Source organism: Elaeis guineensis, chromosome 2 (genome assembly GCF_000442705.2).
Source record: "Elaeis guineensis isolate ETL-2024a chromosome 2, EG11, whole genome shotgun sequence".
Lineage (NCBI taxonomy): Eukaryota > Viridiplantae > Streptophyta > Magnoliopsida > Arecales > Arecaceae > Elaeis > Elaeis guineensis.
The window spans coordinates 12343676-12415764 of NC_025994.2; the positions used below are offsets into that span (position 1 = coordinate 12343676).

Below are 72089 nucleotides of genomic sequence, written 5' to 3' on the forward strand. Positions count from 1 at the left end.
ACTCGGGCGTACCCTTCGGCCCGAGCCAACAGATCAGCAAAATCCCTGAGGTACTTCTTCTCCAGGGAGAACAAAAGGTCGTTCTTCTGAAGGCCGCCCTTCAGAGCGGCCATTGCTACCGACTGGTCCAAGTTCCAGACCTCCAGCGCGGCGACATTGAAACGGTTGATGTAGGCTCGAATGGACTCCCCCTCCCTCTGCTTGATATTGATGAGGGACTCCAAATTCTTCCGGGGGCGTCGGCTGCTGACAAAATGGGCCACAAATTGGTGGCTCATTTGATCGAAGAAAAAGATGATACCCGGCTTCAGTGCCGAGTACCAGTTTCTCGCCGCTCCCTTCAAGGTGGATGGGAAGGCTCGGCATAGAATGGCGTCGGGTGTGCCATGAAGCAGCATCATCATCCGGAAGGCCTCCAGATGATCAACCGGGTCCGAAGTCCCGTCGTAGTTTTCAAACTGGAAAAGTTTGAAGTTGGGCGGGATCGGTTCCTGCATGATCATTTGAGAAAAGGGAGGGTCAGTGCAAATATCCTCACCATAAGCGGGGGGAGCGTGGCAGAGTTCTTCGATCCGCTGGTTCATCTCCTGGAGTCTCCGGTCTAGGAAATCCTCTCGACTTCGGGTCTCGAGGGTCCTCTGGCAGAATGGAGGCAGGGATCTTCCAGGGGTGGAGTCATGGTTAGATTGGGGGCTTTCCACCCTTGGATTCATCTTTCCAGAAAAGATCGGGCGGCTGGCCCAAGTGGCCCGTCCCGCCGTCGGATTTTGGAGTTCTGGCGATGCTCTTTCCGACCGCACCGATGCCTGCGACTGCTGCTGCTGTTGCATGGCCTGCACAGCTTCAGTGAGGCCTCTGACCTGCTGCACCAGTAGGTCGAATTGCTTCGTGCCAATCGTCGCTGTCGGAGGAGGAGGTAGAGGCTGGGAGACTGGAGGTGAGGCCGGAGCCTGAGACCTGGCCGCGGAGGCCGTGGATCGTCATGTGGATGCCTTGCGGGGAGGCATCAGGTGAAGATCAAGTGGGGGAAGGAGGAATGGACGTCGGGGAAGATGACCAGAGGTGGTCCCATTGAGCGCTCCTTTAAGAACAAGGGTACTGCGAAGACACCGGCCCTTCCTCTAGCGCCAATCCTGTTGGTGCAAAAATTTGCTTGCACCGGAGAAGCTGGAGTCGAGGGAGTCGCGGTCGCCGTCGGGACCTGCAAAAGAAGTCTAAACCGGAGGTGGGGTTGCTCCGGCAAGACCCTCCGACGCTCAAGTCAGTTCTCTGCCTCAACAAGAATGGAGTGCTCGAACGAAAATTTTAGCAGAGTTTCTAGGTAAAAAATGAGAGCTTAGAGAATAACGTATCTGGGGCCCCCTTTTATAGGCGAAAAGGGGGCAGCAGACTGATAGCGATATCTGTAACCGTCTGGCAGTGGGCTGCCCAGAGTCAGGAAGAGTTTGTTGCGAGAGTAGTGGAATGGGATCGTGGCCACTGCCAGGATGTGCCACGTGGAGTCCGTTGCGGGTAGTGGAACGGCGCCCGTTGTCGTGACTTGCCAGGAGGTGGGAGGAATCGCGCGGTATCCATCGCACGGAGTGGAGCAGAATCATGGTCATTATGGTGATCTGCCAGGGAGTGATGGAGCCGCGCGAAATCCATCGCAGGAGGTGGAGCAGTGTCGTAGCCATCACTGCGGCCTGCCAGGGGGCCTAGGCCTGTCGGTCGAAGTTCGGCTGGAGTGTCTGGCGAGGAGAGGTGGCTAGCCATCCATCTGAGAGGAGCTCGGAGTCCGACTCCCGTAGGAGTTCGGATGGGGTCTACTTGCAGCTGGAGTTGGGGACGAGACCCGGTTCCCGTAGGGGTCCGGATAGAGTCTTCCTGCAATTTAAGTCAGGTGCGAAGTCCGGCTCCCATAGGAGTCCAGACGGAGTCTACCTGTAAGTGAGGTCGTGGGCGGAGCTCGGCTCCCGTAGGAGTTCGGGCGAAGCCCTCCCACAGTTGAGGTCGAGGATGGAGCCCGGCTCCCATGGGAATCCGGGCGAAACCTTCCAGTAGTCGAGGTTGGGGACGGAGCCCGGTTCCCATGGGAGTCCAGGCGAAACCTTCCAGCAGTCGAGGTTGGGGATGAAGTCCGGCTCCCGTAGGAGTCCGGTCGAAGTCCACCTGTATCAAGGCCAGGGATGAAGTCTGATTCTCGTAGGAGTCCGGACGGAGTTTATCTGTAAGTGAAGTCGTGGGCGAAGCTCGGCTCCCGTGGGAGTCCGGGCGAAGCCTTCCCGTAGTTGAGGTTGGGGACGAAGTCTGGCTCCCGTAGGAGTCCGGACTAAGTCTGCCTGTAGCTGGAGTCGGAGACGAGACCTGGCTCCCGTAGGAGTCCAATCGAAGTCCACCTGCAATCAAGGCCAGGGATGTAGTCCGGCTCCCGTAGGAGTCCGGATGAAATTTACCTATAAGTGAAGTCGTGGGCGAAGCCCGAGCGAGGCCTTCCCGTAGTTGAGGTTGGGGACGAAGTCTGGCTCCCGTAGGAGTCCGGACTAAGCCTGCCTGTAGCTGGAGTCGGAGACGGGACCTGGCTCCCGTAGGAGTCCGATCGAAGTCCACCTGTAATCAAGGCCAGGGACGAAGTCCGGCTCCCGTAGGAGTCCGGAAGGAGTTTACCTGTAAGTGAAGTCGTGGGCGAAGCTCGGCTCCCGTGGGAGTCCGGGTGAAGTCTTCCCGTAGTTGAGGTTAGGGACGAAGTCTGGCTCCCGTAGGAGTCCGGACTAAGTCTGCCTGTAGCTGGAGTCGGAGACGAGACCTGGCTCCCGTAGGAGTCCGGTCGAAGTCCACCTGCAATCAAGGTCAGGGACGAAGTCCGGCTCCCGTAGGAGTCCGGAAGGAGTTTACCTGTAAGTGAAGTCGTGGGCGAAGCTCGGCTCCCATGGGAGTCCGAGCAAAGCCTTCCCATAGTTGAGGTTGGGGACGAAGTCTGGCTCCCGTAGGAGTCCGGACTAAGTCTGCCTGTAGCTGGAGTCGGAGATGAGACCTGGCTCCCGTAGGAGTTCGGTCGAGGCTCGTCAGCTGGATCCCTGGAGGGTCACCCCCATCACGAACTTCGACTGGGGGATATTTTATACCCAACAATAATAAAATATTATTATTTTATTAATAATAATATATAAAAAGTATAATGTGTAAGCAGAAGATCCATGGAGTTTTCTATCTCTCCCGACCCAGAGGGGAGGGCTGTGGCAGAGGCACCATGGGCAAGCAAGGGGCGGATGGTGGAACCAAGCCCACCCCTTTTCTCGAAGGCTATTAAATGCAGAGATCTGGCTTTCAAATCGACAGATTACCATGCTTTGTTTGTGGATAATTTATCGGGTTTGATACGATTTGATGGATCAATTCAAATCTCGAAACATATTATTTTAAAATAATAATAAAAATATTATTTTAAAAAATAAATTAATATTTTATTATTTTTAAAACTAAAAAATAATATGTTAGCTCACATAGTTATGGTACATACTTAGATATACTTGATTTGTCATTTGAGGGGTTGTGATGCACTTATGGGTAGTATAGCCGTAAGGTTGAAAATGAGTTAAACATGGATAGGAGTATTAGAGTGTTGCCAACTCAGCTTCTCAAATAGATTGAAAGAACACCTCTTCAGCAACTATTTAATATGATACAATTAATATATATTATTTTCTTACTTCCAACCCCGCACAACACACGGGTCTTCGACTAGTTTTATTATAAACTAATTATGATGCAAGTGCAGATGCCAATAGTTGCCGACAATTTTAGATTTGGCATGATCGAATTAAAAATTTAAATTTTAGATTTTAAAAATAATTTATATGTAATTAATTCATATAGTTTGGTGCATCGTCGGACAATCTTAGAAGGTAAGGGATTGCCTTCAAGATAGATTGCTACCATTAAATTATCAATAATATTGATTACTATGTTTAATGCACGATGGTAATGTTGTAATACAATTACTAGAATCTTAATTGACATATTTGGTATAACAATCAGTTTATCAATAATGTGAAATCAAAATTTTAAAATATTTCTAAATCAAATCTATTAAAAATCCATATATTATGACTTACACTTAACATCATCCTAGTATTGTGGCTGCCGAATGGTAATGTGCCTGACCATCGGCCATCAGTCGCCACCCCTGCTGCGGCCACAAAGTTGCTGTAGACCACCATCCCCCATTACCACTACCATCGATGGGTGACCATAATTTTTTATCATTTTTTTAATTAAAATATATTTATAAAAAATATCAATTAGTTTAACTTCATATATTATAAAACATGTTTTCGAAAGGATAATAGGATGCTTGATTTGATCACTTCTATTTTTCTTGATGAAAGAATGAAAACACCTCAACTTTATTATTTTATTATTATTATTTTTATATATTTTATTATTTTTTTAAAAAATAATATTTTATTATTATATTTTTTTTCTTTCTTCTTTCTCCCTATCCATGGCTTCTCCATGCCCACTACACCCCTTAGGCGATGCCACCCAAGGCTTCTCCATGTGCCCACCAGGCCCCTCCATCTCCCTTCACACCCCCCCTCTCTGCCATCCACGACTCCTCTGCACCGCCTCCTGCCCCTACCGCCCATGGCTCTCGCTCCCCTCAGGACCTGCACCTCCTCCACTCTCTGTCGCCCCCACTCGCACCGCCTGTGGGTCTCACTCCCCCACACCCCCAACTTGATGCCATGGCTCCTTTACATGCCCCCATCCCCTTACGCACCATCCCCCCAGGCGCCACGACTCCTCTATGCACTGCCCTACCAAGCATCATGGCTTCGCTCGCACCCCCAGCACCCCTAGTAGCCTGTAGCTTCCCTATGGTTCCCCACCTCCCCTCCGACAACCGGCGGCTTCTTCATGGTTCCCCACACCATGGCCCATCCCCCCTCCTCCAATAGCCCGTGGCTTCTCGATGATTCTCTACTTTTCCCCCGATAGCCTGCAGCTTCTCTATGGTTCCCCAAACCATCATGTATCCCCCCCTCCGATGGTAGCCCGCGGCTTCTTCACAGTCCCCCCACCTCCCCCCCAAACACCCCGCACCTCCTCTGCCTTCAGAGCACCGTAGCAAAACCCAACTTTTGTCTGATTTTTTTTTTTTATAAGGATAATTTCATCTAAAAAAATTATTGTAAGATTACCAAAGATGTGGTAATCTGATTACCCATCCTTCTCAAAGGCAATCTAGATTGATTCATGAGAAGCAATCTAGATTGCCATCTAAAAAATATATCAAATGCGGTAATCCAATGGGCCTACTTTAAATTACCGACAATCTGCATAGATTGCGAGCTACCAAATGCAACTTAAGGATTGTAGCACATAAATGGGTTAAAATTAAAGAAAAAGAAAAAGAAAAGTATCTTACCCAAAAAGAAAAAGAAAAAGAAAAGTACGAGGCTTTCTCAGAAATGTTAAATTGGCGATAATATAATGAATACTATTTGCCAGGTCAAATGCTTAATTCATTTTCATGTTACACATCTATTAAGTATGAGCAAGTTGTGGATAAATAAATATCATTTTTGAAATGTGAAGCATGCTTATGCATGATCCATTGGTGCCATTAAGTGCCACATTACAATGATTACCATTTAAAATATATAAAATATTGCCCATAGGTAGCAATCCAAGAGAGGGGGTGAATTAGGTTGATTAAAAATTTTAATCAAATTTAAAATCTAAATAAAGATGTGCTTCAATTTTAACTTATCTAAGTGATTATGAGATGATCAATATATGCAACAATTCAAGCAAAATGAACAATAGAACTATGCAATAAGTAATTCTAATGAAAAGCAAAAGTTGAAAGCATGTGAAGCAAGAAGGAGAGCAATGCACAAACATATAAGATTTATAGTGGTTCGGAGCAATCCACTCCTACGTCCACTCTTCAAGATTTTCTTGGGATTTCCACTATAATCCACCCCTTGATTATAGTATGTTTGTTTTTCTGGGCTCACAAACAAACTCAATTAGTTTTAATCCAAATCAACCAATCAAAACCTTTATACTGTTAGTTTTTCGAGTTCACTAACAACCTAGTTGATTTTTCAGACTTACCAACCAAATCTTACACTTGTTTAATTTCGGGCTTGAACAAGCCTAACCCCAAGTTTTTTTCTCAAAGAAACTTGTAAAGAAAATAAAATACAAAAAACAAAAATTTCAACATAAAAAAAATAAAAAATAGAACTCTTTTGATATCCGAAGAGGTTGTTGATGTGTTGCTTAAATGAAGCTTCAACTTCTCTTCTTGATATTTGAGAGGATGGAGAAGATGTTAGAGAAGATCACATTTTGAAAGCTCTCAAAGCAGTGCACTACTTCCTCTCTTTTCTTCTCTTTTCTAAGGTATTCAATGTTTCACACAAATTTGATTGTTTTCTCTTTTCCATCCACTTAATCTCACTTCCCAAATATTTCTCTAGCTTTTTATAATCTTAGAAGTGGTTTAAGAGTGTATTTTGGCCATTTGAGAGCTTGAAATAGTCGTTAGACACAAAAATTAGCCATTGGAAAAGTATAGAAAACTAGCCATTATTACTGTCTCAGTGCAGTCGAGCTGGCTCGAGTTGCAGTCGAGCTAGGCATTCTAAAAATATAATTTTCTATTTTTCTGAGAGAGCCAGCTCGGATCCATTTCAAACCAACTCGACTATGGGCCAAGCCAAAGTTTCAATCCTATTTTGTGCCAAAGTCGATTCGATTTCTTCCAAAGTTGGCTCCAAACTTTTCAACTTTATTTTTTTTTATTATTTGACTTTTCAAACTTAAATTTTTTTGGTCCTAATACTTCCAAGTAATATTTTCATCCTCCAATGTCATTTTCTTCATAAAGAGCTATCCTTGTTTTATTTTCTCCAAACTCCACTAAGGGGGTGTTTGGTTGGGGGGAGTGGGGGTCAGGAATTGAAATCAAAATGGGTGACTCCCATTTCAACTATTTGGTTGGAAGGAGTCCCATTCTGATTTCAATTTCGGAGTAGAATAAGAATGGCTTCATCTATATAGAACTCAATCCCTACTCTCCTCTATGGATTCAATTTTTCATTCCAATTTCAATTCCGATCACGAACCAAATACTTCGAAGGATTTGACCATTCTGATTTCAATTTCAAGCCATTTCGATTCCCATTCTCATTCTAATTTCGGTTGTGAACTAAACACCCCCTAAGTCTAAACTTAAAAATCCATCTTTAAAGATCTTGACTTAGTGATTTTGTGAAGATCTTTGCTAATGAAATTTTTTTCATTTTTAATACTTGAAAAGACCTACAACCATTCTTGAAACACATGATTAGATACATAATATACTCAAAATTTGACGATCATCAAAATCAATCATGAGGTCAACATAAAAAGATAATGGAGAATATTTTTTTGGTAAAAATAATGGAGAAATTTTTTATTTTGCTAATCCTCACATTTTTTAATTTGTTAGAAAATTATATAGTTCTTTTTAACAAATTGCACAAACTTTTGTTTACTCGAATTGACTAGAATTAAGGCCGTAAATGGGTTGTATTGACCCATGACACGACCTGATCCAACCCATGTAGACCCAATCCAAACTGTTTTAAAGAACTCATGGATCCAGATCAGGTTCTAAAATTGAATCTATTTTATTTTTTGGGTTAGGTCAGAATTTACTGAATTTTGATCCGACCCGATTCGACCTGTGGAGGCTTCTGGGTTGATTTGGATTTTGAGATAAATGATCCAATCCAACTCGATCCAAACCCAATATAAGACCCGAACACTTACATGAATAGCTGAACCCGAACCCATCCCTTATCTCTCTCTGTTCCTATGTTACATAAATGTTAATTTTGATCGAGGCTGCTTTAATCTCTATTATACTTGAAAGTGCATTCTATTAACTTTTAGTCCAATATTTTAAATTTAGATTAACTATGTTAGGGGCAGTGGTGAGGAAAATATGATTAGATTTTTTAGGTTCTTGGATGAAGAGTGTGGGATATGGGGGCCCTAATAGTCTCATGAATTAGTTTCAAAATTTGTAATACAAATAAAATTGTTTATAGATCTTCTACTTATTGATCTTGTTATTTATAATTCAAATCTGAACTGATCCAGATCTAAGCTCGAACCAAACCCATATTTTATAGATCATGATCGAGTTATATATGGATCCAATCTGACTCGAATGATCCATTGGATTAAGAAATTTGATCATAGATCCAATTCAATCCCATATGATCTTCTATTAGGCTGGATTTGGGTCTAATATTTAGATCCGATCAAGGAACTAGATTGAATCGAGATCACTCATGATTTGATCCAATCCGATCCATTTGCACCCTTAACTAGAATGAAATATTAAAAATATATAGAGAGAGAGAGAGAGGTAAGGACCTGTAGTCATAGCGTTGGTAAACAAATAGGATAGGCTCAAAAACAAAGAGACAACATACACACACATATATCAATATAAATTTGGAATTAGTCAACTCAATTTATATTTTTCTTCTTCTTGTTTTTGGTAAATACATTTTTCTTCTTCTAGAAAACTTAGTTCACATGTTATAAAAGTATGGTTATGTAGTCAAAATGTAACATAGAATTTAAAAAAAAATCAAGTTTTTATTCTTGGAAACAATACACTAATATTTTTTTTTTTTTTTGCTCTCCACAAAGTTGAAGAATGGGCACTACAAGAAAATGGATTTTTTGTGACGGCATTTTGTCGTCGCAAATAATAACTTGCCGTCTTAAAAAAGTATTTGTGATGGCCTTGTGATGGCATTTTAATGATTGTCGTTTCAGCCGCAGTAAAAACTCCATGGTAGAAGAATGCCGCCGCAAAAAATTTTTGCGACAAACTTTTACGATGGTAATTGCTTGCATCATAAAAGGACATCATATAGGATGTATTTGTGACAGTTATTTAAGACGAAGGATGCCGTTGCAAATAATTTTTTTTCACAGTATTTTACCATCGTAAATAAGTATTTTATTTTTATGACAACTATAGCCATCACAAATAGTAATAGTAAAATTTTTTTATTACAGTACTCTACCATCGTAAATAGTGGTAGCAAAAAAAAAAAATTTCTTACAGCGCTTTGCCGTCACAAATAATAGTAGCAAAAAAAATTTTTTCTTTACAGTACTTTACCGTCGTAAATAATGGTAGCAAAAAAAAATTTTATTATTTTTAATATATTATTTACAATGATAAATATCGTTGCAAAAAATATAAATTATATTTTTATTAATTATATTATTTTTTTATTTTTTATATAAATATGCCTGTGAATTTGTAACCATTATTGATACGCCTGCTTATCAATTAGAGAAGAAATAAAGCATAATACTCAAATATTGAAAATAAATCCATTCAACTAAAAATTACTTGAAATGTATTGTCCAATATTAAAAATTTATCCAAATTTTGTTTAAACATAATATAAGTATTCAAGTACATATCTATTGTTCAAAATACAATAAAAAGCAAAACAGAACATGAAATTTGCTTGCTTCATCTTCATGGACTTGTACCTAAATCTGAAAATAAATAAAAAAATATATTAGTTTAATAAATTATTATAAAAAATATATAAAATGAGGTCACTAACAAAAATGAATTTTCTAAGACAAAGGTTACAATGGAATCTTTTTGTATCATCAGAAAATCGAATGACTCTCTAATTTCACTATGGAGAAGTTTTGGGAACATTTCATTATAAGCAAATTGATGCAGCATAGTTCAAATGGTGACCTTAGAAATCTCGAACACTACTTAAATGATCTCTCTACCTTAAAAATTCTTAATGGAGGAGAATTTAAATAAAATAAAAGTTGTCACAATTTTTGGCATGACACATTCCAAATGCATGAAATTGCAAATCATTAGAGGATCAAGGTTTAGGTACAAACTTCACTTAAAAATCAAACCAGAACCCTTAAATTAGATAAAAGTTTTAGTGGTTCATCAAAGACTTTGACAGATATTCAGTGCAGATCTGTCCCATAAGGTCCACAAAATGCATGAGAGCAAATAAGAGATAACACCAATGGAAACCCATCAATGAAAAGTGATACAGTTTGTTGGTTTGCTCATCATATGTTGCTTTCAGGCACCACGTGCTCTAAATTGCTATAGAGAAGCAATGTCCCAATACATACAGCCATTCCAGCTATTCTACAATGCAATTATTTGCTTCTACAATGCAATTATTTGCAAACATTCTAGAGCCAGCTATTCTAAGGAACACAAACTCAGTCCATGACAAGATGTTTAAACGAACCCTAACATGTTTGGAGGAAAAGAGTAGAAAACAAGGGCACCATTCCAGCTATTGATGCTATAATATCTATGAGATTTTGAGGTATATGGAAGAAGCATAATGGAAGAATATTCAGATTTCAAACTCATACAAGAAAGTTGTCAGAAAGACAATCTTCTGATTCCAAGATTGGACCTTTTCTACAAGGAGCATTTCATTTGCGAAACTGGCCACAGCACACAGCGAACAGATATGAAATAGGTAATCGAATAAGAACTTTGCAACTACCGCCCAAGATTTCAGAAGAGATGGCAAAGCAAATGAGACTGAGAGACGAACAGGGACAGCTGGAGAGAATGGATTTTAGAAGAAGCCGGGTGACATGAAACAACCAGGCAACGTGAATAGAGTATAACATATAATGACTTGTCAAACCAAGAGGAAACAAATATTATTAGAATAAGGGTAAATGTGATTCCATTTTGCATAAATCTAGATGCAATGTACCTTAAGCAATTGATACTGCCTATGTTTTCTTTAAAGGACATTTGGACAAGTTTTTTGAAATATTTTTTCATATTTTGCTCCTTATAAAATATTTAACGATAAAACTATTAAAAATGATAGTACGAAAGAAAATTCAGACAACAAGAATATCATCACAAACCTCATCAGGCATCTGGATGAATATCTCATTTTTTGATGTATGTGTTTGGTAAACACTAAATGCATCTAGAACCTATATATTACAAAAAGTTGAAAGATGTAAAATTAATTATAAATAACAATCAATTAATATACAATATAAATCTAACTAAATAAATAAATCATACCTGCCCACTACTAGATGGCACCGAACGAGTACCTACTGGGCTGTGCGCAAAACATCCACTCGCCATCTGAGCACGCATCTGATGAAGCTATGCCCGCAAGTAGAAAATCTTATCATCAAACTCAGTCCAAATTCATCCTGAATCCTCCTAATGGTCTCTTCTGATGGTGCCTGATAAGATTGCTAATGCAAACGTCACTTTGTCATGCTCAAACTCCAAGTACGCATCCGTTCATGTCCATCTTCTCCTATCACCTCCACAAAGATATGATCTTTTAGTTCTGATGTGCGCTCGTCCTCAGATATCTCCTTAAATCATCGTTTTATCTCCTCCTATAATAAAAAATTATAATATTGATATTAATATGTAAAATATACTATATATAAAGAGAATTTAAATTATGCACTTACAATACACTCTTGCACATCCACATCAATGACACCCTGCTTTGAAGCACGTATTCTAATAAACACGCTGAGTCAATCTGTTTCTAATCCCTCTACTTCCATCTATTAACATAAATAATCCAAATATATATAAAAATTTACACTAGATTTATATTTAATATAAACTTATAATATTCTAAATATATATTTGCTCTAATAAAAGAAAATAAAGTTCTTCATGTCTTATGCAAGCCTCCCAACATCTTCCTATTATTTTTGTTTCATGCACAGTGCCTACAAAAGTTATTAATATAATTAAAAATATAATATATAATTTTATTATATAAAAAAAAATTAATCACAAAAGAACAAGTATCTAGAAATCTTATTGTCCCCAATAATGAACAAGTACCTCCTACTGATCAGCTTTCACATACGGAGGAGATCTAGAGATAAGATTTTCTTCTCTCTAATGCTCATCATAGTAATGATGCTTAATATAAGACTTTCAATTTCTCCACATCTCACTAACCGACCTTAAATAAGTTTCTCTATATTCACTAGAGGCATCTGTATTATCTAAAATTAAAATTTAACAAAGTTAGTAATCATATAAAATGTATGAATATAAAAGATAAGAGTTATTTCGCATCTCCTTCCAAATATAATCTAGAATTAAATGCATAATTACAAAATAAAAGTTATAAATATATTTTACCTGCACCTCTTTCCAAATGTGATCTAGAATATGTTGGAGCATTTCTGTCCAAGATGCATATATCAATGGGACATATGTCTTATTTTTCGCTATTACTCCTAATTGACTCTTGAACTTACTTGCATTAGACTCACAAAGTTGCATATAAGCATCAAATACCAAAGAAAACTTCTGACCCGTGCCCCAAAACTTAATACCGTGAGCTGTGCCTCCATCTCTTCGTCTAGAGGTTGACTGACTCGAATTACCTAATTAGTATCCAAATACAATAATAAGATAAGATAGTACAATGATTTTAACTTTACATAAGTAGAATAAGTAATTTTACCTGCAACATCTGATGACTGTAGCTGAGATAATGTGGTCTCTGATCGCTGTCTATGTGGCTGAGTATTATGTGCTGAAAGTGATTGCTGTTGTGACTCATCATGATTGGACTGAGATGATGAATAAGCCTGTAATCTATCCAACATGGATACACCACATGTCCTCTTTAGAGCCATCCTATATGTAAAACATAAAAAGTAAGCATTATCTTCATCTTAACTAACAAATGAACAATATTAACTAATAAAAAGTAAATATAAAAAGTAAACATAAAAAGTAAACATAAAAAGCAGACATAAAAATATAAAAAAGATACAGAATTTAACTAACAAATGAATAATAATAACTTACATGTAAATTTTTATAATTAACAACGGTCATTCATCTTTATCCATCTCAACATCATCATCGATGGATCTCATATCATCTACAGTTGTTCCATCTACACCTTCTCTCACCCAATGAACATCATCATCACGAGTATATATTGTCTCATCTAAATGTTGCTGATTAAATGGCTCTGCTTGAGGTACTGATTTAACATTATTTGAACCATCCTTTGAGTACATGTCAAACAAATCTCTAACTATCATCTTGAGAACAACACTCTATCCTGATTCTACAGGATCTGGAATATAGCATACTTGATCTGTTTGACTTGCTAGAATGAATGGTTCATTTGAAACATCATTGTCATTATATAAAAGATGACTAAAATTGATAAGTGTTATCTTAAACTCATCTATCTTCTTCCCTTTAATATCATCAATCCAATCACATTTAAATAGTACAAATTGCATATCATTGGTATATCGAATCTTGATAATATCTATCAATCTTCTGTAATAGGTTATATCTCCAACACTTGTATGTGCCTTGACAACAATACCATGGCTTTGAGTAGTTCTCTTGTTATCCTTATCAAGTTTGCGAAATTGGAGGCCATTGATGATATATCCACCATAACATTGTACAAATTGGTATGGACCTCTAGCAAAATACTGAATTTCATCTGAGTACTGAATTTCAGATGTTCTTACTTATATTCAATTTAATATATAAACTTTTAAATTATATAAAAATTAAATGATAAATAAAAATTTTGAATTTGAGTTGTTAGAAAAAATTAAATATGATTACTTACATGCTCCTTCAACCATGTGTGAAAAATTGATACATGGACCTTTTCAATTTAATCATCTGATGAACGAGGTATTTATCTTCTTAAATACTCAATATGCTTCCTATAAATATGATAAACAATGCCTTTAATAAGTATAAATTTGTTAGTATATCTTATAAGTTGATCATGAAACTTACATTCGAATAGGAGTTATGGCATTAATATTTTGCGGCACATAATGATGAGCTTGCTTCCATATGCCTTCATCAATATATATTTTAGCTCCCTTTCCAATAGGACGATCCGAATTATTTCCACCATCATTATTTCAAATCGATCGATTTGACCTAGTTTCAACATCCTGTAAATATCTTGAATAAAAATTCATACACTCTTCCATCAAGTATCCTATGGGAATTGAGCCTTCCGGATGAACTCGATTATGCACATAAAATTTGAGCATAAGTAGATACCTATATAGATACAAATTAGATAAAATTTACATAACAACAAATAAAAATCGAAAGAGTATGATGTACTTTATTTTATACAAATAATATTACCTTTCAATAGGATACATCCACCTAAATTGCACTGCTCCAGCAATAAGTGCCTCTTCTGCTAAATGTATAGGTAAATGCTCCATTATATCAAAAAATGAAGATGGAAAGATCTTTTCAAGATGGCAAAGTGTTAAAGCAATACGACCTTGAACATACTCTAGGTCAACCACCTTATTCACCTTTGAGCATAATTGCCTAAAGAAATTTGTTAACTCAATTAATACCTCAACCACATCCTTAGATAATGCTTTGCATACAGCTACAGGAAATAACTATTGCATCAAAATATGATTGTCATGACTTTTTAATCTTCAAATATTATACTCCTTTAAATGTACGCAGTGACTGATATTAAATGCATAACCATCAGGGACTCTGACATTTTTTAGCACTTTTAAAAAGATATCTTTGTCATCTTTGGATATTGTAAAATAAGCTGGAGGCAAATAAGCCTTACCAGACACTCGTTGTTGTGAATATAATACTTTTCTTATATCCATTTCTTGCATATTATATCAAGAATTTAAATTATCCTTGGATTTTTCTGCAACCCCCAATATTGTCCAAAGTATATTATCACATACATTCTTCTCAATGTGCATGACATCAAGATTATGTCGAATCAAGTTATGCTCCCAATATAGTAAATCAAAAAATATACTCCTCTTTTTTCATTCAGATTTTTTTCCACCTGAAGTACTTTTTTGATTTTATTAAATTTTTTTCTTTACAAGGTCTTCCTTTTTATATTCTGTGAGCACTTCATTCAATTGATTTAGTATATCAGAATCTAATAATTTAATAGGCTTCCTTTTGTATTCTCCTTGACTATTAAAAGATATTTTATCTCTTCGAAATCTGTAGATATTCGATAAGAACCATCGATGCCCTCTATAACAAATTTCCTACCATGTGACAACCATATTGATTCTGTTTGATTGTAATAAGAAGGACATGCAAGTTCACCTTTTGTACTCTATCCAGACAAGTTTGCATATGCAAAAAAATCACTAATTATCTATAATAATGCAGCATGAAGTTGAAACATCTCTTTTTTTTATACATCATACGTAAGTACCTCTTTCTCCCATAATTCATTTAGTTTCTCAATCAATGGTTGTAGATAAACATCAATCTTATTGCTCGATCCTTTTGGCCCATCAATAAGCACAGAAAGAACAAAAAAAGATTGTTTCATAGACATCCATGGTGGTAAATTATATGGTATTAGAACAACAGGTCAAGTGCATAGACATTGATCTAAATAGATTAAATCCATCAGCTGCTAAATCAAGTCTAATATTTTGATAATCTACAGTGAAGGATGGATTCCGTTCATCAAAAGTTCTCCAGGCAATTGAGTCTACAGGGTGTCTTTGAACACCATCTTTTGTTCGTTCCTCCTCATGCCATCTCATTAACTCTGTAATTTTTGATGACATAAAAAATTTCTGCAACCTCAACTTCAATAAAAAGTACCGTATTTATTTTGCAGCAATCCAACTATTCTCAGTAGTATCATCATTTGAATCATCTATAAATTGCTTGTATCTAGAACTCTGACATATTTGACATTTATCATGTCCTTCATCTTTGCCTTTAAACAATATGTAATTATTGGGACATGCATCCCATGTCTCATAAGTAAAATCCAAATCTGTGATGATTTTGTTTGCTTGATAATATGAATTTGGCAAGCGTATCCCTTTCGAAAATGCATCATTCAACAATTCTAGTAACAATGTAAATGACTTATCTGTCCATCCACTTAGCACTTTCAAATGTAGTAATTGAACAATAAATAATAGTGAGATAAATTTCGTACAATTTGGATAAAGTGAACGTTCCACATCTTCAAGAAGTCTAAAAAAATCTTTTATTTCTTGATTAGACCCCTCATGACCCTCATTCTGCATTAAATGATTAAATTTCATATTGTCATCCGACATTAAGATTCTAGTTGCCTCTTGTATCAATCCAACTATATCATCTTCCGCATCAAAAAAATCTCTACTTTCACAGTCTTGGTTAGACCTAGTAGAATAGTACGTCTCTCCATGATAAGTCCAAATCTTATATGTCGTTAAGAAATCTTTTGTAATAATATGTTGTTTCACCGTATGCCGATCTTCAAGAAAATGATTTTTACACTTCTTACATGAACAATAAATCTTTGCATCGTCTGCTTGATTAGCATACGCAAAGTTCAAAAATTTATAGAGCCCCTCAAGGTACGTAGGTAAAGTCTTTTCTCGCAAATCAATCCAATTTTTATCCATAACTACTATCCACTGATACTATTATCGTTATGTATTCTCTGAAAACCAAATACAATAATTTTTTTATAAATATCAAAAAAAAATAAAATTTACAAAAGAATAAAATTTATGAAGATAAATATTGAAAAAGATACAAACTTCCTAGTAATGTGAAGATGGTCTCCTAAAACAAAAAAATAATAAAACACTAAGTGAACCTTAAGCAAGATATATTAAATCTTAGTGCATACGATTTTTTACATACGCTACTAAGGATATATTAAGTCTTTATAAGTCATGCACATCCATATTTTATATTGACAGTACATGCCCTGCTTGACTTGGAAGCTATTACTAAAAGAATATCTTCACTCCTCGAATTGGATAGGGTTTATCTTCCAATCACGTATGCTTATGATTGCACAACAATAATGATTGGATAGAGTCCACTGACCTACCATCTCATATAGTGAGATTGATTTATGCCCACCAAACATGGATGGTTGTGGTTGGAAGATGGACACTCTCCAAACTGGACTAGCCCACCAAACATGGATGGTTGTGGTTGGAAGATGGACACTCTCCAACCCAAGTCCAGTTTGGAAAGGTCCCCAATGTAGGAAAATGGATGTCCATAAATTTATTATTATGAAGTCACTCTGTGCAAAGGGTCCATGAAGTCAAAGGAATATGCATTTTGATATTTTTTACTCCTTGGTTGCTAAAACATATACATGCATGCACATATATTCTCTATATGTATGAATGTTTATCTATTATACTTCTACACCCGAATTATTTCCACCATCATTTTTCCTTTTTCCTTTCTTTATGGTGTTGTGTGGGATCTATTTCTCGTTATGATATCTAATATCTTTTCACATCAAAAGCAAAAAGCAATTTGCCTTGAGTAGTGCATGATGTTTCGTTTGGGATTTGCATTTCCACATACATGGGGCAGCTAGTAATCAAGTTGGCGGGCAAAAGAAAATTAGTGCAAAATAAAGCTATACATCACAAGAAAATATCGCAGCTGTAATTAATAGTGCAATATATATTGCTGATAACTTATAATTAGACTTGGTATAGCATATAGAGATGGAGAACACCATGTCCTATAAGGCCAACATTTTGGGAGTTTGGCGATGGAGGGATCGTACCTGACCGGCGATAGAGGAGTTCGACGAACACGAAGGGAGAGATCCCGCTTCCTGCGTCGAACAGGAGAGGCCAAACCACCATTGGGCCACCGCTAGAGGTGGAGGGAGGGTGAGGGTGGGAGGCACTAAGGAAGAAGATGCTGGCTACGGTTTTAGAGTGGAGGAGATCAGGGGGGAGGGGAATGCTGGGGAGATCAGGGGGGGCATGCCGGTTGGGGTTTTAGAGTGGAGGAGATCGGGGGGCACGCTGCGGGGAGGGGCACGTCTGGGAGATCAGGAGGAGACTTAGGGTTTTGGAGCGAAGGAGGAAGAGGGGTTTTGGAGCGGCGGAGGGGAAGGTGGAGGGGCATGCCGGGGAGATCGGCACGCCAGGAAAATAGACGGGGTAGGGTTTTGGAGCGGAGGAGGGGGAGGTTTTGGAGCGAAGGGGGGAGGGCGCAGTAGGGTTTTGGAGCCAAGAGGGAGGAGAGGGGCGAATCGGGGAGATCGAGTGGGGTGGGGGGGGTTTTGGAGCGGAGGAGGGGGGGAGGGTGCAGTAGGGTTTTGGAGCCAAGGGAGAGGAGAGGGGTGAGCCGGGGAGATCGAGCGGGTAGGGGAAACCCTACCACCACCAACTTGTCATCTCGAATCTACTCTGCCTTGGCTCCAGAAAAGTAGGCTAGTAATCAAGTTGGCGGGCGAAAGAAAATTAGTGCAGAATAAAGCTATACATCACAAGAAAATACCGCAGCTGTAATTAATAGTGCAATATATATTACTGATAACTTATAAGTAGACTTGGTATAGCATATAGAGATGGAGAACACCACGTCCTATAGGGCCAACATTTTGGGAGTTTGGTGATGGAGGGATCGTACCTGACCGGCGATAGAGGAGTCCGACGAACGCGGAGGGAGAGATCCCGCTTCCTGCATCGAACAGAAGAGGCCAAACCACCGTCGGGCCCACCGCTAGAGGTGGAGGGGGGGTGAGGGTGGGGGCACTAAGAAGGAAGATGCCGGCTGGGGTTTTAGAGTGAAGGAGATCAGGGGGGAGGGGAATACCGGGGAGATCGGGGGGGCATGCCGGCTGGGGTTTTAGAGTGGAGGAGATCGGGGGGCACACCACGGGGAAGGGTACGTCGGGGAGATCGGGAGGGGACTTAGGGTTTTGGAGCGAAGGAGGGAGAGGGGTTTTGGAGCGGCGGAGGGGAAGGGGGAGGGGCACGCCGGGGAGATCGGCACTCCGAGGAGATAGACGGGGTAGGATTTTGGAGCGGAGGAGGGGGAGATTTTGGAGCGAAGGGGGGGAGGGCGCAGTAGGGTTTTGGAGCCAAGGGGGAGGAGAGGGACGAACCGGGGAGATCGAGTGGGGTGGGGGGTTTTGGAGCGGAGGAGGGGGGGAGGGCGCAGTAGGGTTTTGGAGCCAAGGGAGAGGAGAGGGGCGAGTCGGGGAGATCGAGCAGGTAGGGGAAGTTTGGTTGTTTTAAGTGATTTTTTACCACAATAAAATACCATCGCAAAAGAAAAAAAAAGGTGGAGGGAAGTCTAGACGGGATGTTTTAACTATTTTTTACCACAGCAAAATACCATCACAAAAGAAATATATATATATATATATATATATATATTACCTACGATGCATTGCCGTCGTAAAAATTATGGATTATTTATCACGATCCATTACCATCGTAAAAATCATAGAATATTTACCACGGTCCATTACCGTCGTAAAAACTCTATTTTTTACTACAAAATTTGATTACCATTGCAAATAGTAATTAAAATTGACACCTTATTTGCGAAGGTTTCTTGCCATCATAAATAAATTTTTTGCAATGGTAAATCAGCCATCGCAAATAATTCCATCGCAAAAAAATTTTTTTCTTACGGTGGGGGATGCTTCTCATGTTGAGTCATTGAATAAAAACAAATAATATAATTATATTAGATCTCTTTTTTCACCCTACGATTTGGATAACATGCATTCAAACATTGCTTAGTGTCAATGCTTGCATTTTTTATTTGCCTCTAATTGTTGCCTTCAAAAACGACTATTTTCAACATATCATCCTTATGTCCATAGTTCCATTTCTATGAAGAAAAAAGCTAGGGTGCTAGTCATTGTCTTTACAGGAAAAACCAAAAAAAAAAAAAAAATCACCTCATATGTGATAATTTTTTTAACAAAAATACTTGATATGAAAGGTGTTATTTTTTATTGATGACTGTATAAATATGATAGATATTAGTTCATCCAAGTCAAACCACCTTTTTCTTGATTACTGTTATTCTTATTTTTTCATTTCATCAATTAGTCACTGACATTGAAACAAATGTGTCATTAATTTGGAATATTTCAAACCAAGAGTTTGGATTAATCATATAATGTCATTATAACCGATAGTTTGCTAAAACAGAAAAAGAAGTCCAGGTCTCTATATAGAATAGTAATGATATTCTTGAGATCTTAGGCCGATATTTTTCAAGCGCGTCTAAGTCATATCATTAATATTTCAATTCCAAACGACAAATCCAATTGCAACCCCAAATGGAAATCAAAAACAAGTTTGGATGTCAATCTAGTGAGCGAGCCGAAGATAGAGTAGCATCAAATATGTGGGTCCATTTTAGATCAGGAAGGGGAACATATCTTCAGCATGAATGGAGCATTGCTCTTGATTGTAGTGGCTGAGTTGGATTATGCTAGATAATGGAGATTTTGAAAACTAAAATACAAATAAACCAATTTGAATATAACCTGATATTTTTAGAATTTTTATATAAAAGAATTACCTTTTTTTCCTCATTTTAGATAGGGGCAAAGGGTCCCTCCAATATGGAGGTTCAAATAATCTAGAAATATTTTCCAAGTTTCTCCCTTTTTTTTTTTATTTTTTTGAAATGGACTAGAAAAATCTTCCACATTTGAAGAGAGCATTGTTGCTTTACAAATGGTAACATGCATGCAGAGCCTACATAATCCATCATTTCCAACCATCACAACTGTAATATCCATATATGTTGACAACCGCGGCTTAAGGGTTGCAAACAATGGACAATACATACTAGTATATGCATCATAAAAATTTCCAATTGGAAGAGAAGAATGAGCTTGTACCAAAAAAAGAAGAGAAGAATGAGCATACAAGGCTATTAACTTTGTTCACCAAATGTGGCAACATATTGGATCAGATTATAGTAGAAGAGAGCCCAAACTCTTATTGGAATTGATTTTGAACGCACAAGAATATAAATAAACATAGTAAACTAAATTCAATTACCTAATTTGCTAACGGCCATATTACAAGAAAATTATGAAATAATATAAAAAAAAAAAGTTGATATACAATGTTCTCTAATACTATAAAAACAAACAATTTACTGATTTTTTATGAACAAATTCTCAATCATTTTATGCAATGTTACCTTCTTATAAAAATGGCCTCGGTGTCTTAATCTCGATACTTTGACATTGGTTCAATAAGAATTTTACATTGTTTGATAAAAAATTTTACGCAAACTTATTGCCGCCTGTTTCTCTTTGGAGAGGTGGGCAAAGAATGACCAAGCCCTATGGCTAGGTTGGGAAGAAGCACATGTGTACATCAATATTGGACTAGCCAAAAAGGGGGATACGGTGAGGAAGATAATGATTGTAGCATGGCTTTGGACCCTTGACCTTCAAAAACTATTGCTATCATCACACCACCTAATAAGAAAATTAAAAGATAGGGTGAAGCCGGAGCTACGACCAAATTACATTACTACTATTTCTAAAGATAAATTAGAATTTTACTAATAATCTCGGAGCAAGGAAAAGTAAAGATAAGGTAGAGATAATTAAAAATGGATTCACTAATGTGTAGAAAGGTCATGTTTGATATACATTAGCAAGCCAATTAACACTCACCCCTATAATTTAAAAAGAATATAATTAATAAGAATAGATAGTACACAATTGCAGTCTATAATCTAGAAAAAAATATTAAATATATGGGCAAAAGAATTTGGACTAGATTAAACTTGCCACCACCTTTTTCGCTATGTTCACCACCATTTTAGCAAAGGTCCAAGCCACCATCACCACCATCCTTCGTTACTTCCCCGCTCCTCCCAAATGCTGCTGCAATAGCAAATTATCAAATTCAGCTATGCTTCAGGTAGATTCATACTCGGTGGCTAGGAATGCTTGAGAGGGACGTCACCATGAAAAAATCTAGTAAACTAAATTCAATTACCTGATTGGCCAATGGCCATATTAAAAGAAAATTATGAAAAAATACAAAAAAGTTGCTATACAATTTTCCTTAATGCTAGAAAAACAATAATTTACTATTTTTGATGAACAAATTCTCGATCATTTTGTGCATGAAAATGAATCTCTTCATGTTATTGATGTTACCTTATTAAGAAAATGGCCTCGATATCTTAATCTTGATACTTTGACATTGGTTCGATAAAGAATTTTACATTTTTTTTTTTGGTAAGAAAGAATTTTACATTGTTTAATAAATTATTTTACACAAACTTGATGCCACCTTTTTCTCTCCTAAGAGACGGGCAAAGAATGACCAAGCCTTATGGCAAGGCTGGGTAGAAGCATAGATGTACGTCAGTATTGGATTAGCTAGCCAGAAAAGCGAATAGGATGAGGAAGATAATGATAGTAGCTAGTATGGATCCGGATGCTTGACCTTCAAAAACTATTGCTATCATCACAATATCTAATAAGAAGATGAAAGGATAGGATGAAACCGGAGCTACGAACAAATTACGTTACCGCAACTTCTAAAAATAAATTAAAGTTCTATTGGGAATCTCAAAGCAAAGAAAAGTAAAGATAAAGTAGAGATGATTAAAGATGGATTCACTAAAGTGTAGAAAGGTCTTGTTTGATATACATTAGCATGCCAATTAAAACTCGCCCCTATAATTTAAAAGAATAGAATTAATAAGAATAGATAGTACACCATTGTAGTCTATAATCTGAAAAAAAAAAGAGTAAACACATGGGCAAACGAAATTGGACCCGATCAAACTTGCCACCATCTTTTGCTATCTTTTTTTTTGGTAGAATCTTTTGCTATCTTCACCATCATCTTAGCAAAGGTCCAAGTCATCATCACCACCATCCCTCGTTATTTCCCTGCTCCTCCTAAATGCTGCTACAATAGCAAATTATCAAATTCAGCTATGCTTCAGGTAGATTCATACTCACTAGGGTGCTAGAAATGCTTGAGAGGGACGTCACCACAAATAAACCTAGTAAACTAAATTCAATTACCTGATTTGCCAATGGCCATATTGAAAGAAAATTATGAAAAAATATAAAAAAAAGTTGCTATACAATTTTCTCTAATGCTAGAAAAACAAACAATTTACTAATTTTTTATGAACAAATTCTCAATCATTTTATGCATGAAAATGAATCTCTTCACATTATTGATGTTACCTTCTTAAAAAAATAGCATCGATGTACCTCAATCTTGATACTTTGACATTGGTTCAATAAAGAATTTTACATTGTTTGATAAAAAATTTTACACAAACTTATTGCCGCCTTTTTCTCTTTGGAGAGGTGGGCAAAGAATGACCAAGCCCTATGTAGGGCTGGAAGTGGGCCGGGCTGGATCGGGCCAAACCCCAGCTCGAGCCCAGCCCACAATTTTTTATCGGGCTTCGGACTGCGCTTAGGCCAGAAAATTTTTAAAAGACCCAAGCCAGAGCCCCACTCAAGTCCAGGCCCGAACAGTTTGGGCCAGCCCACCGCCAACATCACTCTCGATTTCCTATTAAAAAATTTAAAAAAAAAAATCTAAAGCCCTATAAGCCCTAACCCATTCTGATGGCTAGTCATGACGACGATGATACCCACTAGGTCTCCGACGACGACGACGACCTCCTGGCTCCTGGAGCTCGAGCTTGGCCTGAGTGATGCCATCGATTTCAGTGAAGATGACACCCGTCTCAAGGGCGTGGGCATGGACGGTGAGCAATCAGGCGGCAGCGACTGCGGTCGAGACTGGCATAGGCGGCGAGACTGGCCGCAGGCCTCACCGACACCGTCGAAGAGCTTGTCAGACTCTCTGAGAGAGGTCGAGGCGGTCGAGGTATACTGGGCAGTGGGGCTTGAGAGCGGCGGTCAGAGGGAGACAGGGGCTTGGGAGCAACAGTCGAGGCTCGAGAGAGCGACGATCGGAGGGAGACGGGGGCTTGAGAGCAACGGTCGAAGGGAGATGGGGGCTTGGAAGCGACAGTCGAGGCCCGAGGGAGCGGCGATCCAGGGAGAACGGGCACGATGGAGGCGGACCTGTGGAAAGGAGAGCACCTGTGAGAGATTGAAGGGGGGAGCCCGACGCCGCTGAAGACTGAGAGGAGAGCGACAGCAGAGACTGACGACCGACGGGAGAGAAGGGAGGATCGGGAGTAAGGACAGCAATTGTCGATGGACGGGTCCAAGGCACCTCGATGGAAAAAATCGAGACTCAAAACTTCGAAAGAGAGATTGAATCATTGAAGGATGGAATGAAGCTCTTAAAATTTGGGCTCATAATCGGGCTAAACTTCGGACTCGAGTCCGGGCCTGGTCCGAGTTGGATGAAAGGTAGGCCAGAGCCCGACCCGAAAGTAAAACGGACTCTTTTTTTTTAGCTCAAGCCCGGTCTGAATGATTTCGGACTGAGTCCAAAATTCGGCCTAAAGCCGACCCAGCCCGATGAGTCTCAGATCAGGCCGAGCCCACTTCCAGCCCTAGTCCTATGGCTAGGCTGGGAAGAAGCATAGGTGCACATCGATGTTGGATTAGGCAAAAAAGAGGATACCATAAGGAAGATAATGATAGTAATATAGATTCGGGTGCTTGACCTTCAAGGACCATTGCTATCGTCACACCACCTAATAAGAAAATGAAAGGATAGGGTGAAGCTGGAGCTATGACCAAATTACATTATTGCTATTTCTAAAGAAAAATTAGAGTTTTACTAGTAATCTCAGAGCAAGGAAAAATAAAGATAAAATAGAGATAATTAAAGATGGATTCACTAATGTGTAAAAAGGTCATCTTTGATATACATTAGCAAGCCAATTAAAACTCACCCCTATAATTTAAAAAGAATATAATTAATAAGAATAGATAGTACACCATTGCAGTCTATAATCTAGAAAAAAAAAAGATTAAATATATGGGCAAAAGAATTTGGACTAGATTAAACTTACCACCATCTTTTTCGCTATGTTCACCACCGTCTTAGCAAAGGTCCAAGCCACCATCACCACCATCCTTCTTTACTTCCCTGCTCTTCCCAAATGCTGCTACAATAGCAAATTATCAAAATCAGCTATGCTTCAGATAGATACATATTCGGTTGCTAGAAATGCTTGAGAGGGACGTCACCATAAATAAGCCTAGTAAACTAAATTCAATCACCTGATTTGCCAACGGCCATACTAAAAGAAAATTATGAGAAAAATACAAAAAAAGTTGCTATACAATTTTCTCTAATGCTAGAAAACAACAATTTACTATTTTTGATGAACAATTCTCAATCATTTTGTGCATGAAAATGAATCTCTACATGTTATTGATGTTACCTTCTTAAGAAAATGGCCTTGATATCTTAATCTTGATGCTTTGGCAGATAAAGAATTTTACATTGTTTGGTACAGAATTTTACACAAACTTGTTGCCACCCTTTTCTCTCCAAAGATATAAGCAAAGAATGACCAAGCCCTATGGCTAGGCTGGGTAGAAGCATAGGTGTACATCAATATTGGATTAGCTAGCCAGAAAAGGGGATATGACAAGGAAGATAATGATAGTAGTATGGATCCGGATGCTTGACCTTCAAAAACTATTGCTATCATCACAGTACCTAATAACAAGATGAAAGGCTCGGGTGAAACCGGAGCTACAATCAAATTACGTTACTGCTACTTCTAAAGATAAATTAGAGTTCTATTGGGAATCTCAAAGCAAGGAAAAGCAAAGATAAAGTAGAGATAATTAAAGATGGATTCACTAATGCGTAGAAAGGTCTTGTTTGATATACATTAGCATGCCAATTAAAACTCACCCCTATAATTTAAAAGAATAGAATTAATAAGAATAGATAGTACACCATTGTAGTCTATAATCTGAAAAAAAAAAAGAGTAAACATATGGGCAAACAAAATTGGACCAGATTAAACTTGCCACCATCTCTGCTATCTTTTCTTTTTTTTTTGTTTTGGTAGAATCTTTTGCTATCTTCACCACCATCTAAGCAAAGGTCCAAGCCACCGTCACCACCATCCCTCATTACTTCCCTGCTCCTCCCAAATGTTGCGACAATAGCAAATTATCAAATTCAGCTATGCTTCAGGTAGATTTATACTCATTAGCTTGCTGGAAATGCTTGAGAGGGTCGTCAATGTGAATAGCAACAATGGTCTAACTTTACTAGAGAATCAAAGTAGATCGATTCAAATCTGGGTCCAATCATTTCTTTTTTGTTTTTTTTCTCTTTATATTGTTTGGACGTATGGAACGATACTATTATCCATTTGATGAATGGTGTTCATCTTTTCTAATTCCAGGATGCTTCTACACTTAATCTTTAGTCTGTAACGATGCACATTAGTTGTCAATTTCCTTGGTCAAATTTCAGTGTCTTACTGTGCTAAAACTAACACAATTTTCTTTTTACTCGTAAAAGAACTAGAGTCATTGCAAACATTATCTCAAAAGCAATCACTGGACTAGTGATGGTCGAAACATACTCGAACTATTTAAATTTGTGCATCCCTATCTATATTCATCAACCACAAATAAATATGGACATTGAAATCAAAGATTTGGGCATTGAAATATGTAAAAGTTGGTCCATTTTCAACCATAGATCTTAGGAAGAAAAAATATCTGTACATATTTATATATACATTACTTGGCACCTCAACTTATAACTAAATTTAAGTCATTGATTATTAGCTTAATTTGCATGATCTAGACAATGCTCATTCAAGTTTTTTTTCAGATGAAAATGCTCATTCAAGTTATATTGGAAAACATGTTCTTGGAAAATCTTTTTGATGTTTAACTTGATATTACTTCTAAGCAATGTTTGAGGGCTGATCTACCTGATTAACTTGCAACCAAGAGGATTTTGGGGTATACAGAAAACCAATTTTCATTGTTGAGTGCAGATGGTGCAATCACTTTGACGAGTCTGATGAGGAGGATTAAAAAAAACTCAAGGCTTGTTTTGATGATTGGACTCAAAATCCTATGAGATTAATGGCCCAACTATCAAAAATACAGAATTATAGGCTAGGTTTAGCTTATTTTACAACCGTCTAAGACCACCTTTTAAGTGGATTAGTCCGAATCCTATAGGAAGAAAATATGACATAGGGATCCTTGGCTTAAGAGGTCTTTTTTTCTTTCTATGGAAGTTAGGCCAGTCCATCAGAAAATAGTCCTAGATAGTTGTAAAATAGGCTAAATCTAGCCTATAATTCTGTATTATTGGTGGTTGAGCTATGAAACCTATATGATTTTGGGCCCAATCATCCAAACAGACACTCATTGATTCCTTCCATCCTAAGGTAAGGATCAATCCCCTTCTTCTTCACTAGATTTCATTATTTCCTTACCAAAGCCATGGAAAAGAGAACTTTAATGAAGATGGGAGATAGTAAGAGGGATGGCAAGATTAGCGGTGGTAAGAGTTCTTGAGGTCGGTGATGAGGATGATGAGAGCAACAATAGTGATCAAGTTGATGAAGAGCCGGCAATCTCGATGCTGAAAGAGAGGCAATCAAGGGGGCATCTTGATGGATGTGATCCTTGAATCCACGAAGGACATATTTGGTTGGAGGGAGTTGGGCTATGAAATGAGAATGAAAATAAGTGATTCTTATTCCAACTATTTAATTCGAAGGGGAGAGGAAGAGAGTCCCATTTGCATTCTAATTCTAAGAATCCAGACTCTTTCCTAGTATTCAAATTTCATTCTGATTGTGATTTCAATTTCTATCACAAGCCAAATACATTCGGGAACAAATGGTCATTCCGATTCCTATTCTAATTCATTTTAATTATGATTCTAAAAAAATTTTTGGATAATTAAAATAATTAAAAATAAATTTTTTACTTATAAGTGTAAAAAGTTACTCCAAAGAACTGTGTGCTATAAATCATCAATCAACCAATATGCTCATAGTCAAACATAAATTATGAATAAAAAATGCCTCTATCCACAATCCAAATCCACTTGCACCTTAATGTGTTGCAGAGATAATTTGAGAGCCAAAAGAATTTTGTGTGCTATGTTTATACTCCTGTCGTTCTTGAATAAAAGATATGGGTCTGTTTGGAGATGTTGTAGCTTTTGGCCAAAAGGTAATTTTGAATAAAAGCTGCATTTCGATGTCAAAAACTGCTTTGCAATAATGTAATTTTTTGTTTAGCTGTCAATATTCTAAAACTGTTCTAAAGCTGTAGAAATAATTTGTATATTTCGTTAATAGATCCAAAAGTCGCTTTTGAATGATAAAATAATCGAAATGAATAAATATCTAAAATAATTCTAAAATTATTTTGATATAATTATGGAGATGAAAGGAGATTAATGTGAAGAAAGAAAAAGTCATGATAGATAAGAAAGTTAGACAAAAGGGGAGAGATGAGAGGAAATTAATAATAAAAAAAAAAGAACGTAGATGGAGATGATGAGAGGAGATTAAGCGAAAATATGGGTGGAGATTAGATAAGATTAATCTGAGGATAGAAAGAATCTTGATAGACAAGAAAGTCGAACAAAAAAAAGACGTAGATAGAGATGGAAAGAGATTAATAATTTTAAAAGTTGGAAAAAAAGATGTAGATGGACACGTGAGGAGATTAATCAAAGACATGGATGAAGATGGATGAGATTAATCTAAAGAAAAGAAAGAATCATGATAAATAAGTAAGTGAAAAAAAGGGATGTGTGAGGGGTATTGAAATTGTAACACGTCATTTTTCTTAAAGAAAACTAACTTTCCGCAAACACAATTTAGCTTGCGATATTGCATCTATGGAAAGTGGAGGGAGGTCAACTTGATGTAAACCACCAATTTGAGATATCTTAAATATGATCTAGAATTACTCTTGGATTATAGTCAAACACTCAAGATGCAAAATCATTTTTAATGAGTACAAATGTACCTCCAAACATGCACATTATATTTTATATCTCTGTAGGAGATAACAATCTTTTGCGATTACAGTGGGATAAGGAATAACTTTTTACTCTTATTCAAATAGTAGAGAGTTACCCAAAAGGTTAAACTTCTCTTTTTATTATTTTTTATTTTAATAAGCCCATCATGGGTGGATTGTTTGGAATCCCAAATTTCCAACACTCCCATTCGCATATGATGAGCTTCTCACTGTCGATGCACATCTCAAAGCATAACTCTTTACATTATTACAGAAAATAATTCATACAAAAAAATGGATCGTGCGACTAGCGAGCACACGTATATTAGGAAGCTCAAACCATGCACGTGCTAAGGATGACACAATAGCTTTAAATTCTAAAAGGTAAATATTTTGGTGAAACAAATACGTATTTTGTGGTGCGCCATATTTTATTACATCAATCCAAGTATATTTTAATCCCTTAAAAACTATGCTTGACTTTCTATTCTCATATATCCACAATTATATTCAAACTTTTCAGAAATAAACATAATTGGTTGGCCAGTGAACACATATATGGATGTAATCAAAAATAGTCTTTCAATTACACTCATATTGCTTAATTTCATATGAATCGCTTTCCTAGACATGCCCTCTAGAATCGAATCATACATGACCTTAGGTAGCATGCTATCACACGTCACTTTACAATATAGTCAAAAGTCTCATATAGGGTACAATGTGAGGCTAGGTAATGTACACATAGCCTCAAAGAACTCATACAGTGAGGAGGCAGAGATTCAATATTTATCAATATGCTCACTCACCTTCCTTATTAGTCATCTCAAATATATATGGTATGAACACATGCTATGGTGGTTTCCTCCTAAAGAAGACCGTACGTATGTAAATATAAATATACTACTACATGGATCTTTGCTTAATCACTATGTCTTACCATTTGTCACTAGCTCGAGATCTTATATATCAGAAATCAGCCTTTCAACGAGGGATAAAATCTCTTAGTGAAAATTAAAAATCCCTTGGTAAAGAGATTCACCAAGGAATTTCTAAGGAAAATCCATCCTTTGGAGTATATGATGTTGGTGAAAGTCTTCGTTAGAAATCCCTCAATAATTATCAAAAGATCGAAAATTTTTAGCAAGAGAATTTTTCTTGATAAAAATAAAGGCCATTTGCTAAGAACCTACTATTTTTTAAGGAATTCACTAATCAAAATGCACTCAAAAATCCTTTGATAATTGCCAAAAGATTCATCGAGAAAATATCCCTCACTAAAAAGTGGCCAGCTGAATGATTTGTGAGAAAATTATCACTCACAGATCCCTCAATAATAACCCCCGATGACCTCTTAGTGATGGTTTGAGATTTGTCAAAAAACTTTTTTGATAATTTCTAGATACAGTTTTCATTTAGCATTCTATTTTTTTTGCAAATCTCTTAGTAAAGCTTCCACTTGAAAAATTATTTTATAAATATAGTAACAGACCTGTATATATCGTAATTCGCAATACATCAACCATAATCCAACATTTTAAAATACAAAACAATACAACAACACTTCTAAGCAAACATATTCGAATAAAGCTTCCACAAAATATAAGTTTAGCATCCATCAAGGTTTTAATTCATAAACAAATATAATACATCAAAATATTAAACAATTCAACTCTCGTTAGTATCCAACATCAAATATAAGACTATACCTAATAAATTTATAATCAAACATCAATCACATGAAGGATCAGTTGGAGATTATCTGACTCGATTCCTTCTTATGGAGGAGATGATAATTGATCAGAGAATGTAAAATTAAGACTAAAAATAAGAGATCGTAGCATCTTCCAATATCGAAGATTTATCAAAACTGCTATAATATGCTCTTACGAAATCTCCATAGCTCCTTAGACAGTACAATGGTCGGTGGATACGCTTCTTGAAAAGCTACCTGATTGAGAAATAGAGTATGATGTTAGAATCTTTGTGAGTACATTGAATAAATGTATATACGGCCCAAATCCGTACATCTTGTTCTTAGAAATACCTCCTGTAACATCATTATAAGTGACTTATTATGGATCAGTATTTTAATTTAGAAATTTACACGAAGAAAACCATAGACGCATAATGTCATGCATAAATTCTCCAGTAAACTATTGATGATATAAGGCACCTCCTTATCTCCAAATTTAAAAGGAAGTGGATAATCATAACTTGTTGGCAATGAGATTGCAACTAACCTATGCAAGATCCTGATCATCTCTGTCCCATTTCTCAATTGCTTGCTGCAAATATTTGACAGTTGCTCGGTAGAATTTTCTCACGAGCATAACTACACCGAGCTCAAAACACTCGATTGCAGTTGCATCACCACTTCGAACTTGCTCCTGAAGATCAAAATTAGGCAATACAAAAGAATCAGCATTCAAAATTATTAGTTATCATTAATTAAGATGACAATGTTTGCAAATGTAGAATGCTACACCATATGTTGGAAAGAAGAACAACAAGATCGTGACTTCATCAGAGACAATTTTTATTTCCATAAGATAGGAAGATTACTTGGAGGTCTCTCATAAGAACGGGACAGGATGATGGGATGCCAACCCCCCTATCTCCACCCATTAGGACATAAAGCCTTGCTTAAAGTTACAGAAAACAAAAACATATCACAAGATCTAGCCATCATTTATCCATGAAGGTATAAAAATACAACCATTGTCGTCAACAACCTTTTCATGATTATGTATAGTTTACCACTCTCCTATCAGCTGAGATCTGATGGTTCCTTATGGTTAATTTTCATTCAACTATAGATCAAGTGGTACATGATTAAAATAGAGAAACTTCAAAGCAGCCATCTAAAAGTTCAATCATGAGAAAGTTCCATGTTAGCCTCCACCATTAGATGCACTACAATTTCTCTCTTTCTCCTTTTATTATTCTCCATTTCTGTCTCTTGCTCTTTAAATTCTTTAAACAATTGCAGCTCACTAACATGAAAAGTGTTATGTGAAATACCAGATCATTTTCTCAAACATCAATTTAATCCTGTGGATAATTTTATACACTGCAATTTGAAAAAAAAGAAAAAAGAAAAAAAATATATAAACCTGAAGTTCAGAATCAAAGTGTAAACCTTTTCATCCTACAAGTTTCTACTCCTTTCTTAGAAATAAGCCCTCAGTTATTTTTCAATATATTGGTTTTGGCACTCGTTATTAGAAAAGGAAAAAAGAATCACAATTCTGCAAAGTGTGTGAACTCAAAACAGTATATCATTCTTTATAACCTAACAACATATCATTGTTTAAACAAAAAAGGGACAGAACGGGCTAATATGTAATCCAGTGATATGGAAGCCAGACATACTTTCTTGGCTCTTTGAGATTAAGCTCCTTGTTTCTTCTTCCCCATCCAACATCTGCCTTCCTCCGCAGCAAAAGGAAAATATAGAAGACAAGAAAAGAAAGAAGAAAGATTATTATCTTCAAATGCATGCCAATTGTCAACAACTTAAAATGTCACCAGAGCTTCTGTTGTGAAATATTACGAAAGAGAAGGCCAAAACAAAAGAATGATATGATAGAAAGACCTATCAAATTGCTTATATAATTTGATGGGTTTTGGTTTGACTATACTATACCCGACTGCCTGAGTACAAACCATAATCGTCATTGAAACTTTCAAGACCAGATCCAACATACTCCAACCTTTAGTTATTGCTATGGTGCTAAACTAATCTTCTCCAAATTACCCAAAGGACAAATAACTCGCACATTCAAACACAAGATGAAACAACTAACAGAAAAGTGTGATGAGTCTCCACAACAAGGCATGTCACCGATACAACCTATGCTTTCACGTCGACACCCTCATGACCAAACTCAATCTGGCATACTTAACCTCATCAGGATTCCAAAGTTTCATGCATCTTTAATTGCCTTTATGCCCCCCATTAAACAATGAAGTTTCGTTTTATAGCTTTACCCACAAGCATGTAAGCGTGTATACCTGGATGACCTCCAGCCCAAAATCTGAATTTTCCTCCAAGTTTGGTACCCTGCTAACTAGGAATGGCATCCTACTCTGTGCAAAATTAATAATAAGGAATGTTCAATAGAGACCCCCCCCCCCCCAAAAAAAAAAAAAAAAAACAATAAACCTGCTAAGAAATCAAGAAGTGTTGAAAGATGAATACTTCAATTATCAACAAATCTCACTCATTTAAAAAGAAAAGAACTAATTGCAACATGAAGCAAGAAATTGTTTTCCTTTCTTTTTGAAGAGCTAACTCCGATGATGTTTAAAAAAGCAAGCTTTCTGAGGGAAAATTGGGGTTAGGTGAGTGAAGATGCGAGTTTGATGCTGTTGGTTCGTGACTTTTTCAAGATGAATGCCATTTCAGAACTTTTGTCTTTAGGAAGTTCAGAGATTTGCATCTGGGCATTGGAATTTTACAATAATTAGCTATAAGATAAAATTAGGTTCCAGAGAATTCAAAATTTCTCACAAAATCCACCAAAATGAAAATCCAACACCAAAATGGAGGCAAATAGAGGGCAAGAGAAGATCAATCCATATGTTAGAGTAAAAAAACCAAAGGGGACCAACTCCCACCACCAAAAATCCCACAAAATCTCATATGCTAGAGAAAAAAAACCACACAGGAACCTAAGAAAACCCTCCCATCTCCCTGAGGTGCTCTCCTTTCCCACAGATCTCCGAAGAAAAAGAATGAAATTGAACAAAGAATGGGAAAAGAAAAAAAAATGATCAATCCATATGGGAAAAGATCTTACCTTTGGATTAAGCTCTCAAAACCTAGGGACCAACTCACACCGCCACAACTCCGACAAAATCCCATATGCTAAATAAAAAACTTCAACGGGATGCTAAGAAACCCCTCCCATCTCCCTCAGGTGCTCTCCTTTCCCGGGTATCTGAAGAAAGAGAATGAAATAAAAAAAAAATGATTAATCGATATGGAAAAAGCTCTTACCTTTCGATTTTTTTCGTTTGTCCTTTGTTTCCTTGATTTTCCACCGATTTTCCATCTGCTTTCTCCATCTCAAGAGTGTCAATCGGGTGGGAGGCTCGGTGCGGCTGAATAGGGAAGCTTAGACATTAGGGCGTTATTTCCCGAAAATACCGTACCGACGTTTTAAGGCGGACGCCGCTTGGAAGGAATTAAAAAGGCGCCACTTTTTTTCTAAAATGGACGGTAGATATGATTTTATTTTTAGAATGAGATAATCACGTGGTATTAATCAGATGAATCAAAAAAAAATTTAATCAATTTTTATATTAAAAATAAACTCAAACTCAAATTAAATTATTTAAAATATTATATTCAATTCGATTCAAATTTCGGACAATATCAATTCAAAATATAAATTGAATATAATATTTTTTTATTTTTTTTATTTTTTTCTATTATTCGTAAGATTCCTAGCCTATAAATTGATAAATATCGATAATTTTTTTAAATTATACTGCATGTTACAATATTTCATATTATAAATATATTCATATTTATTATACTTTGCATGATGTTATTTTATTTCTAAAGCAAGCTTCTTGAACTCTTATGTCGTGTGTATATATCATCTAGCCAAATTAACTAGTTATATTTAAAGATTATCTTGATGTAGTCCAAAAAGATCACAGGCCTTGATGTGGATACTTTTAGATATTACGGATAGAGATGGATAGAATCTACATACGAGATCAATCATATTGGAAGTCAAGTCATAAGCCAAATTTTTGAAGGACGGAGCTTGATCATACGATATCTGATTTTGATGATCATTTTTTAAAATTAAGAAAAAATTTGAGACTAAGTAATTACCCCCTTATGAGAGATGGCCTAGCAATTAGATATAAATTTCTTCGCTTGGGATCTGAAATGGATCAATCAAATTGAAAATTTTTTTTTGGATAAGATTTTGATCGAATATATCTTTTTACCTAAAGAGAATCAGATAGAGAGATAGAAGGCAAAATTCATGTAAAAGTTGAAGTCTATTATTTATAGAATTTTAGCTTTTATGAGTTCATTTCTATTAGTCATATTTATTTTAAGAAAGTGAGCCATATTGAAATTGGGAAGATAAATCCGATCGAGCTGAAGTAAGGGCATATCTTATCCTTATGAATATAATTATGTAACTCAATTTTAAATGAATAATGAAAATACTAAAGAGGATGTAAAAATTTTACTCTTGCCAATTCTTGTATCTTTTTCTCTCTTTCTGATTTGGACCATAGGAATATTCCTTTAGCAAAGGTTTAGATACCTCATATGCTCAGTATCTTGTATGAATCCATGCTATGAAAGTGGATTAAATGCCTCAATTTTTTATATCATCACGCACCACTAATACTCATAGTTTTGTAGTATCTGCAAGTGATATTCGCTTGGTGCTAGATTTCAATATCACTAAAGAATTTCTAAGAAAAAATTCCTCTCTAATATATATATATATATATATATATATATATATTAAATATCTTATCAACACCAAGGGATTCATCCCTTAGTAAATCTTCGAGAGACAGAACTTTTTTTACCGATCCCTCGATAAAAATTATTAAAGTAATCACTCACTGATCCCTTATAGATTATCAAAGAATTTTCAAGGTATTTACCAAGGGTAGTAAATCTCTCATAAATTACTTAAAGATTTCTTAGTGAAACTAAATTTTGGACACAACTTAATATTCTTTAAAAATCTCTTTCTAATCCTTTGGTGTTTTTCGAGGGATAGATCTCTTAATGAAAGACTGATTTCTGATTATTAGCTCGCTTCACCTATGACTAATCAAATTCTCGCATCTGATTTCTCCTCACATAAACATAATAGTTTTAAATCATATTCAGTCTATTATTGTTATAAACCTCATCTGGACCTTTGTCAAGATGACATAAAATGTTACATGCTTCTTTTGTTATGATTCATAATTAAGAATGTCACGTCTCATCCCAGCCCACTCTTAGTGCTTGAGGTGATCGCTTGTATAAGTAAGTTGATCTTTTGCATGACAACATACTTTTCAAAATTCATGTATGTATGTGCTAGTAAATTTGTAGGACAAATGAAAACAACATAATATATATATAATCGAAGTAGTCTATAAATATAGTAGTACATTACAGCCTATGCAATCTCGGAGATTTCACATGAGACAAATACACATATTTAGGAATTGGTTTCGTCAAAAGATTAGTAGTTATATAATACTTAGAAATATATTGCAAAACTATTTCTTTCTATATCATAATATTTAATAAAATTATACTTAATATCTGTTGGTGCAAAAATCTGCTTGCGCCGGAGAAGCTGGAGTCGGGGAAGCCGCGGTCGCCGTCGGGACCTGCAAGGAAAGTCTAAACCGGAGGTGGGGTTGTTCCGGCAAGACCCTCCGATGCTCAAGTCAGTTCTCTGCCTCAACAAGAATGGAGTGCTCGAACGGAGAATTTAGCAGAGTTTTGAGATAAAAAATGAGCTTAGAGAATAACGTATCTGGGTCCCCCTTTTATAGGCGGAGGGGGCAACGGATTGATGGCGACGTTTGTAACCGTCTGGTAGTGGGCCGCCCATGGTCAGGGAAATTGATTACAAAGGATAGTGGAGTAGACACGTGGCTATTGTTACGGCCTGCTACGTAGAGCCAGTTGCAGGTAGTGGAGCGGCGTCCGTTGCCGCTAGTTGTCAGGGAGTAGTGGAGTCGCGCAGCACCTGCCGCAGGGAGTGGAGCAGAATCGTGGCCGTTGACACAGCCTGTCAGAGAGTAATGGGTCCGCCGCAGGGGGTGATGGAGCCGCGCGGAATCCGCTACAGGAAGTGGAACAGGATCATGGTTGTTATTGTGACCTGCCAGGGGGCGCGGACCTGTTGATTGAAGCTTGGCAGTGATCGGAGTCTGGCCTCTGTAGGGATCCGGGAGGGGTCCTCCTGTCGGTTGGGGTCGTGGGTGGAGCCCGACTTTCATGGAAATCCAGGCGGAACCCTCTCGGAGCTGAAGCTGCGGGCGGAGTCCGGCTCCCGTAGGAGTCCGGGCGGAGTCCTCTGTAATCAAAGTTAAAGGTGAAGTCCGGCTCCCGTGGGAGTCCGGATGGAGCTTACCAGCAATTGATACCGAGGCGGAGTCCGGCTCCCGTAAGAGTCTGGGCGGAGCCGTTCTGTAGCTGATGTCGGAGGCGGAGCCCGACTCCCGTAGAAGTCCGGGCGGAGCCGTTCTGCAGCTGTTGTCGGAGGCGGAGCCCGGCTCCCGTAGGAGTCCGGGCGGAGCCGTTCTGCAGCTGATGTCGGAGGCGGAGCCCGGCTCCCGTAGGAGTCCGGGCGGAGCCGTTCTGCAGCTGTTGTCGGAGGTGGAGCCCGGCTCCTGTAGGAGTCCGGGCGGAGCCGTTCTGCAACTGATGTCGGAGGCGGACCCCGGCTCCCGTAGGAGTCCGGGCGGAGCCGTTCTGCAGCTGATGTCGGAGGCGGAGCCCGGCTCCCGTAGGAGTCCGGGCGGAGCCGTTCTGCAGCTGATGTCGGAGGCGGAGCCCGGCTCCCGTAGGAGTCCGGGCGGAGCCGTTCTGCAGCTGATGTCGGAGGCGGAGCCCGGCTCCCGTAGGAGTCCGGGCGGAGCCGTTCTGCAGCTGTTGTCGGAGGCGGAGCCCGGCTCCCGTAGGAGTCCGGGCGGAGCCGTTCTGCAGCTGTTGTCGGAGGCGGAGCCCGGCTCCCGTAGGAGTCCGGGCGGAGCCGTTCTGCAGCTGATGTCGGAGGCGGAGCCCGGCTCCCGTAGGAGTCCGGGCGGAGCCGTTCTGTAGCTGATGTCGGAGGCGGAGCCCGGCTCCCGTAGGAGTCCGGGCGGAGCCGTTCTGTAGCTGATGTCGGAGGCGGAGCCCGGCTCCCGTAGGAGTCCGGGCGGAGCCTTTCTACAGCTGATTTCGGAGGCGGAGCCCGGCTCCCGTAGGAGTCCGGGCGGAGCCGTTCTGCAGCTGATGTCAGAGGCGGAGCCCGGCTCCCGTAGGAGTCTGGGCCGTTCTGTAGCTGATGTCGGAGGCAGAGCCCGGCTCCCGTAGGAGTCCGGACGGAGCCGTTCTGCAGCTGATGTCGGAGGCGGAGCCCGGCTCCCGTAGGAGTCCGGGCGGAGCCGTTCTGGAGCTGATGTCGGAGGCGGAGCCCGGCTCCCGTAGGAGTCCGGGCGGAGCCGTTCTGCAGCTGTTGTCAGTTCCGCTGGGGGTTTCGGCTGTGGGTATTTTATACCCAACACCAGTCCCCCTACTTCTGAGTTTGAATTTCAAACGAAGGAAGTACAGAGAGAGAGATGGGTACAGCCGGAACCGCCCCTTCGAATCCTGCGCACTGCCGCCTCCAGATATTTTGGCATTTAATGCGTGTACGTCAGAGCCCATTTTTCGGTGAAGGTGACCTGAAGAGTCTTTTCGGAACCTCCATCGAAATGCGATCCCCAAGCACCGTGCACGGGAATCTGCGAACGGTCAACCCTCGATAGCGATGAAGGGGATAAGCGCGACACGTGGCACGCACCAGTTAGCCCAGGAAGACTCGCCGCCATAACTGCGCCAGGATCCGTCGGCTATTTAAACCCCCTAGTCCTTTCACGGCTTCATCTTGGCGCCCTTCTTTCGCCTGAGAGCCTTGCTTCCCTCGCACCAGTCCTTGCCTTCCTCAGCCCCCCAATCCTTCTCTGAGGGTTTCCACACCATGTCCTCTACCCTGGAGGCTGTTCTTGAGGGGATTTTTAGGGCTTGGAGGAAGGTGAGGAGGAGAATGGCGTCCGGTGAAAATCTCCGTCGTTTTAAAGGGGGCTCGGGGAAGAATTTCTTCAACAACAGGGATTTAGTAACGGGGGCTGTCGGTGAAGTTATTCTGCCCGCGAATTTTGGAGTAGCAAGACGGGGTGATACCGGTCAAGAGGGCAGAGCTGCCGTCATAAGCCATGACGGGATCCTTGACGCCGTCGGGGCCGAGGGATCGGAGGCGGTCGGCGTCGACGGCGGGGCAGTGGAACTTGTTGCGGGGACGGTGGAAGTAGCGCATGCCGACCTTGCCGGAGCATTTTGGGTGGCGGCTGTTGTGGGGCATTCGGAGATGAGGCACATCTCTGGCGTCGCTACCGCTTCCGAGGTAACTCCGGTTCTTCTTGAAACAGGTCTTCGCTACTGCCGCCGTTGCCCTTACCACCTCCGGAGATCTATCCCACCCTTTTCCCGCTAGGGTTGGGACTTCAGAGACAGAATGAGGCGAGATGGGACGAGAGCTGTTACACGCACTGGAGAACGCGACTGAGAAGGATAGAGACGGAGAGAGGAGTTCGTAGCTCGGAGCGGTGTCCGGTTCGTCCTGCCCGAACCGTGCTTGCGAGACTTGCGATGACGTGTATCTTCTTTTTCTTTTTTTCCTGACCCACCGGGTCCTGTAACGTATACTCCTGTTAAATGAAAAAGAGATTTTGTTACCTCATTTGTATCTCGCATTAAATAGTTATCCGTCGAACTTCCTCTTTCTTCCTTCTCTTCTTATTTTCTTTTTCACGTCGTCCCAAGGTCATTGACGAACTCTTCTGTTCATGTGGAGTTATCGTTTGCCGAGCTCCTTTTCGGCTTTTATGCCGTTCGAAGATACCCAATTGTCATTCCGTTGATGGTTGCAGGTTTGCTTGGGGCCCTTCGGGCCCGAGATTCCTCCTAGGGCTTGAATTCGAGGATTCGAGCTTCCGTTGCCTCCGGGCACTATTTGCTTTCCTTTTTTGCTTGGATTTTTCTCCGCTGAAGTCGGGGCTAAGTTCGGCTTCCTTGGTAGTCCGAACGGAGAAGCCCTCCTGAAGTTGGAGTAGCCCAGCTCTCGTAGGAGTCAGGGCAAAGTTTTCCTGCAATCAAAGTCATAGGCAAAGTCCGGCTTCCGTAGAAGTCCGGGCGGGGTTGTCCTGTAGCTGATGTCGGCGATGGAGCCCGGCTCCCGTAGGAGTCCGGGTGAAGTCTTCCTTGGCGTCGCGGACGGAACCCGACCCCCATAGGAGTCCGGGTGGAATCTTTTTTGTCGTTGGAACCCAGCTCCCGTAGGAGTCCGGACCTTTCATTTTGCTCGAGCTGGCGTGAGGTCCTCCTCGCGTTACCAGCCTGGTTTGCGGGGGCGCTTTAGGGCGCTGTGGGTCTCTCCCCCATCCGGTCTAAAAGAATCGGGTCTTCGAGTCAGGACGAGGTTCTCCTCCTGTTCCTGACACGGCTGTGGGGGCACATTGGGGCGTTGTAAGGCCTCTCCCCCCATCCGGTCTAAAAGAACCGGGTCTTCGACTTTGCTCAAGTTAGGGCGAGGTTCTCCTCCTGTCCCTAACAGGGCTGCGGGGGCACATTAGGGCGTTGTAAGGCCTCTCCCCCCATCCGGTCTAAAAGAACCGGGTCTTCGACTTTGCTCAAGTTAGGGCGAGGTTCTCCTCCTGTCCCTAACAGGGCTGTGGGAGCACATATGGGCGTTGCGAGGCCTCTCCCCCCATCCGGTCTAAAAGAACCGGGCCTTCGACTTTGCTCAAGTTAGGGCGAGGTTCTCCTCCTGTCCCTAACAGGGCTGTGGGGGCACATATGGGCGTTGCGAGGCCTCTCCCCCCATCCGGTCTAAAAGAACCGGGCCTTCGACTTTATGAGGTTGCCCTACAGTTTGCTTGAATTGTCCCAAGACATATGGGCACGCATTTTTTGATTAAGACGAAATTACTGGTAGTACATCCGTAAGTTTTCTGAGCTCCACGGTCGCGGGAGGTCGGCTCCTCCGAGCTCCTTAAGGTAATAAGTTCCAGGCCGGACTACTTCCTTGACCTCGTAAGGTCCCTCCCAGTTTGGGGCAAGTTTCCCCTGGCCCTGTGGTTGCGAGACAGCAGCTCGTCGGAGCACTAGATCTCCTGCTTTAAATGCCTTGTTCTTGACTCGGGCGTTGTAATATCGGGCAACTTTCTGTCTGTAGGCTGCCATTCGAATCTGAGCAATCTCCCGCCTTTCTTCCAGCAGGTCGAGGTTGGCTCTGAGACTTTGTGCGTTTTGGGGTTCGTCGAATGCCACGACTCGTGCCGACGGGAGTTTAAGCTCGATCGGGATGACGGCTTCCGTACCAAAGGCTAAAGCAAAGGGAGTCTCCCCTGTAGGCAACCTCTGGGTAGTTTGATACGCCCATAGCACATGATAAAGTTCGTCCGCCCAAGTTCCTTTTGCTTTTTCGAGCCTTGTCTTAATCCCCTGCAAAAGGGTTCTGTTAGTTACCTCAGCTTCGCCGTTCGCCTGAGGATGGGCCACTGATGTGAAGTTGTGGGAGATGTTTAGATCTTCACAGAATTCAGCGAATCTGGCTCCTGCGAATTGCCATCCATTATCAGTGATTAGGGTTCTAGGTAAATCGAACCTGCATACGATTGATTTTCAGATGAAATCTTGCACTTTCGCTTCTGTGATTTTTGCTAGTGGCTCGGCCTCGACCCATTTGGTGAAGTAGTCGATCGCTACAAGGAGAAACTTCCTTTGACCGGACGCCATGGGAAAGGGGCCAAGAATATCCATCCCCCACTGTGCAAAAGGCCATGGGGCACTCAAGGGTGTGAGCTCGGTAGCAGGTTGTCTCTGGATGTTGGCGTATCTCTGGCATCGATCACACTTTTTGACATATTCGATCGAATTATGATGCATTGTTGGCCAGTAATACCCTTGGCGGAGTAGCTTGTGGGATAAAGATCTGGCACCCAAATGGTTTCCGCAAGCTCCCTCGTGTACTTCCCATAAAGCGTAGTCAGCTTCTGAGGGCCGAAGACACCTTAAGAGGGGCAAGGAGTATGATCTTTTGTACAATTTGCCCTCATAAAGGATGTATCGGGAGTTTTGATTTCGGAGCTTCCGGGCCTCTTTCGCGTCCTGGGGGAGAATCCCATCTTTAAGATAGGTCGTCAGTGGGTCGACCCAGCTGGGCTCGTGGTCGATCTCCATTACGGACCGCAGTTCTTCCGTACTCGGATGTTTTAAAACTTCAAAGAGGATGCCTTTGGGCAATTCGGTCGGAGCCGATGTCGCCAGTTTGGAGAGAAGATCGGCTCTGGTATTCTCCGACCTTGGAATTTGTCTGATGTCGAAACTGCTAAAGGTAGGGGTGAACTCCTTCACTTTCTCAAGATATTTGGCCATGCTGTCCTCCCGTGCTTCATAGCTCCCGCTGACTTGCCCCACCACAAGTTGGGAGTCGCTGTGCACCCGGAGTTGACCTATTCCAAGCTCTTTGGCGACCCTTAATCCTGCAATCAGAGCTTCATATTCTGCTCCATTGTTTGTTGCGGGAAACTCGAAACGCAGAGCGTACTCCGCGACGACTCCCTCCGGGCTGACTAAGATCAGTCCTGCACCCGCGCCCGTCATGTTGGAAGATCCGTCTACATAGAGGGTCCAAAAGCAATCGGAGGGACTGGCTTCTTCATTGGGGGAGTTCGGTCGAGTCTTCAGGTCGTCAACTTTGCTTTGCTCAGGTTCGGCCTCCTCGGGGATGGTGCACTCTACTATGAAATCTGCCAATATTTGGGCCTTTATTGCTGGTCTAGGTTTGTAGTTGATGTCGAATTCTGTGAGCTCGATTGCCCATTTTGCCATTCTTTCAGAGGTATCAGCTCGGTGCAAAACCGCCTTGATCGGTTGATCGGTGAGTAGCGTCACCGTGTGCCCTTGAAATTAAGGTCGGAGTCTCCGAGCTGCAATCAACAAGACGTAGGTCAGTTTTTCTAATTTAGTATACCTGATCTCGGCGTCCCTCAGCGCACGGCTAATGTAGTAGACCGACCGCTGGACTTTCATTTCTTCTTTGACAAGGACAGCTGCGAGGGCTGTGGGAGAGACTGCCAGGTACAAAAATAGTTCCTCCCCAGGTTCGGGCTTCGCCAGTAGTGGGGGTGAGCTAAGGTAGCCTTTTAATTTTTCGAATGCCTGTTGGCATTCAGAGGTCCAACAGAAGTTCTTCGGCTGCTTGAGGGTTTGAAAGAAGGGCAAGCATCATTCGGCCGACCTCGCGACAAAGCGATTAAGAGCCGCAATCCTTCCCGTGAGGCACTGAACCTCCTTGATCGACCTTGGGGCGGTCATATTTTGGATGGCGCGAATTTTCTCTGGATTGGCCTCAATCCCGCGCCCCGATACCATGAAGCCCAGGAACTTTTCTGAGGTTACCCCAAAAGCACATTTAGTCGGGTTCAGCTTCATTTTATACTTTCGAAGAGCGCCAAAAGTTTTCTCGAGGTCGGCGACATGATCTCCGGAAGACCTGCTTTTTACAAGCATATCGTCCACGTAAACCTCCATGTTTCGGCCGATCTGCTCTTTGAAGATTTTGTTCACCAGTCGTTGATAGGTGGCGCCCGCGTTCTTGAGGCCGAACGGCATGACCCTGTAGCAGTAAAGACCGCGATTAGTGATGAAAGCTGTCTTTTCTTCATCTTTCGATACCATCCTAATCTGGTTATAGCCGGAGAACGCGTCCATAAAAGTTAGGAGTTCATGGCCCGAGGTAGCGTCCACCAGTTGGTCGATTCGGGGAAGGGGGTAGCTGTCCTTTGGACAAGCCTTATTCAGCTTTTTGAAGTCGATACACATCCTCCACTTGCCGTTTGCTTTCTTGACCAAAACAACATTGGAGATCCACTCAGGATAATTGACTTCCTTAATAAATCCGGCCTTGAGAAGCTTATCCACTTCCTCGGCTATCGCCTTCTGCCTCTCTGGGGCATGACTCCGGATTTTTTCTTTTGTAGGCCGATGTTTAGGGTCGACCGCCAGATGATGTTTCATGACCTCTGTGTCGATCCCCGGCATATCCACCGGGACCCATGCGAAAACGTCCGCATTCCTTCGGAGGAAATCTACGAGACGCGTCTGCACCTCCTCCCCCAGGTTGGAGCCAATCAACACCACATGCTCTGTGTTCCCATTATTCAAAGGGATTGGTATTAGGTCTTCGATAGGACCGCCCCTCTCTTCAGTGAGGTCATCGCGAGCATCCAATCCATCGACCGGACAGAGGTCCGCTTGATCGCTCCTTTGCAAGGTGATGTTGTAGCAATGTCTGGCCAGGGCTTGGTCTCCCCGGACTTCTCCGATCCCCTGGCCGGTGGGGAACTTCAATTTCAAATGATAGGTCGAAACAACAGCTCTGAGGGCATTGAGGCTGGGTCGGCCAAGGATTGCATTGTAGGCGGATGGCGCCTTTACCACCAGGAAATTCACCGAAGCTCTGGACTGCTTTGGATACTGGCCCGCGGTCACAGTCAGAGCTATCATTCCCTCCGTTGGAACGGTGTCACCGGTGAACCCTATCAAGGGGGAGCAAATCAGTCTCAGATGACCGCTAAGAGTGGCCATTCTTGAGAAGGCGTTGTAGAATAGGATGTCGGTCGAACTTTCGTTGTCGACGAGAATGCGACGGACGTCGTAATTTGCTATGTTCAAGGAAACTACAACCGTGTCGTTATGAGGGAATTGGACTCCCTGGGCGTCTTCTTCAGTGAAGGCTATGGGTTCTTCAACTTTTTGCCGCTTGAGGGATGCAGCTGATGTGCTGATTGCCTCCCACCGGGATTCCCCCGAGATGACGTTGACAGAATCCAGCGGAGATCGGTCATCCGGCCACCCTTTATCGACGACCATAGCCGGAGGTAGTTGTGGAGAGACCTCGTGAGAGGGCATCAGATGAGGGAAGGAGGATTGGGCGTCGGAAAAGATGGCCGGAAGCGGGTCCGTTGAGCGCTCCTTTAAGAACAAGGGTGCTGCGAAGACACAGGCCCTTCCTCTAGCGCCAATCCTGTTGGTGCAAAAATCTGCTTGCGCCGGAGAACCTGGAGTCGGGGAAACCGCGGTCGCCGTCGGGACCTGCAAGGAAAGTCTAAACCGGAGGTGGGGTTGCTCCGGCAAGACCCTCCGACGCTCAAGTCAGTTCTCTGCCTCAACAAGAATGGAGTACTCGAATGGAGAATTTAGCAGAGTTTTGAGATAAGAAATGAGCTTAGAGAATAACGTATCTGGGTCCCCCTTTTATAGGCGGAGGGGGCAACGGATTGATGGCGACGTTTGTAACCGTCTGGTAGTGGGCCGCCCATGGTCAGGGGAATTGATTGCGAAGGATAGTGGAGTAGACACGTGGCTATTGTTACGGCCTGCTACGTAGAGCCAGTTGCAGGTAGTGGAGCGGCGTCCGTTGCCGCTAGTTGTCAGGGAGTAGTGGAGTCGCGCAGCACCTGCCGCAGGGAGTGGAGCAGAATCGTGGCCGTTGACACAGCCTGTCAGAGAGTAATGGGTCCGCCGCAGGGGGTGATGGAGCCGCGCGGAATCCGCTACAGGAAGTGGAACAGGATCATGGTTGTTATTGTGACCTGTCAGGGGGCGCGGACCTGTTGATTGAAGCTTGGCAGCGGTCGGAGTCTGGCCTCTGTAGGGATCCGGGAGGGGTCCTCCTGTCGGTTGGGGTCGTGGGTGGAGCCCGACTTCTGTGGGAGTCCGGGCGGAACCCTCTCGGAGCTGAAGCTGCGGGCGGAGTCCGGCTCCCGTAGGAGTCCGGGCGGAGTCCTCTATAATCAAAGTTAAAGGTGAAGTCCGGCTCCCGTGGGAGTCCGGATGGAGCTTACCAGCAATTGATACCGAGGCGGAGCCCGGCTCCCGTAGGAGTCCGGGCGGAGCCGTTCTGTAGCTGATGTCGGAGGCGGAGCCTGGCTCTCGTAGGAGTCCGGGCGGAGCCGTTCTGCAGCTGTTGTCGGAGGCGGAGCCCGGCTCCCGTAGGAGTCCGGGCGGAGCCGTTCTGTAGCTGATGTCGGAGGTGGAGCCCGGCTCCCGTAGGAGTCCGGGCGGAGCCGTTCTGCAGCTGTTGTCGGAGGCGGAGCCCGACTCCCGTAGGAGTCCGGGCAGAGCCATTCTGCAGCTGATGTCGGAGGCGGAGCCCGGCTCCCGTAGGAGTCCGGGCGGAGCCGTTCTGCAGCTGATGTCGGAGGCGGAGCCCGGCTCCCGTAGGAGTCCGGGCGGAGCTGTTCTGCAGCTGATGTCGGAGGCGGAGCCCGGCTCCCGTAGGAGTCCGGGCGGAGCCATTCTGCAGCTGTTGTCGGAGGCGGAGCCCGGCTCCCGTAGGAGTCCGGGCGGAGCCGTTCTGCAGCTGTTGTCGGAGGCGGAGCCCGGCTCCCGTAGGAGTCCGGGCGGAGCCGTTCTGTAGCTGATGTCGGAGGCGGAGCCCGGCTCCCGTAGGAGTCCGGGCGGAGCCGTTCTGTAGCTGATGTCGGAGGCGGAGCCCGGCTCCCGTAGGAGTCCGGGCGGAGCCGTTCTGCAGCTGATGTCGGAGGCGGAGCCCGGCTCCCGTAGGAGTTTGGGCGGAGCCGTTCTGGAGCTGATGTCGGAGGCGGAGCCCGGCTCCCGTAGGAGTCCGGGCGGAGCCGTTCTGCAGCTGATGTCGGAGGCGGAGCCCGGCTCCCGTAGGAGTCCGGGCGGAGCCGTTCTGCAGCTGATGTCGGAGGCAAAGCCCGGCTCCCGTAGGAGTCCGGGCGGAGCCGTTCTGCAGCTGATGTCGGAGGCGGAGCCTGGCTCCCGTAGGAGTCCGAGCAGAGCCGTTCTGTAGCTGATGTTGGAGGCGGAGCCCGGCTCCCGTAGGAGTCCGGGCGGAGCCATTCTGCAGCTGTTGTCGGTTCCGCTGGGGGTTTCGGCTGTGGGTATTTTATACCAAACAGTATCTATGTGTTTGATTTTGCCATGATATTTTGGGTCTTTAGTATAAACAATTGCTACTTAGCTATCACAAAAGATTGTCACAAGTTTATGTGTATTAGAGACAATCTCTAAGTATCATAAGAATCTTTTGAGCTAATTGCTTCTTGTGTGACAGCAACACATACTATAAACTAAACTCCATAGTTGGGAAAGTTGTGCATGTTTGCTTTTTATTACTATATGATATAACATCATTATTATGTAAAAATACATATCCTAAGATTGATTTATGCTCATCTAGATTTCCACCCCAATCAGCATCAATATATCTAGTTAAGCATAAATCTTTTCTTTAATAATATAAGCAAAAATTTGTTGTGTCTTGTTGATATCTTAAAATACTTTTGACTACTTTTTAGTGCTTTGGTGTAGAGTTTGACTAAAAATGGCTGACCAAACCAACGACATAGCAGATTCAGGTCGAGTCACAATAATAAAATAGGTTATTAGTAATGAAAATTTATCATCGCTAATAATCTATTTTCATCGCTAATAGTTATTAACGACAAAAATTTCATCGCTAATTTTTCATCGTAAATAATCACATCATTGATAATATTTTATGATAAAAAAATATTTCATCGCTAATAATATTTATTTATGATGAATAATTTTTGTCATTAAAAATTTTTGACAAAAAATTTTAATCATATAAAAAAGTTATTTACGAAGAATTATAACATCATTAATAAATAAAAAATTAATAGCGATAAAAAAATTTTCATCATTATTAATTTAATTAAAATTTTTTTGAAATAAAATTTTTAAAATTTTTTAGCGATAAAAAATTTGCATCGCAAATAATAATTTTTGCAATGAAATTTTTCATCACTATTAATTTAATAATAAAATTTTTAAAAACTAAATTTAAATAATATTAGTGATGAAAAATTTACGTCATAAATATGATAATTTTTGATAAAATTTTTTATCACTAATAATTATTTACGATAAATATTTTTCATCGCTATTAATTATATATAAAATTTTAATAATTTTATATTTATTAAAAAAAATTAAATTATCATACTAAAATATTTTTGGCAACTAAAATTTCATCAAAAATAATTCTATCACTAATAATTTAAACATATTTTTTTAAAAAAATAATTTTATGAATATATATTTTTAATTTATATCTATAATATTTTTTATAAATTAAAAAAAATAAAAATAAAAAAATTATATAATAAATAAATAAATAAATTTTATTATTTTATTATATTAAATTAAAATTATAAGAGATTTAAAATAAAAATAAAAAAAATACATGAAGAAGCCATCAAGTGTCGGCATCCAAAGAACGAGCTGAGAAAGGAGAGCGCTCGAAAGAGCTCGGACCGATCTGCTATTGCTTCATCAGCTGTATCGTCTACTCTATCTGTGCCATTCGCTCCATCATCTGGATCTGGAGCTGCTGATACTCGTCGATGCATGCAGCCAATTTTTGAGCTCGCTGCTCAGCCTGCTATCGATCCTCGATAATCGACTGTCGATTCTTGATAGCCTGCCTCTTCACCTCCATCAGCCGAACCTCACACGCAGAATGGATGTCAACCCTAGATAAGTGTGAGGATGAGGGAGCAGTGATCCCATACCCTAGACCCCTAACATAACAGGATCTCGTACCAAGCATCTGTTCATAGATCTCATCATTTGAGTGCGGTCGAGCCCTTAGGGATAGACTGAGATCTCATGTCTGTCATACGGTCTTAAAAATTAAAGTTATAGCTATTTTAATTTTATAATAAAAATCAGACTGTGAATGAAAAAATAATTAAAAAAAATTATAAATAGCTCCTGGCTCTCCGTCGTCCACTTTTCTGACTGTTGCTGGTGGGTCTGTTGGTAGATATCGATCCTACCAGGAAGCTCGCCACTCTCAGCATCTCTTTATAATTTGAGAATTAATTAAAATTTTTTTAAATAACTAAAAAATTATATGCTAATTAAAAATTAAAAATTACCTACCATATGCTCTATGTGACGAACGAACGACCTCGAATCCCCACAATGCAATATGGTCTGTCTCGTCCAATTCACAACATTCTGGGCACATCTTCTCTGTACAGTTACGAATCAAATTAGTAGATAATAAATTTAATTTAAAAATAAATAATTCAATCATTAAACTCTAAAAAAAAAGATGTTTGGATGTGTAACCTGACATGCCGGATCCTCGTAATGCTGGTATATGACAGTCCAGTCATCTATAATGATGCTGTCATAGGGCTGCTACCGCACTGCCTCCTCCCTATGATCCTGCACCACATGATACCAATGCTGATGCATGTGATGGCGATAATCTCTGAAATGCAATGATAAATGAGTGTCCACGGCTCACCTCACACGATCCTCCTCAAAATCAATGATGTCGAATATACCCTATCAATAACAAATATTAGAAGAATACTATGCAAATTAAATATTTATAATATAATTTATTTTACTTGTAAGAGGGTGTACAAAATCTCTCTCTGAGTCGATAGAATGTGATGCCAATCGAAGAGCATCATGGGGGCATAGCTGTGGCATATGATGCCCAGCTCAGTCTGCCACGGCTCGCACCATCCTCTAATAGACCTGGAGTAGCTGGTTGGTATCTCGATCCGGAGATGCTATCCCAGGTGCTCGTGTCTCCAATGCTCTAGAGCGAGATTCTTTGATGGACCTCGCCCTTTCCTCACTACAGATGAAGATTGGCTTGAAACAACAATAAATAAATCATTAGTATGATAGCTATCCAAATAAAAGAATCAAATTTCATTATATAAAAAGTATAATAATACCATTCGGGCCCATCTCACTCAAACCCACCTCATTGGGATCCGCCTTACTGGGACCTACCGATGCAAGATCCTCTGACAATGGAACCGGTGCGGCAACGGAGATCGGTGAAGGTGCCTCAACCTCTGGGCTAGACTGTGAACGCGAACATCATCGTCTGTCTTTTGGTGCTATATCTGCAATAATTGATATATAAATGAATATAATATTAAATAATAATAATAATAAATAAATTATATTCTAATGAATATAATTATATCGCATACAATTATTGCAAGAGAAGATAGAACGAAGAATATAGATCTACTCATCAATATTTGTATCTTCCTCGATGTGTAGATCCTCCTTTGAATCACAATAATCGATATATGTATCATCTTCTATCTCATCGTCATTTATCAACTGATCATCGCCCTTTGACTCATCAAGATTAAATACATGATCAGCTTCAACTTCATTGGATGACAGATCAGCCCTATTCAAAGATACCATTATAAGTTCTTCATCAACAAAAAGCTCGGCTAATATTTATTCTTCTTGCTGAAAAGCTTTCTCTTCATATAAATCTGAATTTTTATCCATCTCTAATCGGGTTGGTATGTCATATACGCCTCTAGGTATTATTTTTTATACAATATGCCAATTATCTTGATACTTTAAATCTTTCAAATATATTACTTATTTCGCTTGAGTTGCTAATATATATAGCTCATTCTGGTATCATGTTCGTGCAAAATTTATACTAATAAAGTATGAATTGATATGAATATCGATCTTTTTATTACTAATATCTCACCATTCATACTGAAACAATAATACAGAATTACTGGACCCATACTTCAGTTCTATGATATCTACCAGTACACCATAATAATTAATTTTTTCTTCTCCTTCATATCCTATTGTAGTAATTTCACTATTTTGGATCCGTCGTTGCATCTAAAGCTTCCTTCTGTGAAATCTCATTCTTCCAATGATACAGGATGCATAGTGATTAATCCTTCGATTGACACCACATACTAAATCATACAACTTATCGATCGCACCCACTTCTTTATGAAAATACTTATTTTCATCTACACCATAACATAAAAAATTATGTTGGTTCAAAATATATTATTTATAATTGAATAAATAATGTATCACTAATATAACTTGCAAGATCACTAAACTATTTTACAAATTTTTTCTTATGTCGATCATCGGCATCCATATTATTCTTTCTACATAGTATACTCTTGTGCTCACTGCAACAAATTATGATTTTTAATTTTACATCGATATGAAAAATTTACTTAAAATATTAAACAGTATGCTAAGATGGTACTTATTTAATGAAATCTTCAATTTCTTCATAATTATTTAGAATGTAAAAGTATGCCTTGGATAGCTCGTTCACATCCATAAATTCATATCTCCTTGCACCAATAGGTCGAACTGTTTGTTTAAATATAGACAACGTCGGTTCATTGTCATTTCATTCACGATTTGTATTATGATCTATACGATTGAATCTTATTTCGATATCGTTAAGATACATCGAGCAGAATATGACACACTCCATAGCTATATATGCTTCCGCTATAAACCCTTCAGATCTTACTTTATTGCATACATACTTTTTTAAGATACACAAGAATCTATAAATAAAAATAAATTTAAATTTTAAAAATATATTTACATCTTATAATTGATATGATAAAGTACGTATAATTTTTTTACTTTTCAATAGGATATATCCATCGATAATATACCAATCCGGTCAAAAGAGCTTCCTTCGGAAGATGAACAGCTAGATGCACCATAACATCAAAAAATGATGATGAAAATTTTTTTTTTTAACTTATAAAGAATGAGTATGATATCCTTCTCTGATCTTTCAAGTAAGTTAATCTTTAATTTTCGACAACACAGTTCTCGAAAGAATACTCCCAGCTTAATCAATGCAGTTTGAACATTACCACCCAAATAGCCATGCATAACATAGGAAGCAAATGTTGCATCATCACATAAGAGTCATGACTTTTCATGTCAGAGATATTGCCGTCATTGTTTCCAACACATCATAATACGTGTGAAGCATATGCATCAGAAAATTTTACGATTTTGAACCATCTACAAAAATTCTTCTTTTCCTCACTAAACAGCGAATAACATGCAAATGGTATAAAAAATCTCTCACCTCGATGAACTAAATATAACTCCGATCGAATTTTCATTTTCTGTAAATCAAGATAAATTTTTGTACTATCTTTTATTTTTCCTGAAATGTTCAATACAGCACCAATAATATTATCACAAATATTCTTTTCAATGTGTATTACATCCAGATTATGATAAAGTAGTAGCTGCTTCCAATATGGTAGTTCAAAAAAGATGCTTCGCTTCGTCCAATTCAGCTCAGTTTTAGTATGCTTTCGCTTATGAGTATCCGATATTTTTTCAAATTAGATATTTTCAATGACTTCAAGTTATTCTAAAATTTTTGCTCCACTTAACTCCTTAGGCGGTAGACGTCGGTTGGACTTACTATCAAAATATTGATTATAATGGATCCTCTAAGAATGATTAGAAGGGAGAAACCGTCGATGACCCATGAAACATATTTTCTGTCCGTGCTTTAAATATAAGGAGGATGCATCCCTATTGCATATTGGACATGCAAGATATTTTTTAGTGCTCCATCCAGATTAGTTTTTATATGTAAAAAAATTATTTATGGTCCATAAAATTGAAGAATGCAACTTAAAATTATTTCGACTCACAGAATCATATGTCTGTACCCCATTTTTTCATAGCTCCTTCAGATCATCGATTAAAGATCGTAAATATATATCAATTTTATTATCTGATACTTTTGGACCTGAAATCAATAGTGACATAAAAATAAATAATTTTTTCATGTACTTCTAAAGTGACATATTATATACAACTAGCATCACAGGCCACATGCTGTATGAGGTACTCAGATTATTAAAGAGATTAAATTCATCTATCGCTAGATCAAGCCGAATATTGCACGGGTCACTCGCAAAGTGCGAATGCTTTGCATCGAAGTCTTTCCACATAAAGAGTCAGTCGGATGGCTAAGTATGTTCTCCTTCGAAACCCGTTGCTCATAATATCATCTCATTTCTTCAACTACTTTTGTGGATATATACAACCTTTAAAGTCTTAGAATCTATAGAAAATATCTCAAAATCTTTTGAGGTATCTTCTTTGCTTTTCTATTATCGATTTTGTATGTAGGCTCACCGTATTTTGGACATTCAGTTGCTTGTTCGTTATTCTTATAAAATAATATATAATTTTTTTTGCAGGCATGTATAGGAATATAACCAAGTCCCACTTCCTGCATGTATATTTTTACTTCAGAATATGATTTCGGAAGTCTCTCTCCATCGAAAAGAGCTGCTTTAATCAATGTCAATATTTGATCAAATGACTTATGACTTCATCAGTTTATAATTTTAATATGAAGTAATTTTATCAAAAATTCTAACTTGAAAAATTTTATACAATTTAGATAGAGTGGCTATCATGTATCCCTTACGAGCTTTGTAAACTGTTCAGAAGTTCCTTCTACCTCAAGCCGGATATTATGTTCATAATCAGAATTGCTTTCAGATGCAATAGTACTCATGTATATATTTGAACAAGCATCCTGATGTAAATCATCTAATAATTCTCTTATACCACTATGTTCGACAGATCCAGCAGCATCACTATCACCTTCAGTATCATCATCATCGCGTACCACTTTATTCGGATCACCCTTCCTATGCCATATCCAACAAGTATACTTCTTATCCATACCATAATGTAGCAGATACTCCTCAACAAGTGTTATGTGACGATATATCAAATTGACATATCTCTTATATGAACACTTTATCTGACTAGCACTGTCAGCCTTATACCGTGCAAACTCAATAAAATCTCGAACTCTTTTTCGATATTCAGATAAAAAAATATCTTTAGTATTCATCCAATTTTTGTTGATATCCATCTAACAACAAACATAAAATCATTAACAATCAAAAAAAGGTTAAGTGGTATTTTGGATCCTGATCCAAATTTTAGACTGAATCGCGATCCAAATTTCAGACTGAATTGCGATCAAGATCCAGACACGGATCACTTTATATAAAACAACACATATTAAAAAATACAGACTGAACAGTAGCACAAAAAATATTCTTCCATCAATTTAATGAAATAAAATTACATGATCCTATCTATTTCAAATCATTACTAACAGGTGTTACCCTATCCCTTTCAAAAAAGTAATAATCTTATTATTGTTATTAGTGAATATTTTATCTCATTTTTTTGAAAATTTTGGTAGCATCTCTCTATGATTCTCCAAGTATACGATGTGAATATGGTGCCTACGCACCCTATCCACCATATACCCAGAGAATAATGGACAGATAACTACTGAATACTATATAATGAAATAAAATATCAACTATTAACAACAATAAGATTATTACTTTTCTAAAAAACCCAAATACGGAATATTCAAGAGTCAATCTCATTCTGAATAAAAATCTATGGCTCAATGCAATTTAACTACCATCTCTGAACATGCATTTGAAGATGAATTTCTAATTTATCAAAAAAGAATAACTCCGTATTAAAATTTTTTCATCAAAAATTTTAATAGAGTTTTTTTTAAAATAAAAATATTTTTTATATTTAATTATAATAAATAAAAGTATACAAAACAGCACATAAAATAATTAAATTATAATAAGTAACAGTAATGTGTATTGTGTTAGTGAAAAAAATTAATTAATCAAATAATTAAAAATTTTCAGCAGTAATACTAAAAAATTTATGTAACAAATATAATTAATCAAATAATTTTTTCGACCGTATCTCCACCGGCCGACACCCTCCCCGGCCCCATCTCCCCCGGTTGCCCCCTTCCCGCCCCATCTCCCCTGGCCGCCGGCCGCCCCTCCCCAACTCCATCTCCACCGGTCGACACCCTCCCCAGCCCCATCTCCCTCGATCGCCAATGGCTCAGTCCCCGACCCCATCTCCTTCAACCACCGATAGGCCCCCTCCCCAACCCTATCTCCCCCGACCGTCGGCCGCCCCCTCCCTGACCCCGTCTCTTTTTTTTTCTTTCTTTTATTTTCTCTTTTTCTTTTTTCCCCCTCCTTTCTCTCTTTCTTTCTTCCCTCCCCGCTGCCGACACCCTCCCCGACCCCAGACCCCATCCCCGCCAGGTCGGTCACAATCACCACTGGCCCGGCATGACCCAGCCCCATCCCTGTCGGCCCCCCGATGGCCCAAGAAAATACCAAAAAAAAAAACCTTACTGCCCGATCGATCACAGTTGCCGCCGGCCCGATCCCATCCCCGCCAGCCCAGACGACCCCACCCCCACCAGCCCGGCCCAGCCCCATCCCCATGGGCCCCCAGGTGGCCCAAGAAAACACCACCAAAAAAAAAACTTACCGCCAGCCCGGTCACAGTCGCCGCCAGCCCGGCCCCATCCCGCTGACCCCCCGGTGGCTCGAGAAAATACCAAAAAAAAAATCTTACTGCTGGGCTAATCATAGTCGCCGCCCCGCCAGCTCGACCCGGCCCCATCCCCGCCAGCCCGACCCGGCCCCATCCCCGTCGGCCCCCCAGTGGCTCGAGAAAACACCAAAAAAAATAAAAAAAAAATTACCACCTGGTCGGTCATAGTCGCCGTCGGCCCGACCCAATCCCCATCGGTCCCCCGGTGGCCCGAGAAAACACCAAAGAAAAAAAAACTTACCGACGGTGGACGGCGAAGGATGGTGACGACGGCGACTGCGGACGAATGTAGTCGTGGACGGTGATGGATGTGACGGTGGGATGCGTTGGCGGGGAGAGGGGGAAGAGCAGAGAAGGGAAGGGGGGTGGGGGAACCGGTTTCGCATGAAATAGGGGGAGGGGAAGAAAATGGGTTTCGAGATGGGACTTGATGGGATGTGAACTATTAACGATGAAAATTTTCATCGCTAATAATTAATTTTCATCACTAATAATTACTTGAAAAATATTATTTGCAACAAAATAAAAAATTTCATCACTAATAAGCATATTAATGATAGAAAAAAATTTTGTCGCTAATAGTTTTCACCAAAAAAAATATTTTCTACTAAAAAATTTTTCCACCAAAAAAAAATTATTTGCAACGAAAAGCTTTCTATTGTTAATTAGGTTATTAGCGATGGAAAAATATTTTGGCCACTAATAATTTTTGTCAAAAAAAATACCTCATTTTTCTGCTAAAAAACTTTTCCATCAAAAAAAATTATTTACGACAAAAAGCTTTGCATCGTTAATTAGGTTATTAGCAATGAAAAAATAATTTTCATCCCTAATAATTTGGTCAAAAAATAAAAAAAATTATTTATGATAAAAAATATTCATCATCAATAATCTTATTAACAACAAAAATTAAAATTTCATCATCAACAATTCTACCAAAAAAAATTCTCCACTAAAAAATTTTTCCATCTTAAAAAAATTTATAAAAAAAATTATTTACAATGAAAATTAAATTTTAGTCATTAATAATCTTATTAGCAATGTAAATACAGTTTTCATCAAAAATAATTTTTACAAAAAAAAATTCTCCAATAACAATTTCATAAAAATTTAATTTTAGATTTTTCTCACTAAAAAAAAAATTTATCCAAAAAATTTAACAAAAAAATGACAGTAAAAGAATATTCATGATGAAAAATAAAATATTAATAAAATAAATTATATAAATAGTTAATTTATAATTTTTTATCAAAAAAAATTACGTACATAAAAAAATTATATATGCAAAAAAATTACATAATCATGTACCATCGGATGAGAAGCATTTTGCTATTGATATATTGCAAATATTAACTAACAATCAAATATAATTTATAATTAAAAAAATTTAAATAATTAGATTTACTTTTTTAGTGGCAACACTGCCATGAGTTGATCAAAAAATTTGAATGGACATCCGAACTCAAATTTAATCTGCGAGCAGCTAAGACCTTTGAGATCAGATGCAAAAGGAGCATGGTAGAAAGGATAATACCTGTTCAAGAGTATATCAATTTTAAGATAAATTTTGAATTGGATAGCAATAATAAGAGTTCAACTAGTTTGAGAGTATCTGCGATAAACAATCATCGCATATCAATTAAGATTATGAATGTACTCTGAAAAAATAATACTGAAGGATCCAGCAAAGGCCTTCCACATACAGTTTAAAAGTATATGACATAATTTACTCCATCGAACAGTTGATAAAATTTTATTTTTTATACAATTAGATGTTGATAAAATTTTATTCTTTATAAAGATCAAGTACCATGTGAATAACCTTTTTGTGGATCATATTTTAACGTATAAAGATCCAGTATCATCTCCTTTCTATGTTCTTGGGCAGATACAAGGCTTTTATATTTTATGACCTTTGATCAGTCTATAGAACCAACAATCTATGTAAAATTGAGGAATGAGATAGATTCAGATATACTTAGAGATGAAAAGTATTGTCGCAAATAATGATCAATTTTTAATTTTTTTCATCATAAATAATAGACTATTTTATGATGAAAAATATGTTTTCATCACAAACACTAAGTTATTTATGATGTAATTTTTTCATCGTAAATAATCTATAATTTTTATATTTTTTAAATTTTTTATTTTTTTAAAATATTGATAATAAAAATATTTTTATCACAAATAATTGAACTATTTATGATAAAAAAAATTTCTATTGCTAATAATCTATAGTTTTTTAATTTTTTAAAATTTTCTAATTTTTTTATCTATTAGCGATGAAAAATTTTCATCATAAATAATTAGTATTTATAATGAAAAGCTATTTTTCATTGTAAATATCAATTATTTATGATGTAATATTTTTATTATAAATAATCTATAATTTTTTAAATTTTTAAAATTTTTTATTTTTTTCAAATATTAGTGATAAAAATTATTCATCATAAATAGTAGATTATTTATGATAGAAATTAATTTTTATCATAAATATTTAAATATTTATGATGTAATATTTTTATCACTAATAATCTGTAGTTTGTGAATTTTTAAAATTTTTTGATATTTTTTACCTATTAGGGATGAAAGATTTTCATCATAAATATTTATGTATTTATGATGAAAAATCTTTTTCATCACCAAAACTCTAGTATTTGCGACATAACCTCTTCATCGTAAATAATCTGTAATTTTTAAATTTTTAAAATTTTTTATTTTCTTTCAAATATTAGCGATAAAATTTTTTCATTGTAAATAATTTGTTATTTATGATAAAATTTAATTTTCATCACTAATACTCATTATTTATGATGTAATATTTTCATCATAAATAATATATAATTTTAAAATTTTTAAAATTTTTTATTTTTTTTAATATTAGTGATAAAAATTTTTCATCATAAATAACATCTATTTCTAATGGAAAATATATTTTTATCATAAACACTGATATTATTTATGATGAATTTATTTTCATCATGAATATTTGAAAACATAAAATTTAAATAAATATTTTATTATTTATGATGATTATTTACGACGCAAATAATAGGTATTTACAATGAATTTTTTTTCATCATAAATATGGAGTAATTTATGATAAAAAATAATTTTTATTTTAAATATTTTTTTATTAACGATAAAAATAATTTTTTATCATAAATATTCTTATTGACGATGAAAATATTTTCATCGTAAATAAATTCATCACAAAAACTCTCTTTTCTTGTAGTGAGTACACATCATGGCATATATAAGACAACCAATAGCACTGGAGTAAATAAATTTTCTCATTTGTTGATGTTGTTCTGGAGCCTTAGGACACATGTTTTGATTTAGGGTCTCAATAGGATTGCAATCTTGCATGTTGAAATATTCAAGAACCTTTTTGATATATGGTTTTTGAGATATGGTTAGGAGTCTTTTGATCGATTTTGTATGATCTTAACTCTAGCCATGTATATAGCCTCTCCTATGCCTTTTATTTCAAAATTGGAGGACAACCATTCCTTAATGATGATGATAAAATTTATTAAATTTTCTACTAGCAAAATATCATCCACATAGAGAGATAGATTTACAAAATCATTCTCAAATCACTTGACATATACATATTGGTCTTCGTCGGTCATCACAAACTTATAAAATATTATGGTATGACGAAATTTTAAATACCACTATCTGAATGATTGTTTCAAGCCATATATAGACCTTTGAAGCTTTCATACGTTGCGCTCCTGGTCTACTGACTTGAAATCTTTTAGTTATTCTATATAAATCTCTTCATCCAATTCTCCACTGAGAAATATAGTATTTACATCTATTTGATGTAATTCTAAATCTAAATGTGCAACTATTGCAAAAGATTAAGTGAATCGAGGCAAAACCTTACTATAGTTGAAAAAGTTTTATCATAATCAACACACTCTTATTAAGTATAACCCTTAGCCACTAAACATGTGCTATAATTTTCAATAGATCCATCTACCTTTCATTTAATCTTGAGAACTTATTTATTTCCAATGGCTTTATATCCTGGTGGTAGATCACTAAGTCTCGGACATAGTTGATTTTCATGGACTCTATTTCTTCCTCCTTTGCTTTCTTCTATTCTTCTTTTGCAAAGGATGAAAGGGCTTGTTCTATTGTTTTAGGCTCACTTTCATCTAATGGAGCAATCATAAAAGCCTTAGCCTCGATATCGAAATGATGATGAAGCATTCTTTTATGATTGCTTCTACATATTTGAGATTCTTCTTGAGACAATTCATTGGTAAGTGGATCGCTTTCACTTGGCTTAGGATACTATGACAACTCATCATTTGGTTGTTCAATGGTTTCACTTTCATTAGAATTTTTATTTTGTAGAATTAAAAATTTTTATCAATCTCACTTCTGTTTGAAAATTTACTTTCTAAAAATATGGTATCTCTTGATTCAAATTCAGTCATGCTTTCGTCTGCTTGTTCTTCAAGAAATACATATCTTTTGGATTGCTCAAAGAATCTTATGAAGATATACTTCTTTTTCTTTGGATTCAATTTTTCATACTTGTGAGATGGGTCATGAATATAAGCAACTGACCCCTACCATTGTAAGTTGCTTAGATTTGATCTTCTACCAAACCATAGTTCATAAGGAGTGGAATTAACTGATTTTGAGAGGATATAATTAAGAATATAAGTTGTAGTCAATAATACATCATCCCAATAAGATATTGGTAAATTAGCTTATACCATTATTGACCTAACTATATCCAAGAGTGTCATGTTCCTCCTTTCCGCAACATCATTTTGTTAAGGAGTTCTAGGAATAGTTAACTATCTGGATATATCTTGTTCATCACAAAATTCTTTAAATTATTCTGATAAGTATTCACGCCCTCTATCCATTCTCAAAGCTTTGACATATTTGTTAAGCTGATTTCCAACCACATTCACATACTTTCTGAAGCAATCCAATATTTCAGATTTATGAGAAATCACATAAACATAATCATATCACATAAAATCATCAATGAATGTGATAAAATATTAGGCTTCGTTCCTTGTCCTCATATTTGTTGGGCCACAAATATCAGAATGGATTAATTACAATGGGAATTCTGCTCTAGTTCCTTTATCGAATGATTTTCTAATTATTTTTATAACTAAGTAGTGTTATATATAGGTAGGTCCACTTTCGAAATTGAACCCAATAGACTTTTTGTTGTAAGTCTATTCATTCGGTCTTGACCTATATGTCCTACTCTCGTATGTCAAACATTTACATCTACATCATTACTACTAGAAAATATATTTTTAAAAAAATAATCATTAACAAAAATACCACATTATTCAACATCCAACACAATAAAATCATCCAAAAAAATATCCATCACCATAAAACAAATCTCCACTATATAAATCTAAACCACTACTATGAAAATTCATATTGAAACCTAAACCTAGAAGAACAATAACTGATATTAAGTTTCACTAAATTTGTGGGGAGTAGAGAATGTCATACAGGAATAGTATTCAACCATCTCATTCAACTTGCAAATGCCAATACCTTTAACTTCAACCTTCACGTTGCTCCCAACATATATCCACTTCATTCCCATTGGAATCCGATGCTATTCCACAAATGTTTTATGGCTTCTAGCTATATAATCAGTGGAAGCTGAGTCTACAATGCATAAAAGATGATATTTAATAAGTAAAACTATGCTAGAAATATAACTGAAGCTATTAAAGAATACCTTCTTTGGCTTGGTGCACTCATGAGTGAAGTGACTCAACTTGCCATAATTGTAGTAGTTGATTTTACTCTTATTCTTCTTCTATTTCTCACCGTGTGTAACCTTCTTGCGGTAACTAAAAGGGTTTCTCTTTTCACTGGAGATATTCTTCTTCCTTTTCTTAGAAGGCCCAAGTCCCTTCATGCGCTTAAAGCTTGCAGCTTTGTATGAGTTGGATTCAGTAACCCGCTTTGTTTGGCAGCTTCCAAGTATTCATCCTCTAATTTAATATGACAACAAGCATCATCGAAAGTTTTAATACTTTCATTGTGTATCATATTGACCTTCATATGTTCCCAACTTTGTAGAAGAGATCTTATCAAAGCTTGAACATGTTGTTTATCAATCAGAACATATACAACTGCCCTCAGCTCTAATCTTGTTGGAATCTCCCTTAGATGTTACGCAATTGTGTGATACTGATGCTTCACGTAAGTATCAAATTAATGGTTAGCTTGCATAAGTGAGTAGCTAAGGTATTGCCATATTTATTTTTTAACATGCTACCCACATCTCCTAAACACAATAGGGTACTTCTCATATTTAGTACGAAGTCATCATGTATTGTGCTCAACAGCATAATGCAAACAATGCTATTCTTTTTTTTTCAGACTTGGCATGTCTCAAGTTCACACTTATGTTGCATAGTATTCCCTTGCTCTGGTTTAATCATGATATGGTTGAGAGTCTCAAGGACTTCTTCCTCCTCAAGAATCCACTGAATCTTGCAGTGCCATATGTTATAGTTGTTACCATTTAAATTGTCTCCCTTGTTCAGTTCAGTAATAATACTTTTGAATGCTGTTGAAATTTTTAATTACTATATAAAGATAAGTAGTAGCAAAATTAATGCTAACAATTTATCGATATACATACATCTTACATCAATTGATAACCACAATACCAATAATATGGCAAATAGATACAAAATAAAAAATTAGCTATGTTCCCAATCATCTTTTACTTTCTAATTGTATTACTATCATTATTATAGTGCATTTTGTATTAATATATTAGTTTAAGGTAAGAATCAAACTCATTTCATCAACCTTAAACTGCCACTTGTATCAATATTTATTAAATAATAATAAGCATATCATTATATCATATTAATCAGTGAATATAAAAGATAAGTTATAAACCATATCATAAAAAAAAAAAGTATGCTTTAACAAATATTCAAAAGATAATAACAATCAAATAAATAAAAAAAATATTAGGTCCTAGCTCTTCTAGCCGTGCAAAGTGCATTACTAGTGATTTTCACGTAAGCACTTCTTTTTTTAATCCAACATTTTTCTACCTTGACACTTAGCACTTTATGATCATAATATTTTGGATTTTTATATATAAGATCCCAAAATAGTTCATCTTTGAGCTGCCCACTGAAAAGAATGGATTGAGCCACATTTGGTCTCAAAAATTATTGGCTTTGTCGTCTAAAGGGTGTGTGCAGGGTTTAGGGGACATTTTTCATTGGCAGAGCATAAAGAAAAGGATAGTTTAAGATAACAATCCTTATTAAAACAGTTACTATAATTGATTTGGAGCGAGTACAGTGTTATATATAATAGTAATAGGAATTTAGATAGCATACGTCATCCGCTTGTCATACTGCTATAGTGGCCCGTTATGTAATTTAAATAACACCTGTTACCTGACATTTGCATTATTTGTCCAAATAAAATAACATTTTCAAATTCAATCTAGAAAAGAATATTTTTATTTGGTCAACTTTGATTTGGGAATTAACATCATTTTGCTCTTCGTAATTGGTAGTTAATGTCTATTATAATAACAAATAGCAACCACTATAATATATATTATTTTATTTTAAATAATTTTAGTTGGAACAATCCAAAATATAATAATTGTAAATATAAATAATATTTTAATTTAAATAATGATTTGCAAAGGAAATCAGCTTGCATGTAGTCGGATAAAATATATTTATTTTCTTCCTCCATTACGTAATATAATCTATAATCTCATCCAAAATAACTAGTCAAAAGTTATTATTGAATTTTTTGACTCTGTATAAGTATCAAAAATATATTTAGTACATAGCTAACGTGGAATCAAACAAACAATCATATGAGTTCTTACATACTTTTCTTATTTAAATCTAATTATAAGCACCAGAATTTGCTTTGGTTAGCACCAATAACCCCTGAATCTACATGGACTATTGGCCATATTCACTTGGATACCATTTTGCAGCAACTCAAGATTTCATTCAAAAAGGCTAATTGGAAGTTACTATTTGAGTTTTTTAGTCTTATATAAGTACCCAAAAACTAAATAGTGCATTTGCCGATGGGGGACTAAATATAATCCGCATAGATCCTCATAATATTATCATTATTTAAATCTCAATTTTATCTTTATCAAGCCCCTTAAGGACTTGTTTAGATGGTTGGATTTCAAATCCTATGAGATTTATGGGCCAATCACCGAAAATGATATGTTGAGATTATTTTTTCTTCTTATGGGATTCAGCCCAGTTTACTCAAAAGATGGTTTTAAATAGTTGTAAAATAGGTCTAGTTCAATTTATAATTTTTTTGATGATTGGACTATAAATTCTATAAAATTTTGGATCCAACCATCCAAATAAATCTTTAAAAAAAAAAAAAATATTTAGGTAAGCAGTTGTTGTCATTATATACGTACAACTGTTGTGCCAATATATCTTATATAGTAATTGCATCTCGAATATTTGACATACATATACTAGTATATTTAGCTATATAATTATTTAACAAGTTTCCAGACTTCCATGGTGGTAAAGAAATTGGTGATTATATGCGGCCAAGACAGAGGTTGGGGTGGATAGGCTGGGACCCATGATGGAGTGTAACTTGGGTTAGGCGCATGGTTAGTTGCATAATATATAGCAGAGATCAGTCTTTTTTGCTGATGCAATCTTCGAATTTAAAATAAAATATAATGCGTGTATACTTATCTAATTTTGATGGTAACATCCTTGGCAATTGTTATGAATTCGTATAAGTTCAAATTAGCATTCAAAGCGTGTTTAATTTCTTATGAGGAGCTAAAGCAGCAATCATTATCCTTTTCAATGAAGACTTATATTTCTATGGATTTTTTTTAATGAGAGAGAAATTCTACTAGTCATTTTATTGTTGTTGTTTGAAAACTAAAATGTATCCATTCGTTAACATTTTTTTTTCATGCTTTTATTCAATCTCTTAGCTGAGTTGGTTTCTTATGATGGATTGATTCGGACTTCCAACATTTTTTGCGTGATTGGAGTTCTCTACCGCTATAGTCTTGCATGGCCATCCCTTTCCACACGGCTCCCAAGTTGTAAGCTTGTTTAGCGGTCTACCAAGAGTAAAGTTTCAAACAAATGACAAATGTCACAAATCTGCTGCTAATGGAAGTCAAGCAGAATAAGGATTTGCGACAATGAGTTAAACAAGCAATTTAAATGCAGGAGGATGTCATGGATGCTAATTTATTGGTCAAGTACGTCTTCCTCCGTGTGTCGTTTTGGACGTTGGGTTAGGATTAGAGACGGGCTCTGATCATATTTTATGGCAATTGATGACTCCACCCACCCTTTCACAGTCCAATAAGTACATTAAATTTGAGGGGCAAACACTGGAAAAAGCTTTGAACCATCCCATCTACCTTTTTATGGATTATGGCATCAGAACATCTTCAACATCTCGCAAATTATTATTATTATTATTATTATTATTATTATTATTATTATTAATTTTAGTGACAAGTAGAAACTAAAATTTGACATTGGAACCGAAAATCGGGACACCTAAATTAGCCACATTTTCAAAGTTGGCTGTTAGTTATTAATCATAGGCCGAGATTAATTTCTCAAATTTGACCTAAGACTAAAAAGAAGAAGAAAAAGTTGAATTCTCCGTACCACAGTAATCGTTCTAATTCACCAATAGAATCTCATGCTTTCTTTTTATGACTTCGATGGATCATATAGCAAGTTATTATTTTTAAACAATAATGCTACAAATATCTAATTAATTTTTTTTATAAAAGAATAAAAAAAATTCAGCTAAATATTATTAAATAGGAAAAAATTATATATATAAATAAAAAAAATATAAATTTTCTATGGTGGACTGTACGGTATCGGACATTATGTGTACAATCTATCGTGGTATGGACAGCCACATACGGATATGGGTCATGCGATGTATGACGTGTTTGACTGCATATAATATTCCATCGTATGATACATGGTATATATGATGCATTGCATTATACGATATATCATAAGTATTGAGAAAGAACTTCATCTAGAAATTCAGCGGATTTTAGCAAGCCAAAATAACTGAAACCATTCCTTTTAAGTTCTTAATTATTTTTTTTCTAAATAGTCCACAAACTATAATTTGTTTAATGAGTGACAATAATTATTTTTATAAAAAAAAGTGACAATAATTATAAACATATCTTTAACTTGCGGAATAAATTGGCAATGAAGTAGTAAATGAATGAAATCTTGCCTTGTTTGGACCGCTTATGGCAATTTCCTTGCAATTAGGATTGGAGAAGTTTCTCACTAAAAACAAATTAGGATTTCTCCATACGAAATCCATGAGTGGAAAATAACCATATAACCTCTCTGACATCCTCGCCGAAAGAAGTACCCTTTCGCTCTCATATGACCCCGTCAATTTTTAATCTCTCCACCTACTCCCCTCCACATCTCTCATAAGACCATCCAAGTAACCCACAACAATTTGCTGTTCATCTCTCTCCCTCATGCCACACAAAATCCCATTCTCTTGCTGCTCGCTTTCCAATAGCATCCAACATTGGAGGGCAAGAAGCGCATGACTGAATGCGTGAGAGCTCCCTTCAAAACCTTCCACATCATTTTAATTACTTTGAAACCGTTCAATCCACAGGCAGAAGAAAAGAGATGAGCTACCACAGGTCCCATTCCCTAGGGAAGGTGCCCTTCTTATGGGAGTACCAGCCCGGGGTGTGCAAGGTCACCCCAGGCGCTGAGGAGAGCCCACAGGCCGGGCCACCTAGAAAGCCACCCAAGCTGCCACCGCCACCGTGCTCGGCCGATGGCCGGAAGTTCTCGGCGCATGATCTGTATGTCCCTCTCCCTCCATGCCCCTTCCAGCCTACTCGATGGAGCTCGCCGAAGAAAGGGATGTCACGAACGGAGGAGGACCCTTTTCTCGCCGCCTACTTGGAGTGCACCAAGAGTGTCAAGAAGCAAGGCAAAGCCACCAAGGGGAAGCTTGGCTTTGAGAAGGTTGGGCTTTTGTTTTCTTGCAAGCGTACATGTGGAGTTAGGGAGGATAGCATGGTGAAGTTGTCTCAACTTCCTGAAATCCTTCTTAAAGAGACAAAGTCGGGGAGAGGACATGATAGGATGGGGATCAATAGCCGTAAGCACAGAGGTTTCTGATCCTTTAGGCTTTGGTTTGTTCATTGCTTCAATTACCGGGCAGTTGGACCCAAAAAAGAAAGAAAAATCACTTTTTTTCAAAAAAAAAATTCCAGTTACTCTCACATGTATTTTTTATACTTCTTCTTCTTCTTCCTTTCTTTGTTTTTTTTTTTGGAATTAAACAGATGGATTTACACATCATACATGGCATGTATAAATACATCCAGAGTATCATAATATAATCTATATTTGCGCCCCAAGGGGTAATTAAAAAAAAAAAAAAAAAAAGCTGCAACAATCCACAGAGTGATGAGCCATTTGCGATGCTACTCAATCCGCCATCTCATTCCCTTAACGTATGAGAAGCCTAGAAGTAGTGAAGCCTCTGGAATATGCACCATACATGCAGAAGAAGTGGGTGAACGTCTTAGTAGGCTGAGGCAACCTGTTGGTCGATCCCAGTTAATGGCTGTCTGAGAGTCTTCCTTCGATCATATAGACGAAGTATGAAGCTGATATATAGCATATGTGAACCCTCCCATGCAGTCATAAGTTTAGCCAAAGGAACTAACGCATTTAGCACTCTACTACTACTCAATGCTATAACTTTGCAAGCATAATCTCTAATAACAAAAGTACCACCTCCAAAAGACCCCATTTTCAAGATGTCCTGAAGTGGGAGTTCCTAGGTGAAGTTAATCACCGTAGGGGGGAGAGTAGGTTGAGAACCCCACATTGATTTTTCGGCTGGTAAAGCGGCCACTTGTCCTTTATTGAGCTAGTATTTACAAAAAGAAGGTGTTACATGAGAGAGTTACAGAAGGGAGATATGAGAGAGATTTACAGGAGTTCCGCAGACTGAAAACAGAGGATTGAAAACGGGAGATTGATAAAAAGATGAGCTCAACTTAGCGTCCATTTTCCCATTTGCCTTGATCAAGCCCAGGTCAGTGATGGAGCTAGAGAGCCACGGTTGCTGTAAGCATTTCACATACCGTATCTTGATTTGTAACATCTGAGACTTCCCTTTAGGCGCTTTTGCTGTTTAAATACTCAGATAGTTTCCTCAACTTACTTCAGAGCCTTGAATGTTTAGAGAGCAACTTGATGTTGCAAAGGTTGGACCAGAGGGAGAACAGCCGTAAGGCTTCCTCAACAACTGAAATGGTGGAAGCTCACTTGTTCAGAAACACCCTTGAATTTCTTACTCTCTAGCATGACCAATGTTGGGATATAAAGACTGGCCCTCTACACCGACTTACCCACGGACCAATCCGACCGTCGCCCGACCTACCGACTGGACCGACCGACGGCTCTGACAATATGCGACCGAAGGTATGTCGGTCTAACAGACCCATATTGTTCCCGACCGGCCTAACGGCCGAGTCCAAATCACCGACTCACTGTCGGGGGTGGCAGCCGACGTCCGACTTCAGTAAAGCACCAGACCAGCCGACCGTATCTCTGGATCATCACCCGACGTTCCGGCAGCCGAATACCGACGTATAGTCGGCTAGCCCATCCAAATACCGTACGACTGCTATGGGCTGTTGTCTTGTCAAGGACGTGCGGTGCGACCGCCCTGGAGTATTGTCCTGCCAAGGACATGGGTTGATCATGACAATCCACGGCAATTTGACAGCCCACGACGATTTGACAGCCCCCGACGATGCGACAACTCCTCAGTTATCTGCACAATTAATGGCGGGACCATATCGCATTCTACTATAAAAGGGGGGTAAAGTAACAGTCTTAGTAAGCCTTCTCAAGCTTCCTCTAGCTTTCTCTAGCCCTCTCGAGCTGAGCCTCTGATTTTCCACTGTTGCCTAGTCTCCTCTCTGACTTGACCGTCGGAGGGCCCCCGTTGGAGGCATCTCCGACCTGTGAGGACTTCTCTTGCAGGTGTGCGACCTCGGCGATCGGGCGACGGGGGGATTGGCCGCAACAGATTTGGCGCGCCAGGTAGGGGTCCTCGACAGAGGTAAGCCAGCGAGCTCCACAGAGTTTGAAAAAATCTCTCGAAATGACAAAAATCAGAGCTCAGTGATCGAGAACTACCGGGTCGGTGAGGCGCTCTTCCCGTCGGAAAGAGGCCCCTCCTTCACCGTCCATGGCGGAGCCTAGCTCTCCGCACCAGGTGGTAACCACGGAGGCACAGATCGTGGCGATCGTGCAGCAAATGATCGTTCTGACGGACGCGGTCAAAAACCTTCAACAACAACTGACTCAGCTACCGCGACCGCCGGTGGAGCAACCGGCGGCGCACCCTATGTCGTCCAGAAGCAGCCGCCGACGCCCGCATCCACTTCCATCTCCTCCTCAAGACCAGCCGTCTCATCACTCCTACCGAGAAGGGGGGAGGCGGCCACAGCGTGACACCCGCCGGTCTCGGCGTCCCTCTCCTTCCCAGCTGGAGCGGGCGAGGAAAGAGAAGTGGCCGTGGGCACCGTCTGCCTTACTCTCAAGTTCGTCGGGAGGATCGACCCTTGGGGTTCCTCAATACCGACGGTTAGACGACTATGAGCGCAAGTTCGAAAAAATCGACCGTCGGCTTGCCCAGCTCCAGATGGATGGTCAGAAGTCTTCGAACGACATCGACTTTCAGACCACCCAACCTCTCTCTCGATTCATCCTCGATGAACCGATCCCTAGTCGGTTCAAGATGCCTCATGTGGAGCCTTACGATGGCTCCACCAATCCAATTGATCATCTGGAGAGCTACAAGGCTCTCATGGCAATTCAAGGGGCAACCGATGCCCTCTTTTGCATCGGCTTTCCCCCCACACTCCGCAAAGTTGCCAGGGCCTGGTATTTTGGCCTCCGCTCGGAAAGTATCCACTCCTTCGGACAGCTCGAACATTCTTTCGTGGCCCATTTCAGCACCAGTCGGAAGCCGCCACGAACTTCGGATAGTCTTTTCTCCCTCAAGCAAGGAGAAAACGAGACACTTCGACACTTTGTGGTCCGATTCAATGCGGCTACACTTGAGGTCCGGGACCTCAATGAAGACATGGCTATTTCGATTGTGAAGAGGGGGCTAAGGGGGTCTTGATTCACATATTTCTTGGACAAGACCCTCCCCCGAACGTACGCCGAATTGCTGGAGTGCATGTACAAATACATGTGCGCAGATGAAGGAGCTTTCGATCGGTGCCTGACCTAGGGCACGGGCCCGAAGGAAAAGTGGAAGAAAGGTCGGGCCCCTGCTGAACCCAGCAGGCCCCCCACCGATAGACGGGTCCTGCCCCGACGATGGAGTCCGAGACCGACGCATCGCAGGTATGACTCCTACACCCCTCTCTCCACTCCTCATGCGCAAATTTTACGATGGAGATCGAAGGAGCAGAATATCTGCGACGACCTTCGCCTTTGAAGGCAAAGGGCCTCGACCAACGCATCTCGATCGCAAAACCAACGGCTTGACCATCGATCGTCGAACCAATGACTTGATCATCGATCGCTGGATCTACGATGAATCTACAGATCGATCGTCGATTGCGAAACCAACGGCTCGATCACCGATCGATGAATCTACGATGGATCTACGGCTTGATCGCCGAACCAACGACTTGATTGCCGGTCGCCCGATCTACGATGAATCTATGGATTGATCGTCGATCGTCGAACCAATGGCTCAATCGTCGATCGATGAATCTACGATGAATCTATGGATCAATCGTCGATCATCGAACCAATGGCTCGATCGTCGATCGATGAATCTATGATGAATCTATGGATCGATCACCGATCGTCCAACCAATGACTCAATCACCGATCGTCGAATCTACGATGGATCTACAGGTCGATCATCGATCACCGAACCAATGACTCGATCGTCGATCGTCGAATCTATGATGAATCTATGGATCGATCGTCGATCGTCAAACCAACAGCTCGATCGTCGATTATCGAATCTACGATGAATCTACGACTCGATCACCGAATCTATGCCTCGATCACTAAATCCGATGCTTCGATTGTTGAATCTACGTTTTGATCGTCGACGATATATCGGATTCTACGACGAAGATCGAAGGGGCGGAATATCTACGACGGCTCCCGCCTCTGAAGGCAAAGGGCTTTGACCAACGTGGCTGGCTAACTTGCCCACTTAGCTTTGACTGAGAAGGGCAAAACGCCAAGACAACCGCGACGTACCCAACCGACCGTAGTTCGGGCAACAGGTATTCGACTTACGACATACCAACTTGGTTACGACCGATTGAAGGATATTCGGCTTGCCACCGTTTATCATGCACCGTGACATACCCACCCGACCAAGGTCTGAGCAACAGATATTCGACTTGTGATATACCAACTCGATCATGATCGATCGAAGGATATTCAGCTTGCCACTATTTATCATACGTTCTGACGTGCACGCCCGACCAAGGGCCGACCAACGGATATTCGACTTGCCATCGTTATCCTATCCGGATACATCGGATGCCACTCGACTATCAGACTCTATGGAATGATCGTGTCAACGAGCAACGTTCGGGGATTGGCTGACACCCGATCCCATGTGCGTGCCCGACCAAGGCCCGAGCGATGGACACTCGACCTACAGTCATGATGACTCTCGACCATCGGATCCTATGCAACCAGCACGACAGTCGGATCGTCGACCTGCAATCAGGGCTTGCTCTGCTTTTGGCGGGGCGCACGCTACTAACTACTTTAGTTGGCTACGCTAGATCCTACCGAGTGTCCTAACGAGGTATGTCGGAGCTACGACCTATACTATTGAGAATGGCTCGGCAAGTCAAAACACTTTGAACCGTATGAAAAATCTCTGATTTCATTAAGTTGAAGTGACTTACAAAATTTAGCCGAAGCCCGATTACAAATATCAAAGACGAAGCAAACGCAAAAGATACAAAGATAGCGAATCGGACACTCCGACTATTCGTCAGAATCGATTTCCTGCATCGGGAATAGCTCGGGAGCAACCGGTGTGCCCTCTCAGATTGGAGTTTGACCAGAGGTCGGAGCCACCTCCACCGGCCCAGTGTCGGCCTCCTCCGCAGCCATTGGATCCTCCGGTATGGCGTCGGCATCCCCCTCTGCGACTGGGTCCTCCGACCCCGGAGGGACGACGCCACTTAGGTCGAGCTCCGGGTGCAGACTCTGGATCACATCTCGGGCGTCCTCGTACCCCACCTGGTAGGAGGTGAAGCCACTCTCGAGAAGCTCCTCCTGGTACTCGTCCGAGCTACGGAAGTCCTCCACCGTCCGGCTCAGTGCCTCCTTGGCCGACTCCGCCTCCGCCTTTGCTATGTCGGCGTCGGCTTGGGCAGAGGACAAGTTCTCCTCAGCCTTGGCCAGGTTCTCCAGGCTAACGCGAAGCTGTTCACGCTCGGCCTAGAGTTCCCTGATGCAGCCATCCCGCTCGCACCTCAGTCGGTGAACGGAGCGGGTCTTACGCCGAATCTGCTCACGGACTGACTGAAGTTTGGCCTTCAAGGCGGCTAGGCCATCGGTGAGTCGGGAGATCTCCTCCTCGAGCCTAGTCTCACAGTTGACCGACAACTTCAGCTGATCAACCAGCGTCACCTTCTCAGCCTCGACGATCTTGGCCCTATTCTTCCAGGCCGCTCGGACATCACCGAACCTTCGGTACCCGACCTCCAGCTCGGACATATTGTAGATCAGCTGCAAACAGAAAGTCGGAGGTGGGTCGTCAGAAAGATGAAACGACAAAAATAACAATGAAGAGGAAAGAAAAAAGAAGAGGAGCTCACCTGGATCATGGTCGGGTAGAAAGAGGAAATCATGTCGGACACCTGTCGATCCCTCAAAAGCTCTCGATCGGCCAGGAGAACGGTTGCCTGACACAACCTCCTAGCCAAATCGTGGTTGGCCAAGGCCAACGCTCCCTCGGAGACCCGAATGTCGGATGATGCGGCTCGGCCGGCTGACCTTGTGTCGTCTCCTGGCACCATCGGAGCCTTCCCTCGTCTG

General features: G+C 39.5%; 1 protein-coding gene and 1 long non-coding RNA gene across 29 annotated transcripts; one reads left to right on the forward strand and one right to left on the reverse strand.

Moving 5' to 3' along the window:
- Positions 1–9439: 9439 nt before the first annotated feature.
- Positions 9440–33995, reverse strand: LOC105036121 (uncharacterized). 28 transcript variants are annotated; one of them, XR_012138506.1, is made up of 12 exons: positions 33629–33995; positions 32199–32250; positions 31067–31213; positions 30714–30873; positions 24860–24955; positions 22674–22806; positions 21678–21767; positions 12561–12736; positions 12430–12480; positions 11129–11460; positions 10963–11034; positions 9463–9573 (listed from the first exon to the last, which is right to left on the reverse strand). It is a non-coding gene; the product is annotated as an uncharacterized lncRNA (long non-coding RNA). The 28 variants fall into 28 exon arrangements; XR_012138513.1 differs by lacking the exon at positions 10963–11034 and having other exon boundaries at positions 9440–9573; positions 24860–24952; positions 30714–30774; XR_012138514.1 differs by lacking the exon at positions 10963–11034 and having other exon boundaries at positions 9440–9573; positions 30714–30774.
- Positions 33996–65361: 31366 nt separating this feature from the next.
- Positions 65362–66396, forward strand: LOC109506208 (uncharacterized). The gene has a single exon (XM_019852441.3). It carries the CDS (start codon positions 65559–65561, stop codon positions 66141–66143), a length of 585 nt encoding a protein of 194 aa, XP_019708000.1. The 5' UTR covers positions 65362–65558; the 3' UTR covers positions 66144–66396.
- The last annotated feature ends 5693 nt before the right edge of the window (positions 66397–72089 follow it).

What these genes read in the sequence shown, in the direction of transcription:
- LOC109506208 (XM_019852441.3), top strand. Translation starts at nt 65,559, where the DNA reads ATGCGTGAGAGCTCCCTTCAAAACCTTCCACATCATTTTAATTACTTT.